General features: G+C 43.1%; 1 protein-coding gene across 2 annotated transcripts; it reads right to left on the bottom strand.

The window, feature by feature from the left end:
• Positions 1 to 26,441: 26,441 nt before the first annotated feature.
• Positions 26,442 to 68,361, bottom strand: asb7 (ankyrin repeat and SOCS box containing 7). Of its 2 annotated transcripts, none has more exons than XM_078530493.1 (4): positions 68,343 to 68,361; positions 60,357 to 60,627; positions 43,467 to 44,072; positions 26,442 to 30,688 (listed from the first exon to the last, which is right to left on the bottom strand). In XM_078530493.1, exons 2-4 carry the CDS (start codon positions 60,565 to 60,567, stop codon positions 30,549 to 30,551), a joined length of 957 nt encoding a protein of 318 aa, XP_078386619.1. In that variant the 5' UTR covers positions 60,568 to 60,627; positions 68,343 to 68,361; the 3' UTR covers positions 26,442 to 30,548. The 2 variants fall into 2 exon arrangements, with proteins under 2 accessions (XP_078386619.1, XP_078386618.1); XM_078530492.1 differs by lacking the exon at positions 68,343 to 68,361 and adding an exon at positions 67,572 to 67,748.
• Between the last annotated feature and the right edge of the window lie 3,728 nt (positions 68,362 to 72,089).

The following is a 72,089-nucleotide window of genomic DNA, read 5'->3' as shown; positions in this document are numbered from 1 at the left end:
CACAGTGTTAATCCTGGGTCAGTGAGTTAGCACAGTGTTAATCCTGGGTCAGTGAGTTAGCACAGTGTTAATCCTGGCTCAGTGAGTTAGCACAGTGTTAATCCTGGGTCAGTGAGTTAGCACAGTGTTAATCCTGGGTCAGGGAGTTAGCACAGTGTTAATCCTGGCTCAGTGAGTTAGCACAGTGTTAATCCTGGCTCAGTGAGTTAGCACAGTGTTAATCCTGGGTCAGGGAGTTAGCACAGTGTTAATCCTGGGTCAGTGAGTTAGCACAGTGTTAATCCTGGCTCAGTGAGTTAGCACAGTGTTAATCCTGGGTCACAGGGTTAGCACAGTGTTAATCCTGGGTCAGTGAATTAGCACAGTGTTAATCCTGGGTCAGTGAGTTAGCACAGTGTTAATCTTGGGTCAGTGAGTTAGCACAGTGTTAATCCTGGGTCACAGGGTTAGCACAGTGTTAATCCTGGCTCAGTGAGTTAGCACAGTGTTAATCCTGGCTCAGTGAGTTAGCACAGAGTTAATCTTGGGTCAGGGAGTTAGCACAGTGTTAATCCTGGCTCAGTGAGTTAGCACAGTGTTAATCCTGGCTCAGTGAGTTAGCACAGTGTTAATCCTGGGTCACAGGGTTAGCACAGTGTGAATCCTGGGTCAGTGAGTTAGCACAGTGTTAATCCTGGGTCAGGGAGTTAGCACATTGTTAATCCTGGCTCAGTGAGTTAGCACAGTGTTAATCCTGGGTCACAGAGTTAGCACAGTGTTAATCCTGGCTCAGGGAGTTAGCACAGTGTTAATCCTGGGTCAGTGAGTTAGCACAGTGTTAATCCTGGCTCAGTGAGTTAGCACAGTGTTAATCATGGGTCACAGAGTTAGCACAGTGTTAATCCTGGCTCAGTGAGTTAGCACAGTGTTAATCCTGGCTCAGTGAGTTAGCACAGTGTTAATCCTGGATCAGGGAGTTAGCACAGTGTTAATCCTGGCTCAGTGAGTTAGCACAGTGTTAATCCTGGCTCAGTGAGTTAGCACAGTGTTAATCCTGGATCACAGGGTTAGCACAGTGTTAATCCTGGCTCAGTGAGTTAGCACAGTGTTAATCCTGGCTCAGGGAGTTAGCACAGTGTTAATCCTGGCTCAGTGAGTTAGCACAGTGTTAATCCTGGCTCAGTGAGTTAGCACAGTGTTAATTCTGGGTCACAGAGTTAGCACAGTGTTAATCCTGGCTCAGTGAGTTAGCACAGTGTTAATCCTGGATCACAGGGTTAGCACAGTGTTAATCCTGGATCAGTGAGTTAGCACAGTGTTAATCCTGGCTCAGTGAGTTAGCACAGTGTTAATCCTGGCTCAGTGAGTTAGCACAGTGTTAATCCTGGCTCAGTGAGTTAGCACAGTGTTAATCCTGGCTCAGTGAGTTAGCACAGTGTTAATCCTGGCTCAGTGAGTTAGCACAGTGTTAATCCTGGCTCAGTTAGTTAGCACAGTGTTAATCCTGGCTCAGTGAGTTCACACAGTGTTAATCCTGGATCACAGGGTTAGCACAGTGTTAATCCTGGCTCAGTGAGTTAGCACAGTGTTAATCCTTGCTCAGGGAGTTAGCACAGTGTTAATCCTGGGTCAGTGAGTTAGCACAGTGTTAATCCTGGGTCACAGGGTTAGCACAGTGTTAATCCTGGCTCAGTGAGTTAGCACAGTGTTAATCCTGGCTCAGTGAGTTAGCACAGTGTTAATCCTGGGTCAGTGCTTTAGCACAGTGTTAATCCTGGCTCAGTGAGTTAGCACAGTGTTAATCCTGGCTCAGTGAGTTAGCACAGTGTTAATCCTGGGTCACAGGGTTAGCACAGTGTTAATCCTGGGTCACAGGGTTAGCACAGTGTTAATCCTGGGTCAGTGAGTTAGCACAGTGTTAATCCTGGATCACAGGGTTAGCACAGTGTTAATCCTGGGTCACAGGGTTAGCACAGTGTTAATCCTGGCTCAGTGAGTTAGCACAGTGTTAATCCTGGCTCAGTGAGTTAGCACAGTGTTAATCCTGGGTCAGTGAGTTAGCACAGTGTTAATCCTGGCTCAGTGAGTTAGCACAGTGTTAATCCTGGCTCAGTGAGTTAGCACAGTGTTAATCCTGGCTCAGTGAGTTAGCACAGTGTTAATCCTGGGTCACAGGGTTAGCACAGTGTTAATCCTGGGTCACAGAGTTAGCACAGTGTTAATCCTGGCTCAGTGAGTTAGCACAGTGTTAATCCTGGCTCAGTGAGTTAGCACAGTGTTAATCCTGGATCAGTGAGTTAGCACAGTGTTAATCCTGGATCAGGGAGTTAGCACAGTGTTAATCCTGGCTCAGGGAGTTAGCACAGTGTTAATCCTGGCTCAGTGAGTTAGCACAGTGTTAATCCTGGGTCACAGGGTTAGCACAGTGTTAATCCTGGGTCAGTGAGTTAGCACAGTGTTAATCCTGGCTCAGTGAGTTAGCACAGTGTTAATCCTGGGTCAGTGAGTTAGCACAGTGTTGATCCTGGGTCACAGAGTTAGCACAGTGTTAATCCTGGATCACAGAGTTATCACAGTGTTAATCCTGAGTCACAGAGTTAGCACAGTGTTAATCCTGGGTCAGTGAGTTAGCACAGTGTTAATCCTGGGTCACAGAGTTAGCACAGTGTTAATCCTGGCTCAGTGAGTTAGCACAGTGTTAATCCTGGGTCACAGAGTTAGCACAGTGTTAATCCTGGGTCAGTGAGTTAGCACAGTGTCAATCCTGGATCACAGGGTTAGCACAGTGTTAATCCTGGCTCAGTGAGTTAGCACAGTGTTAATCCGGGCTCAGTGAGTTAGCACAGTGTTAATCCTGGGTCAGTGAGTTAGCACAGTGTTAATCCTGGCTCAGTGAGTTAGCACAGTGTTAATCCTGGCTCAGTGAGTTAGCACAGTGTTAATCCTGGCTCAGTGAGTTAGCACAGTGTTAATCCTGGCTCAGTGAGTTAGCACAGTGTTAATCCTGGGTCAGGGAGTTAGCACAGTGTTAATCCTGGGTCAGTGAGTTAGCACAGTGTTAATCCTGGATCAGGGAGTTAGCACAGTGTTAATCCTGGCTCAGTGAGTTAGCACAGTGTTAATCCTGGGTCAGGGAGTTAGCACAGTGTTAATCCTGGCTCAGTGAGTTAGCACAGTGTTAATCCTGGATCAGGGAGTTAGCACAGTGTTAATCCTTGGTCAGTGAGTTAGCACAGTGTTAATCCTGGCTCAGTGAGTTAGCACAGTGTTAATCCTGGATCAGGGAGTTAGCACAGTGTTAATCCTGGCTCAGTGAGTTAGCACAGTGTTAATCCTGGCTCAGTGAGTTAGCACAGTGTTAATCCTGGCTCAGTGAGTTAGCACAGTTTTAATCCTGGATCAGGGAGTTAGCACAGTGTTAATCCTGGCTCAGTGAGTTAGCACAGTGTTAATCCTGGCTCAGTGAGTTAGCACAGTGTTAATCCTGGCTCAGTGAGTTAGCACAGTGTTAATCCTGGCTCAGTGAGTTAGCACAGTGTTAATCCTGGCTCAGTGAGTTAGCACAGTGTTAATCCTGGCTCAGTGAGTTAGCACAGTGTTAATCCTGGCTCAGTGAGTTAGCACAGTGTTAATCTTGGGTCAGTGAGTTAGCACAGTGTTAATCCTGGATCACAGGGTTAGCACAGTGTTAATCCTGGGTCAGTGAGTTAGCACAGTGTTAATCCTGGCTCAGTGAGTTAGCACAGTGTTAATCCTGGGTCAGTGAGTTAGCACAGTGTTAATCCTGGCTCAGTGAGTTAGCACAGTGTTAATCCTGGGTCAGTGAGTTAGCACAGTGTTAATCCTGGCTCAGTGAGTTAGCACAGTGTTAATCCTGGCTCAGTGAGTTAGCACAGTGTTAATCCGGGCTCAGTGAGTTAGCACAGTGTTAATCCTGGATCACAGGGTTAGCACAGTGTTAATCCTGGCTCAGTGAGTTAGCACAGTGTTAATCCTGGCTCAGGGAGTTAGCATAGTGTTAATCCTGGGTAACAGGGTTAGCACAGTGTGAATCCTGGGTCAGTGAGTTAGCACAGTGTTAATCCTGGGTCAGTGAGTTAGCACAGTGTTAATCCTGGCTCAGTGAGTTAGCACAGTGTTAATCCTGGGTCACAGGGTTAGCACAGTGTTAATCCTGGGTCAGTGAGTTAGCACAGTGTTAATCCTGGGTCACAGGGTTAGCACAGTGTGAATCCTGGCTCAGTGATTTAGCACAGTGTTAATCCTGGGTCACAGGGTTAGCACAGTGTTAATCCTGGCTCAGTGAGTTAGCACAGTGTTAATCTTGGGTCAGGGAGTTAGCACAGTGTTAATCCTGGCTCAGTGAGTTAGCACAGTGTTAATCCTGGCTCAGTGAGTTAGCACAGTGTTAATCCTGGGTCAGTGAGTTAGCACAGTGTTAATCCTGGCTCAGTGAGTTAGCACAGTGTTAATCCTGGATCACAGGGTTAGCACAGTGTTAATCTTGGGTCAGTGAGTTAGCACAGTGTTAATCCTGGGTCACAGGGTTAGCACAGTGTTAATCCTGGCTCAGTGAGTTAGCACAGTGTTAATCCTGGATCACAGGGTTTGCACAGTGTTAATCCTGGGTCAGTGAGTTAGCACAGTGTTAATCCTGGCTCAGTGAGTTAGCACAGTGTTAATCCTGGGTCACAGGGTTAGCACAGTGTTAATCCTGGGTCAGTGAGTTAGCACAGTGTTAATCCTGGCTCAGTGAGTTAGCACAGTGTTAATCCTGGCTCAGTGAGTTAGCACAGTGTTAATCCTGGGTCAGTGAGTTAGCACAGTGTTAATCCTGGCTCAGTGAGTTAGCACAGTGTTAATCCTGGGTCACAGAGTTAGCACAGTGTTAATCCTGGGTCAGTGAGTTAGCACAGTGTTAATCCTGGGTCACAGAGTTAGCACAGTGTTAATCCTCGGGTAATGAATTTTGCATAGCACCAGTCTGGGATAAATTAGAAGTAGAACCATAAAGGTAATCTCGGGATTACACCTGAGCCACAAGCAAATTAGCATTTGCGGAAATTAGATCAGAGTTGAATACAAGGCTCAAAGATTGGTATGGGAGAAATGGGCTTCAATTCATGGGGCACTGGCACCAGTACTGGGGAAAGAGAGAGCTGAACCGTTATGATGGTCTTCACCTGAACTGGACTGGGGCCAAAGCAACAGTGCCTTATAACTAGGTAGAGAGAGCTTTAAATTAAAGGAGGATTCACCTGAGGGGAGATTTAGAAAGTTGAAGAGGAAGGACAAGGAAATAGTGCAGAGTAACGATATGAGTAAGAATAACCAGATTGTGTCAGAAAGGTACAGAGTGTTTAAAGTTCACTAGCAAATGAAGTCAGAGTAGGGAAAAATGGTAAAAGAACAAAATTAAAGGCTCTCTATCCGAATCAAGCAGCATTAGTAACATAATGGTTAAACTGATAGCACAAATAGAAATAAATGGCTATGATATGTGCAATAAAGGATGAGATTAATACAGTAGTGAGAAATGATCTTGGTTCAGACGGTCAAAATATAGAATCAGTTTGGGTGGAGATAAGAAATAACAAAGCAAAGGAGTGATTGGTGGGAGTGGTTTGTTGCCCCCTGATTGTAACTACCCTATAGGAGCCAATATAAATCAGAAATAATAGGGGTTTGTAAGAAAAGTACTGCCACAATCATGAGACATTTTAATCTTTTTATAGATTAGATTAATCAATTTGGCAAAGGGAGATTTGTTCATAGAGTGCATTTGGGACAGTTTCTTAGAACAATACATTCTGGGGCCAACAAGGGAACAGGCAATTTTAGACCTGGTATTGTGTAATGAGACAGGGCTAATTAATTATGTTATATTAAAGGATCCTATTGGTAGGAGTGATGATAACGTGTTGGAATTTCACATACAGTTTAATGGTGTGAAATGTGGGTCTGAAACTAGAACTTAAATAAAGGCAATTACAAAGCATGAATACAGAGTTGGCTACAGTGGGCTGGGAAAATAGGTTAAAAGGTAAGATTGTAGAGAAGTAGTGACAGACATTCGAGGAGATATTTCAGAACTTTTAACATATATATATTCCATTGAGAAAGAAAGGCCCTACGAGAAGGATGCACTATCTGTTGTTAACTAAGGAAGTTAAGGATGGTGTCAAATTGAAAGGAAAGATGTACAATGCTGGAAAGATTAGTGGTAGAGCAGAAGATTGGGAAAGTTTTAGAAACCAGCAAAGGGTGATTTAAAAAAATAAATATGGAGAAATTGGAGTATGAGAAAACTAGCAAGAAAGAAGGGAGACAGAAAGCATGAAACTATGGGTAGGTTAGACTGAAAGCTACCATTGGGAAATGCTAAAACCCATTATTAAAGAGGTAGTAGCAGGACTTTGGGAAAATCATAATATAATCAGGCAGAATCAACATAGTTTTGTGAAAGGGAAATTGCGTTTGGCAAATTTATTAGCATTCTTTGAGGATGTAACAAGCAAGATGGATAACGGGGAACCAGTAGATGTAGTGTATTTGGATTTCCCAAAGGCATTCGTTAAGGTGCAAGTTTACTGCACATGGTGTTGGAGACAATATATTAGCATGGACAGAGGATTGGCTAACCAACAGGAAACAGTGTCAGGATAAATGGATTATTTTCAGGTTGGCAAACGAACTAGTGGAACGTCATAGAGATCAGTGCTGGGGCCTCAACTACTTATGATCTATATTAATGACCTGGATGCATGGATAGACTATTATAGCCAAACTTGCTGATGATAAAAAGATAGGTAAGAAAGTAAGATGTGATGAAGATATATAGAGTCTGATAAGGGGCATAAATAGGTTAAGAGAGTGGACAAAAATTTGGCAGATGGAGTATAATGTGGCAAAATGTGTGGTTGGCCACTTTTGCAGGAAGAATTGAAAAGCAGGGTATTTAAATGGAGAGTGACTGCAGACTGCTGTGCAATAGCGGGATCTTTCCTGTACATGAATCACAAAAAGTTAGCATGTAGATACAGCAGGTAATTAGGCAGGCAAATGGAGTGTTGGTCTTTATCGCAAGGGTGATGGAATATTAAAATAAGAAAGCTTTGCTACAATTGTACTGTGTACAGTTTTGGTCTCCTTACTTAAAGAGGGATATACTTGCATTGGAAGCAGTTCAGAGAAGGTTCACTAGGCTGATTCCTGGAATGAAGGGGTTATCTTATAAGGAAAGGTTGAGCAGGTTGGGCCTATACTTGTTGGAGTTTAGAAGAGCGAGAAGTGATCTTATTGAAATATATAAGATTCTGAGGGGGGCCTTGACAGGGTAGATGTTGAGAGAATGTTTCCCCTCGTGGGAAAATCTAGAACTAGGGAGCGCAGTTCAAAAATAAGGGTTCTCCAGGAAGGATTTTTTTTCTCTCAGAAACGAGTCAGTGTTTGGAGTTCGCTCCTCAGAACAAGTTGCCGGAATCACAGCGTCAGGCGTGCTTGGCGGGGTGAGCAGACAATATGGCAAGAAGGCAAAAAATTGAGATGTCGTGAAACCAGTTAGCGATTGTCCGCCCAGCCCGCCGATGGCCGGACACCATTGGACACCATGAGGGAACCTCATCATCATCCATCTGCATATCGTCATAAGGCCAGCCCATCGGACTCATCCCCCACTCTGGATCGTCCAATCACGCCGATGTGTTTCGCAACTGCACATAAGTGACATGCGCCTGGCGAGCTGTGCTTCACTCAGGACTTCCACAGCCTTGTTGGCTGAACTTGCTTCGGGCAGTACTCGCAGTCATCAGCACCAGTCTTCGCAGACAGAACCACAGAGCTTTTAGGGGGGATCACAGGCAAGTTTCTATCTACCAGATCAGCCATAAGGGAGGGGGTGGTTTTGTATGGCAGGAATTCCCCCTGTCGGGGGCGAAGTTGAAGGACATGCACGCACAGGCGCGCCTCCGATCAGCGCCCCTGATCGGGGACATGGCACCATTTTACGTGGGCGGGCCAATTAAGGCCCACCCAGCGCAACGTCTGCATGGAAGTGCTATGCACTCCCTGGGCGGGCAGGGGGAGGGGAATCCCTAAATCGGATGCACACGAAAGAGTCCACTCATCTCCCTGAAGCTAAGTGCTGCCTCAGGGAGATCGGCTGTTCTGTGACAAATATTAAAAATAGAGAAGAAAAAAACTCCTGACATGTCCCCTCATGTGACACTGTCTTGGGACACGGCCATAATTTTTACAAAAGCTTTAATTAAATTTTTTAAAACCTACATGAAACATCACCCCGCCCGTGGATGAGGTTTCATGCTTTTCCTAATGCCCGCCAGGGCTCCCGGCCTGCCCGCCAACCTTAAGGCTGGACGGGCAGGTCCATTAATTAGTTAAATGACTCTGTCAATGGCCTCAATTGGCCATTGGTAGGTTGGCGGGCGTGCAGCTGATTGTGTTGCGCCCCCTCCTACCGGAATATTTAAATAGGGCGCGGTGACGTCAGGAGTTCTGCCCGATGTCATCGCGCGTCATGTTACGTGTTGGCAAGCAGGCCCTGCCCCCCGCTCGCCGATGGGAAAATCCTGCCATAAGTGTTCTCCTGGATTAGCTTCTGTGCTGCTGCCTTTTGGGCACAGATGGTTTGCAAAGTGGACATTATTCTGTAAAAGTACAAAGCAGGCACTGGTTATAGAGAGTGAAGAGAGTCAGTCTGGCACTCTGCCTCCAGGAACGCAGAAACAGGAAATTGTAAACTCCGCAGCCCTGTGTCAGCATTCAGTCAGGTTATGGCTGATTTGCTACTCAAACCTATTTACTTGCCTTTGCTCTACAGCCTGCGCTACTATTATCCAAATTATTTTTTAAATCAATCTCTGTCTTGCAAGTTTCAATTAGAAAGCATGATTTTTTTTTAAACTGCAGCAATTAGATAAATCACTTCAAGAAAACAACCTTTTTGTTTTTGCATAACACAAGCTGGTGATATTTTTCACTGAGTCCAGATGGATAACATTTTAGCTGCCCATTGATCTATTGTTATTGTCAGATACAAACCATTGAAGAGAGAGATATACTGCTTTGCATTCAACATTTCATCATCACCTTGCATGTATTTCTTATCTTTCAAAGTTCCTTATCTGATTCTTCCTTTTCCCTTTCTTATTTCAGGTGTAAATGTTAAAAGGAGAGCGTGGCACTCTCTGCTGCTTTGTGCTTTTGTTTCTGTGTTTGAGTTCCTCTCACTTGGTATCATAAAGGATGTGACTCTGTGCTGTGTTCCGTACCAAGCTAAGCACCATAAAATGTCCATTTATTTGAAAGATCCCAATCAGTCAGAGAGGGATTTACGTTAATAAGGCTGGGATCAGAATGTTTAACCTGAACCATTGCAGGAACATTCCTGGTACTGAACGGAATTAACCCCTGTCAAATAGCAGAGAGTGCAATCAATAAAGCAGGAAAAAGGACCTTTAACTTAAGCTCCAATCTTACAAGCTGTGCACCTGAACAATATTAGTTTTTGAAGAATGTAATTTAATTAGAGTATGGGCCATTTAGCACAATTAAATCCACGAATTTACAATTTATAAACTTTCTAAGTAGGTTCATTGGTGAAACCTTTACTAAATATCCACAGAGTCAACCTGTGTTTCACTTCTGAAGGTTTTTAATTTACAAACAGCAGCAAAGCCACTAAACCCATGCCTATTGTGCTGAAAGATTGGATAAAGTATCCCCCAGTTCACTGTCAATACCAGTTCTTAATAAAGTCCTATTAAACCCATTAGCCTGACATCAGTAAGAGGTGGGACTGGGTCTCGGGCTGAGGTCGGAGGGGAACTTGTGTGGCAATAACTTGATGAGACATAGCCAGCGGGGGTCTGGTGGAGAGAATCCTCTCTGAGAAACCTTCTCAAACTCAATGTGCATGTTACACAATACAACCCCTGACACTCCCCACTTTGTTTAAACTTTCAGAATATTCTTGACAAAGCTCACATGGAAGATTTCTAATTAATCTAAAAAAACACACATTCCAGGGTTGAAGAAGGGACGGGATGGGCAGCTGATTATAGAGTCGGAGAGAAGGTGTGAGCCCACATGCCAGGGGAAATGCTGAGCGGAGTGTCCCACTGCAAAATTTCTCCCCTACACCCGTTACCCGGATATCGATACCAACCCTCAGTTGCTTAAATTAGCTAACCACACAAAAATAAAGGCACATTTTCCACTTATTATATTGATATATTATTTATAAAGAACTAGAAACCAATTGCTCTATGAATATGTATCCCAGGATGCCACATCACTGTCGCACTGCATGCCCAGAAGGCAGTTCGGACCTGGACTCTTATTTCCCAGTTTTTACTGTTTTTTCCCTTGAGTCATGTACTGAGTAATAATGTATCAGTCGATCGACCCACCAGCCATGCGGAGAGCAGCAAGAAGTACACTTGGTGAAGCCCCAGCATTTTGAGTCAGAAATATGATTGTTTCTAACTTGTGGGAACCAGAGGACATAAACCTCCCCACCCCCTGCCCAGAGAGTGTGAACAGGTGCATTCATCCCAGGGAGAAGGCAGGAGGGAGACAATGTGGTAAAATAAACTGGACAAAGGATTTCAAAAAATATTTTGCTTTAAATTCAGGCAGCAAATTAAATTTAACAGCATTGCATATAAAGCGTGACCCTATGTGGATCAAGCCTGAAGAATGAGTGGAGCTGAATTAAGAGAATGACAGAGGGAGACCTGTGAGGAATGCATAAAACATCTGACTCTGAAAATCCACAGCTATCCCAGCAGACTCCCTCTGTAAATCCGACAGGAGTTTGCCAGAACAAGAATAAAAAAGGGAATGGAGGTAGAGCAGGGAGATTGGATTAGAGAATATAGTTCCAGTTGAATATCTAGCACGAGTTCAATGGTCTGAATAGTCTCTTTCTATGTGGAATGTCTAAGATTCTGTACTGCTGTACAAAATAGAGACACAGGGTTTATGTGTTTCAGACTTACGCTATTTTGAGCTTGTTTGCCTCCATAACTGTTAATAATGTTTGGAGGACTGGAAAACCGAGCTGTTGTGGGCTGAATTTAATGCCCCCCAGCCAGCAAAAACTGAATGGGTGAAGGTAAAATCACCATGTAGCCCCCACGGAGATCCGCCTAACCTCTCACAGGTTCCGATTGTAACCTGAGCCGACGGGGAGGACACTTACCATGACTGGTGAGACCCTTTATTAAATATACAGATTGATACTCCCGTCCCAGTGAGGCACCTTTGTGCCTGAAAGCACCCACCTTGCAGCCAGCATCATACTCCTGCCTGCCAACCCGCTGCCAGGAAACCTGGCACACTGAGGCAGAGGTGGCTGGGGAATTAAAACCTCGTGCTGCCTCAGTAAACACCACCCCTACCTCCTCTAGTGCCCCCTTCCCTCCACCCCCACCCACCTGGCCACCAGCTCCCCCATCCCCCATTGGACTCCTGCCCTGAGTTAAAATCAGGGCTTTTAAATCTGATCACAGTCGCCATTACCCTGGGTTAATTAAAACAGAAAATGGTGGAAGTATTCAGCAGGTCCATCAGTATCTCTACAGATCAGTATACAGTATACAACAGGTATACATTGCAGCATACAGTGCAGTATACAGCAGGTATATAGTATACAGCAGGTATACAGTGCAGTATACAGTGCAGTGCAGTAAACAGCAGGTATATAGTATACAGCAGGTATACATTGCAGTATACAGTGCAGTGCAGTATACAGCAGGTATACAGTATACAGCAGGTATACAGTGCAGTATACAGTGCAGTGCAGTGCAGTATACAGCAGGTATATAGTATACAGTGCAGTATACAGTGCAGTGCAGTATACAGCAGGTATATAGTATACAGCAGGTATACATTGCAGTAAAGTATTCATTCCCACGAATGAATAAAAAAAATGTTACCAAGCCAGCAGTATTTTCAGTGGCTTTCACCTTTCATCGGACTGAGAAAATCCATAATATACTCTTCAGAATGCCTCAGAACATTCCCCGGGATAAAAATGGAACTTGACTTATCCAGTCACTGAGCCAGTGATTGTGAGGGTGAAACTGTTAACGATAACTGGTAATCCTTCAATAATCCCGTACAGCGTGGGGACAACCCTCACTTAAACAGGGTTAACAAGTGGGCAAAACAGATTAACAGGAAAACTAGAAAGGAAACAGGAAGGATTTACAGAGATGGGGGAAACAGGGAGAGGGAAAAGATTGGGCTGAGTGCAAAGTTACACAGAAACACTGACGAGATTCGGAGTGGTAATAGAAAACAGGAGAGGGACAGATGTAAAACACAATGTCATCCAATTCTTCATAAACAGTAATAGGGTCAGAAAGGAGTTAAAACCCCAAATAGATCATATAGGGTCCACATGGGGTATCAAAGGATGAACTTGGTGAAACGCAGTCCTGTGGAATGTGGTTAAATTCTCAGAAAGCAGTAAACCAAGGGGATGCTGGACTCAAGTCAGGCAACCAAGACCTTACAGAGAAGAACTCGCTAATTACTGTACCCAGGCTCTCAGAGGCAAATGGAGTTCAGGTAGAAGGTGGGCAGAATGCAACATAGCATGAATCTTGGAGGTGAGGGTCACCCCTCTCTCTCATTGGGCTAATCTTTCCTCCACTATTGGCAATGATTGGGATGGAACACAAGAAATAGGAAGTAGATCACACAGCCTGTAAGAAAATCAGACAGCAAAGTCAATCATCACACTCCAGTCGGCTTCTCAAACTTCCTTACCTCACATAGCTTTTTCACAGACTGTTGCGTGGAAGTGGGATTGGGACATCCATTACCCTAGATTCCCTTCCTATCCTGGGTTGACCGGGAGATGGCTGGGAGGTCATTGGCCAGGAGAGGGAGGCCAGCCGGGACCCCTGTTAGATGGGGAGTCAGCCAACACTGGGTCTTCTCTGCAGCCTCGGGCTTCAGCTATTCACTTTTTCAGGCCTCGGTACAATCAAAGGCCTCTCAATAAAATTCGTTCTCAACCTCACAGCTCTGCCACCTCCTTAAAGCAGCCTCCTGTTCCCAGTGTTGGAGGGAGGAGTGATGAAGCTAAGGCCCATCAACCAGTAGAAACACACAGAAGTGCACATTCTAAAATCATATAAAATTTTTCATGGAATCAAAAAAGTAGACGATGTATCAAAACAGCCATCAAGATTGAATAGGGTCAGTGTGTGAAGGGCAAGTTCTGGGAAAATGGGTTGTACTTCTTTACACACAGAAAGTAAAATAGGTTTGGATTTATTTAGTGCCTTTCTTGACCTTAGGGCGTCCCAAAGCATTTTACAGCCTAGGAAGTATTTTTGAACCGCGGTCAGGGTAATAATTGAGGAAACGTGCTCGCAAGGATGGGAAGTATTGTGGCGCAGTGGTGGTGTCCAGGCCTCTGGGTCCAAGTCCCACTCCAGGTCTTGCTGGCCATGGAAGGTGTGTTTATAATGTGGCCAAACAGGTTGATTATCAGCTGCCTGTCTCCAGGGAGAGGAATGGACTGGGAAATCTCTCCAGTAGCAGGCACTGGGGAGCCACTAAAATTCAGCCCATTCTCTCACTAAATCACTCTCAACATAAGGGTCCCTTGGCCCATTTGATTTTATCCCCAAAACGTATTGAGCTTCTTCTGAATTGCGCCCAGTGTCCTGCCCCAAATCCCCTCCCTGGGATCCTGCCCCTGCTGCCTAGAGCCTGAAAAGTCGGTTTTCACTGTGGCTGCAGGTAATCCCTGTTTGTTAGGAACAGCTTCGACTGATGATATTCTTCACAGTTGGACAGCGAGATGGTGCCTCCTACAGGCACACTTCTGTAACTGAGTGAGAGGTTTAATACTGAGCAACAAGCACCATCTAGTGGTTAGTTAAATAAAGCTGTTCTTCAAAAGAGAGAACAGGACAGACACCTTGCAAAGCTTTTCCTTTTCGTTCGACTTATTAATTACAAACCCTTTATTCAGAAATTTAACATCTAAGAGTTTTGTATTCTCCCAATATGTAACAGATCAGCTCAGATTTCAGGACAATTTAATAAAAGTATTTAACTTATGAAAGGGATGGGATAAGGCAGGTTCAGAGAGAAGCTAACTGTTTTGGCAAACAAAGGAGCGGCCATAAGATTAAATGTGAGAGATTTAGGGCTGAGAGCTGGAGAAACGCTTCACAATGAGAGTTTTGAGGCCGTGGGATTCAGTTCCAAAGTTAGTGACTGAGGCAGAAACCGTCAGTATTCAAAATGATGCTGCGGAGATTTATGAAGCTAACAGGGCTGCGGGAGATGGAAACAGGGTGGGTAAAAGGAATGGGAAGTGTTGGGCCTGGTCAGATTGAATAGCCTGTTTTGGAGCTACAGATTCTTTCTTTTCCACTGCATTTGTTACAGTTTCCTGAGCAACTGCTTTTAAAACAATTTGTTTGACATGACAGGTTTTCGGATGTATTGACAGCAGTCATAAATATTTCCATTGTCAGTTGGAATCTGATTTCATTTGTATCCATCCAGTTGCAGCTAGTAAATCTTCTGCAATTAATTCTGTTCCTGCACCCATCCCATTATCTGTGGAATCCCCACCGCTGGCTCCCTCCTATTTCTCATCTACATGCTGCCCCTTAACACTACTGCCAGATAACACTGTCAGGTTCCCATGACATGAAGCTCTGCTTCATTGTCACCTGCACTGCCTCTGATTGGTCACATTGCTATTTTGACATCCAGTATTGAATGAACGAGAATTTCTTGCAATTAAATATTGGGAAGATGAAAGCCATTGTCACATCAAAAACTCTTCTCCCTAGCCACTGACTCCATCCCTCTACCTGGCCACTGTTTGGGGCTTAACCAATTCACATCCTCAGCATCCGATCTGACCCTGAGCTGAACCACTGAGCCCATATCCTCTCATCACAAAGTTCACCTACTTCCACCTTCATAACTTCACCCATCTCCACCCCTAACTTCAGCCCATCTGCTGCTGAAATCCCCATTCCTGATTTTTTAAACTCAAAACACGATCATTCTAGCACATTCCTGACTGGCCTCCCTTCGTCCACCCTTTGTAAACGTGAATTCACTTAAAGCTCTGCTACCCTTATCCTAACTTGCAACAAGTCCCGTTCTCCCATCACCCATGTGCTCATTGGCTTCTGGTTTGGCAAAGCCTCAATTTTAAAATTCTTAATCCTGTTTTCAAATCCCCCTGTAATCTTAAATAAAAACAGAAAGTGCTGGAAAAGCTCAACCCTCAAGACTGATTCGACCTCCATCTCATTGACTTCAGTCATTCAGACACTTCAATTATTTCTGGTTATGAAGGCACATTTCTGGAGTCTCCATGAGTGACCACTTAAAGGTGTGGTCATTGATTACATTAACTATTCTATGTTCATCTTCCATTTTGTTCCCATCATATCCTTTTATATTTAACACCTAAAATGTTCTAATTTTTGATTCATAGGTGCCGTTCTAACACAAAGTTAGGGGTCCTTTGGGACTGATGACCCACTAATGTTCAACAACTGTAAAGTGAGGTCACCCCCAAGCCTTTGTACCATTGGGCGGGATTTTCCCCTTGTTGGGTGGGCCTGGTGGGCTGGTCCAGGAACAGCTGCGAGGTGGACCGCCGCCCACAATAGGGCTGCAACTGCGATTTCACACTGGCTGGCCAATTAACAGCCAGCCAGCGTGAAACACGTGCTAAAAGCCTCAGCACTGCCGGGATGGGGGTGGGAGGAGCATGAACCTGAAGTCTGCTCATGCGCAGGGGAACACACACTGAAAATTGTGATACAACTGAGTGGCTTGCTCGGCTATTTCAGAGTCAACCACAGGTCTGGAGTCTCATGTAGGCCAGACCAGGTAAGGACAGCAGGTTTCCTTCCCTGAAGGGCATTAGTGAACCAGATGGGTTTTTACAACAATCGACAACAGTTTCATGGTCATCATTAGATGTTTAATTAATTCAAATCTCACCATCTGCCGTGGTGGGATTTGAACCCATGTCTCTGGATTACTAGCCCAGTGACAATACCACTACGCCACCTGCCTCCCCCACATCTAGAAGGACAAGGGCATCAGACACATGGGAACACCACCACCTGTAAGTTCTCCCCCAAGTCTCCTGACTTGGAAATATATCGCCGTTCCTTCAGTGTCGCTGGTCAAAATCCTGGAACTCCCTCCCTAACAGCACTAACAGTGTATTTACACCACGTGGACTGCAGCGGTTCAGGAAGGCAGCTCACCACCACCTTCCCAAAGGCAATTAGGGATGGGCAATAAATGCTGGCCCAGCCAGCGAAGCCCAATTCTCTTGAATGAATAAAAAAAGATTCCTCACAGTCATTGTCAAGTTTGTGTGGCAACAACAAAGCATGTTTATATAGCACCTTCAATGTATTAAATCATCCCAAGGTGTTTCACAGGAGCATTATAAAACAAAATATGATGTTGAGCCGCATAAGGAGATATTAGATTAAATAATCAGAGAACCAGAACTGGAATGGCTTAAAGGAGGAGAGTGAAGTAGTGAAGTGGAGAGATGTAGTAAGGGTATTCCAGAACTTGGGGCCTAGACAACTGAAAGCATGGTCACCAACGATGGACTGATTAAGATCAGGAATGCTCAAGAGGCCAGAATTAGAGCAGCACAGATATCTCGAAGGATTGTGGGGCTGGAGGACATCACAGAGTTAGTGGTGGGAGGGGGGTTGGGGGCAGTGGGGGAATGAGGCTATGGAGGGATTTGTAAACATGGATTAGAGTAAGACATTGGCAGCAGAATTTTGCATGGTCTCAGGTTCATGAGGGTAGAATGTAGGACACCAGCCAGGAGGGTGTTGGAATAGTCATTTCTAGAGATAATAAATGTATGAATGAGGGTTTGAGCAGCAGATGAGCTGAGGCAGAGGTGAATTCAGGTGATGTTATGGAGGAACTACAAGTATGGTTAATGGCATCTTGGATGGTTTCAGTGAATTAGCATGTACTGGCTATTGATCACCCTGGCATACCTCCTTTCATAGAATCATAGAATAGAATCATAGGACTGGTGCAGCACAGAGGGTGGCCATTCAGCCCATCATGTCCATACTGGCTCTCCTAAGGAGCAATTCACGTACTGCCACTCGCCTGCCCTCTCCCCACATTCTTTTCACATTCATTTTTTTAAAGATATTTAGAAAATGTAGAAAAGATTACGGCACAGGAGGCTACTCTGCCCATCATGGCTGTGCTAGCTGAGAAACAATCCACCCAGCCTAATCCCACTTTCTAGCATTTGGTCCATAGCCCTGCGGGTTACAGCCCCTCAGGTACATATCCAGACACCTTTTACATGAGTTGAAAGTTTCCGCCTCTACTACCCTTTCAGATAGTGAGTTCCAGACCCCCACAGCCCTCCAGGTGGAAAACAATCCTCAACTCCCCTCTAATCCTTTTACTAATCACTTTAATTCTATGCCCCTGAGTCACTGGTTGTTCTGCTGAAGTAAACAGGCCCTCCTCAAGCACTCTATCCACGGCCCTTACAATTTAGTACATCTCAATCAAACCCTCAGCCTCCTCTGCTCCAAGGAAAACAACCCCAGCCTCTCCAATCTTTCCTCATAGCTGCAATTTTCCAGTCCTGACAACATCCTCGTAAATCTCCTCCGTACCCACTCCAGTGCAATCACATCCTTTCAGTGAGGTGACCAAAACTGCACACAGTACTCAAGTTGTGGCCTCACTAATGCTTTATACAGTTCCAGCATGACCTCCCTGCTCTTATATTCTATACCTTAGCTAATAAAGGAAAGGATTCGCAATGCCTTATTAATCACCTTATCAACCTATCCTGCTACCTTCAGGCGTCTGTAGACATTCACTCCAAGGTTTCTCGTTCCTCTACACCTTTCAGTGTCCTCCCATTTATTGTGTGTTGCTTTGCATTGTTTGACCTCCGCAAAAGCATCACTTCACATTTGTCTGGGTTGAATTCCATTTGCCACTTTTCTGCCCACCTGACCAGCCCATTGTTATTTTTCTGCAGCCTACAGCGACGCACTTCACTATCAACCATGTGGCCAATTCTTGTGTCGCCTGCAAAGTTCTCGATTGTTTCCCCTACACTTATATCCAAATCATTAATATCAACCACAAAAAGCTGGGAACCTAGTATTGAGCCCTGGAGAACACCACTGAAAACAGCCTCCCAGTCACAAACAACATCCATCAATAATGACCCTTTGTTTCCTGCCACTGAGCCAATTGTATTTCCAGCTTGCTACATTCGACTGGATCCCAGGAGCTTTTATTTTTTTGACTGCCATGTAGGAACTTGCTAAAATCCGAATAGATGGCATCAACTGCATACTCTTATCAATCCTCCTTGTTACATTCTCCCAAAATTCAATCAAGTTAGTCAGGCATGATTTTCCCCTTAACAAATCCACGCTGACTGTCTTCAATTACTTCATGTCTTTCTAAGTGACAAGTTTATCCTGTTGCTCAGTGTTGATTCCAATAATTTTCCCACCGCTGAGGTTAGACTGACTGACGTAACAGAGTAACACTGAAAGTAAGGACACACTGTGATTGATGCCTCTGAGAATATATCAAGCGTTGGGACTGGATAGTTTGGATAGTAGCTTTATGCTTCTTACCGAACCCTAACTGACTAGTGTTTTACTGCCTTCTCAGGTTATGCCTTCCACATGTTGTCCGGTGTAGAGTTAATTGTTAGAGCTGGACTATTCAAACCCATACGTAGCAGAAAATAGAGATCATAATTTTGATTCACCTGAGACGGGATCTGCTTGTGGAAATCTCTGAACACTGGGATGTTGTGGGGAAACATGAGCTGGACTCATATCAAAGGACAAGGTGCGCATAATGTATTAGTTTAATTTGAACGGACTGATAGGACACACGTAGATCACACAGAGAAAGCTACTCAGTTTATTTTACAGATAATATACGGACAAACAAATTTGTTGGTTTACAGTATCGAGTACTCATCTTATTAATATACTATTACTTAAATAATTACTGGGGGGTAAAAGTACATGACTGATCATAGGAACACTAGATCTGTTTGAAGCGAGAGAGCCAAGGCAACATATGGTGAAAGAAAGACTGACTTGCATTTATTTAGTGCGTTTTAAAAAGTCAGGACCTCTCAGAGTGCTTTACAGCCAAGGAAGTACATTGAAGTGTCGTCACTGTTGCAAATAAGGAAACATGGCATTCAGTTTGCACACAGCCAAGCTCCCACATAAAGCAATGTGGTAAGCCACAAGATAATCTGTTTTAGTGATGTTGGTTGAGGGATAAATATTGGCTAAGACACTGGGGATAATTTTAATTTTCCAAAATTCACTAGATTCGATGAAGGTTCCATTAGACGCAAAATAGCTAATGTAACTCTTGTTCAAAAAGGGAGACAGAAAGCAGGAAAGTATAGGCCAGTTAGCTTAACATCTGTCATAGGGAAGATGTTAGAAGCTATTATTAAAGACATAACAGGGCACTTAGATAAATTCGAGGTAATCAGGCAGGGTCAACATAGCTTTGTGAAATAGAAGTCATGTTTAACCAATTTATTGGAGTTAGGTTTACTAGAATACTATCTGAAATGGACAGGCTCAGCTTGTATCTGCTGGAGTTTAGAAAAGTAAGATGCAACTTGATTGAAACATAAAAGATCCTGAGGGGACTCGATTTGTGAATGCGGAAAGAATATTTCCTCTTGTGGGAGAATCTAGAGCTCAGGGTCACTGTTTCAAAACAGGGGGTCACCCATTTAGGACAGAGATGAGGAAACTTTTTTCTCTCAGAGGGTCGTGAGTCTTTGGCATTCTCTTCCTCAAAAGGTGGTTGAAGCAGAGTCTTTGAATATCTTTAAGGCAGAGCTAGATAGGTTCTTGATAAGTGGAAGGGGGGGTGTTGGTGAAAGGTTATCAGGGATAGGCAGAAAAAGGAGATTAAAATCAGATCAGCCATGATCTTATTGAATGGTGGAGCAGGCTTGAGGGGCTGAGTGGCCTACTCCTGGTCCTAATTGGTATGTTTATATGGATAACTCCCCTTGCATCTGCTGAAGAGGGCACACAGTTCATTGGTTTAACATCTAATCCGAAAGACAACATGTCCCAGTGTGGTACTTCCTTAGCACTGCCCTGGAATGTCAGCCTAGATTTTGTGCTTGCAATCTGTAACACTTCTTTTGGCGTGAAATCACTTTTATGAAACTGTTTTCAGGAGATGCAGCAGAACATTCAGCCATGCAACCCAAGAGGGCACGTCCTGCTTGATACATTCAGTCATGATCATAATTAAGTGATGTGGACTGGGGATTTTAAAGTGTTTCACTAGATCTCTCCTGTTTGATTTCACCATGTCAATATCTAAAATATCCAGCTTGTATCATAGACTGATCTCAGCCAACATTTCAAATCAGTAAAGCTGCCATTCAGAGAAAGGAGGGTGAAGTATTATACACAGATGGTTGCAGCTGCTTTTATCTCTAATGTGGGTCAATCAAGTTCTCTCTGCCTCAAATGAGCAGCTCCACCAGCTGTGAAATTCCTTCCTTCCTGCCTGTGAAACATTAAAGGGAATCACTTCACAAATTGATCGTTAGAACCCAGCTCCTGTTGATTAACAGAGCGGAAACACAAACATTAAAGAGAAAAGGTTTTGGGAAGTGAGATTTGCTTGGTAAAGTTGTCTGTGCACTATAAACAATGATGAAAGTGAATTCCACTGTATTCCTTCAGTTCTCAATGGAGAGATCAGTGAGTGACCGAATGACCATCCACCAACCCCACACTGCCCCCCCAACCCCAGTAGTTATTCTACATCAGTGTTGCCCAATAGAAATCACTAACTAGGAAGTGTGGCTACTGCAACATTTCATCACAAAATCCATTTACACAATCAGGATATTGAAAAATTGCAGAAAGAAAATTTACAAAGATATGGACAATTGAAAGAACGGAACAATCAGCACAGATGGAACAGGCTGTGCCTTTTTCTATTGGAAAAGAGATGACCAGATAGATGGTTTGATAGACTGGATATGGAGAAACTATTTCCACTTGTGGGTGAGTTCACAACAAGGGAGCATAAATATAAGACAGTCACAAACTCATCAAAAAAGAATATAAGGATGTAGGGCTTAGTGGGTGTAGGTAATTACAGTGGCAGGAGATTCATGTGGAGCATGAACACTGGCATAAACCAGTTGGGCTGAATGGTCTATTTCTGTATTCTAGATTCTAGTTTCTGATCATCCTAATTTATATGGATTAGTGTAGGATCAAAGGTGTTGCCCTATTTGTCAGGAACAATAGTTTATGACTAAGAGCTCCAACTGTATGCACCCCAACATGCTTCCATTGCTAACTCCTTTTCCCCAAGAACAATTAAAGACTGAAACAATGTTCCACAAACCTTAAATCGCTATGCCTTCTAAGGATTCATTTAAGGAAAATCTGTTGAACTTTTTAAATGCAAGAGTACCAAATTTCAAACGATCACAACAATTTATACTAGAGATGGTTGCTGAGTGGTTGGCAAGTTGACTCTGATTGGCTGAGGCATTGCCATGGAGAAAGCAACAGGGAAGTATAGGTTCCCCAAGCTCCGGGTGCAACACTTGAACATATTCCTGTTTGCGGAGAACAGGTCACTGCATATTGTTATGTTGCTTCTAGCAAGCATAAATAAGCTTGACAGATTGTCTTAAATTGGTTGTTAGTGTAGTTTTTAGTTCAAGCCTTGCACCTTTTGCGTACCCAGGAGTCTATAGTTCCCTACTGCTTTTTCCGTAGCAATGTCTCGGCCAAAGTCAACTTGCCAACTAATCAGCACACTTTACTCCTGCGGTATAAATTGTGATTGTTTGAAAGTTGGCATTCTTGCATTTGTCCCGATGAATGCAGGAAGAAAAGCTTCAGCAACATGTCTCTCTTTTCAGCAAGATTCAAGTTCTGTACTGCCAAGTGACTGTTTCCATAATAGTTAGTAGTGGCAAACTCTTTAAATAAGGAGGGAGAAACCAAGTAACTATAGAGCTATCAATTTAGCATCAGTTTTGAGGAAATTATTGAAATCTATCATCAGGGACAGGCTAACAGCTATTGAACAGGTACCAGCTCATCAAAAAGAGTAAGTATGGGTTGTGAAGGATAGGTCGTGTCTGACTAATGTACTTGAAATTTTTGAGGGAGTCACTGGCATGGTTGATAGGAGCGTCTCTACAGATTCTTGTTTGGACTTCCCAAAGGCATTTGATAAGGTTCCACACAGGAAATTGTTGGCAAAAAATGAAACTTCATGGAAATGGGGGCTACTGGAAAGGGTGGTGTAATCAAGTTTTATAGAAACGTTTAAAAGGCAATTGTGCATGAACTTAGAGATAATGAATTTGCAGGGTTATGGGGAAAAATAGGATATGGGACTAAATTGGGCAGTTCTTCCAAAGAGCTAGGACTGGTGGGCTGAGTGGCCTCCTTCACACTGTATGATTCTTATGATCTGATTAGTGAAACATGCTCGAGGGGTTTAATTGCCTACTCCTGTTTCTAACATTCCTAATAATTGAAGTTCCCAGTAAAGAATGTCATCCTTTTTTTGGACGGTTGCTTGTCCTTTTGACATTTGCCTATTGGATAACAAAGATTGTGGCAGCCCACCACTACCCACCCCCATCTGACCCTCCCGCCACCCTCCCAGAACGGTTGTCACACCAGTTGGGCAGAAGTGACCGAATAACTGAGGTGATACAATCTTTTTAGTTCACTATTACTGGTAACTAGGTGATGAATCTGGGTACATTACATTCCTGTTGCTAAGCAGGAGATAAATTCTAATCAATTTAAATGAACATAGTAAATGATAAATGAATGTAAAACAGAGTGCAATGAGGTGAATACTTCAGATTGGTCAAAATAAATGTGAAGCAATGAGCTTCAACAGAACTAAACAGGAAGAACGTCAGCTCAGCCTCATTTCCCTGGCTGCTCTTCCAATTCTGTAATTGTAGTCAATACTCAATCTCCCATTCCCAGTCAACACTGATCTACCTCACTTTGATTATCTTGCACTAAAATCTCTGCAATAACATGCCTGTGCACTAAGTGTCCTGTATCCTGGAACCCAAGGTTATGATCAGTATTTCTTAAATTTATTCATCAGTTCAACCAGTAATTAATAATCAGTAATTAAACCCTTCCCTAATTGCCCTGAGAAGGTGGTGGTGAGCCACCTTCTAGAGTGGAACTGAATTTCAGAGGGCAGTTAAGAACCAGCCATATTGCAGTGGTTCTAGACTCCTTGACTCACACACAGTCCAGACTCAGTAAAGGTAACAGATTTCCTTCCCAGAAGCTCATTACTGAATCAGTTGGATTTTTACAACAATCAAGTAGTTTAATTGTCACCATTACTGACAGCAACTGTTTATTCTAGATTTATTGGACAGTCTGAGTTTAAATTCCTCAGCTGTGGTGGGATTTGAACTCTATCAAATGATAAATCTAAGCCTTGGGCCACTGCTCCAGTAACATAACTACAATGCTACCATACCCCAAATAAAGAATACAATCTCTGCCAACAGCACAAAACATGGCCATGACCATGATGTCAAATGTTATTGTAAGTTTTCATTGGAGGTGGTGGCAGCCTTCCATCTCATATGATAATTTGCACCATGGTGGTTAACCATTGAGTATTGCCTGGTAGGGCTCAGGAGCCCCACTCTCCCATGGCAATCTCTTACACTTGCTGGAGAGGAAGACTGTAGGCTAAGAAGGTGCATGATTCACTGGCCTCTGTATTCTCTGGGCCCTCTTTAACATGAGCTTTTTGTTTCTGCTCACCTTTTCCAATGCCCTTCCAAACAGTCAACCTCTGGATAAATTTCATTTATGGAGTATACAGCAAGGCAAGGAACCAGTGTCCATACTGAAAGGATGAACTAATGTAAGCCCACGTGCAGTGAAAGTTTTTGATTAGCCCGATGACGCTAACCATATTCACTGTGCAAGAACCACATTAAAGCTGCTCCTCCTGCTGCTCATCTCCAGAGCCCTCATTCCCAGTGAGCATTCAGGAGGGGAAGTTGCGAGCAGGAGGCTCGATGACAGGATGGGTTAGGGAGTGGGGCAGGCCACAAGTTAGAGGGTCAGCAGCAAAACGGTGGGTTAAGGGGCAGGAAAGGCCATGAACCAGAGGGTCAATGAGAGCAAGTTTCCACAGCAACCAGGAGGGTCAGAGAGTGGGATGTGGGGCGACCAGGAGGTTCAGGAAGCAGGATTGACAGTGAGCGGAAGACAAGTAGAAAGTTTCCATACGGTATTTCTTTTATATTTTTAAATTTATTTTAAAAGTTATTGCATTTACCAATGTAGGGATTTAGCAAAGTATTTCAACTTACAAGGTATAATTTTTTTTCTGATGAGAAAGGTCCTACAGAATCTAACTACAGCTTTTACATTGGTTTTAATGGGAAAATGAGTTGTTTAAAGTTTCACTTGAACGCAACAAAGCTTTAAGTGAGGATTTCCTGTACACTCTGCCACTGAGCGTTGTGGAAGCCTCAATTTATTATCAGGACCTCAGATCACTTTCATTTTCTCTGCACATCAATTTCTTTCCACTTAATTAAGTCATTTCCTGGATTTTTTGTCACCATGTGAAGCTTTTTGCATTTCTCTACATTAAATTTCATCTGCCACCTGCCTGTTCAATTCCCAAGCACATTCATTCAAATTCTCCTATTGCTTATTCTATTCAGCTTTGCAGCTGGCCACCTTTGTTAGCTTAGCATCATCTGTAAAAGTAGCCAATGTGCCGGTGACTGCTCGCTCCAGATCATTTATGAAGATATTAAACAAAAGGAAGTCTCAAGATGGACCCTGGGGAGACCTCACTCGTAACATTCTCCCAGGCTGATAACCATCCCCATGCCACCACCCTCTGGGTTTAGTTGGTCAAACAATTATGCACCCGTGGTGAAATCTTTTCACCGATTCTTGCTTTCTTTATTTTCAATACCAGCCTTTCCAAAGGGTCTCTGCCTAAGGCCTAATTGAAATCCATGTACAACACATCTATTGACTGACCACATCAAAGAAAATACCCCAAGCAGGCACAAATTTTGTGCATCCAATGCAAAATCCCTATAATCGTTAAATCTTTTTCTTCCAAGTATTTGGTGTACACTCTCATCCAAGTCAGAAGATTGGAGGTTCAAGGCCCACTCCAGGGGCTAGAGCACAAAGTCTAGGCTGACACTCCAGTGCAATACTGAGGGGAGTGCTGCATTGTCACTGGTGCTGTCTTTCAGATGAGATGTTAAACCATCTGTCCTCTCAGGTGGGTGCAAGAGATCCCATGGCATTATTTTCAAGAAAAGCAGGGGAGTTATCCCTCAAGCTTGTGGGAGCTTACGTGTACAAATTGGCTGCCATGTTTCTTATCTTACAACAAGACTCCACTAATTGGCTGTAAAGCACTTTGGGGACGCCCTGTGGTAATGAAAGGCATTATTTAAACGTAGGTCTTTTCTTTTCCCTGGATAGTGATAGCTCAAAGCCCCATCAGCTACATGCACAAAAATCTTTGAATTAAGCTTTCAATTGATTTCCGAGGTTTTTGGGGCGGGTTGATCAGTTAACAGGTTGTGTCTTGAATTTGAAGACATTTCCTTTTTGTTTTCTTACCAAATATGAGGCCTCGAGATATGCGGACATCAGTTGCATAATGGCAGGACAGTGAAGAGCCTGGGTAATGACAATGTGGTTATTAACAAATGAATACACTACACAGAATAATCACAATATTCCACAGCACATACTGCAAACTTTAAATTTAGTGAAAACTGTTTCATACTTATTCAGACTTTAATAATGTTAAAGTTTCACAATTATATGATGTGCTCCTTGAAATTAGTTGCAGCAGTTAACATTTGGCCGTATGTTGTGCATTCACAAATACGATCGATGGATTTTACTGTTAGAATAATGCAACATTGTTTGGTGATTATGGAAAACTGCTATCTGGAACCAGCCAATAAGTACTGCCTGGTTTCTGAGCTGTACTTTTTCCCTTTTGATTTTTTTTCGGTTAGTGATGCCAAAAGTAAAAACTTGAAAAAAATCTTGGAAAAGCCCAGCAAACAAAAAACTGACTTTAACAGGTCCCTGTTTTTCCATTGGATTGGTTGATAAGTTGTGACCAATGACTTTGTGGATGGCCTATAAGAAGATTCACTTGGAGTGTAGGAAATCACTCAAGCAGAAATTAATAAAATAAAGCACTTTCTCAAATGTACCTTGGGGATCAGGTCACCATGCTTTAGTGTGAAATGTAACCTCAACAGACAACACAAGCATGTACAAAGTATCTGAACACAAACAATATAACATGAGTAACACTTAGGAAATATTTTATTGAATTGTGGCATTTAAATAACTCTAAAAATGTATTAATCTGTTTACATTTAGAACACAAAACATTTACAAAAATCAGTGGTCCATTTCATCAAACATTAAATAGTTCAGTTGATACATTACCAGTTTATAAAACTGTACAAAAAAATTCATCCAACGAATTCTTTAAGATCTTAGTTTCTCTTTGGTATTTCAAGTTAAGATGAAAAATGTACAAAAAAAAACACTTAAAAAAATCTATGACCCCTATGCATCATAGCTTACTAGGTTTTTTTTAAAAAATGTATCTGTTTTATATACTTCGGTATTTACTAAAGGATTGGATCCCAACCCATCAAGTCTAGAAATGAGGCAAGATGTTTGGTCTTCAAAGCTGTTCAACTCCAACAGGTCTGCCATTTTGCACTCAAAAGGCCACTTACTAAATTTCCTTGTGGTTGGTGCATTAAGAGCTAAATAGTTCTCCAAAACTTTAAATAAGTGCCTCAATACATCTTGGTTGTACAGTGGGCTTTACTACAACATGCTATTCAGGACAAGCTAAATGCCCTATGCAACAGGAAATGCATCATAGCTTCAATGGGCATTATTATAAATTCTAGGGTCGGCTAGTGAATAGACTGCGATGGGCAGAAAACAGGAGGTTTTAGTGCCAAGGCAAAATACAGGTTAGCCACCAAGAACATTGACTTAAGTGCTCTGACTACTTGCATTCCTATCAAATACATTTAGTGTTACCTGAAAGAAACGGTCAGAAACAATTTAAGCTTTAAATTATATTTTATTATTTCTTTAAAAAGACGAGTAAAACAAGATTATGACTGCTACAGTGCTGAGGCTCCAAGACTTGTTCTCTTATTTGTTCCTTTTGTTTGCTGTCAGTGTGGAGAGGGATACTCAAGTGTCAGACCAGGGATAGATGTGTAAGGCATTTTGTATTTGCAAGGCAGACACTAATGTCTTGTGTAACATTAATGTCAGGGTTCCAATGTACAGACGTCTCAATAATGGTTTTATTTGTCATTGCTTTTTGCAAAGGCAACATGCAGAGGAATACTCAACTCTGAGTCACTCACCAGGGACTGCTAACTGTGATAGTGCAGCATGTGACAGTTATCATCACGGGTATGAAAACAAGTGTTGAGGGCTGTAAATAAATTAAATTATTTATATCTGTAAATAATGTGACTGAATAGGATTTGTAAACATGCAGCACTACCTCTGGTCATATTTTCACCTGAGCAAGAAAGGAGAGAGCAGACCATAGGCGGTAAGACTGCAACACTACTACAAATTGAACAGGAATACTTTACCTAACCCCAAAACACACACACAACCCACACAAAACTGGCAAATAAAAAGTATAAAGTGTCTCTTACATCTTAGTGGCTAAAGCATATTCTTACCTTAGCTTACAACTTTTGAAACCTACACTGTTGAGTCATAGCAATCTTTTCAACAAGTTTGAAACAGTAAGAGGATCCCATTGCTTACTGCATTTTATTTTGCTGGGGACAGAAGAAAAAGAACAGAGGGGAAGACGGAAGTAGTGCGTCAATAACCTCGAGTCTTACACGCTTTAAATAGCAGCCTACTTCCTTATGTCTGATTTGAACATTAATGCACAGCTCAATAACATTTCTTAAGCAGAACAGAATTGTGCACTCAAGTCGAGAGTAAACAGGATCATTCTCTCCATAGCAATAGCTGTAATAGTTTATCTCCTTTAATATTCTGGTAGAACCAAATAGGAATTCTTATTATGTGTATTCTCACCAAGCTTGACCTTAACACAAAAGCCTAGGCTGGTCAGGATTTCTGCTACATGTTTACCAACCCACATTTTCCTGAGCATTAAATTGAACAGGGGGAAAATTATGGCTGTGAATACGCAAGCAGAAAGCCTGGGCCATCCAGCAGATCCTCATCTTTAACTGACTGCAATTTCTCAGCTTCAACCACTCCGTTCTAGCTGATCATTCCAGACCCCTGTCCTGTGTCCTGACCTACTGACCCAGTGTTCATCAAGTGTTGCCCCTGGTTTTGTTTCTCTGTCCTGGACTTTATATACCTCTATAAAATTACAGGATAAACTAGAAGTAAAGACTGCATTTAAAAAAAGAAATCATAACTTTTTAACCTTAGGGTTATTAATATTTGATTGCCTTTCTAAAGTTTGTAATTTAGTTAGGAAATGTAATTGTCAGCAAGATCTAGGTCCTGTTCAGAATATAGTGAGAAATACTAAACGTTCTGCTTAGAATTTGATTCAAGTGGAAAATCTGATAGTGTCTAACTTGGGCTGAATGCAACATTCATTAGAAGGTTGTATAGTTTTTAGGAAACTTCTACTTTTTCTGAAACACCTCACACAAAGACAAAGACCACTGGGCACACAGAAGAATGACTCACTGGCACCTGTCCGCCTTCAGTGTTGTTACAACTTATTCTGGTTTTATGTTTGAAAAACAAAAGGAACAACGAACTGGCTGCATACACCATACCACAGCATAGTGGTCAGTTTACAATATAGGTCAAGTTAATGAGTCCCTGGTGTAGACAGAATGGAAAATGTCAATTCCAGAGCAAAACAGGTTGAGGACAAGGTAACAGAGGTACACTAGTAAATAGCACAAATTGATGAGAGGGACCAAGGACAGAACAAGGCTGAGCGAAGTGAGATATTTATTATATGAAAATCTGATGATATACATGCTGGTTAGCTTTTCCTCCATCTTCCAATCAATATATCCAAATTCAAAGCATCTACTGTATCTTGGCATGTCGCCTGCATTGCCAAAGCACCACAGATATCATAACAGAGTATTACAGTGAAGGGCAATACAAGCAGTTTTGGGAGGAGTGGAAAAGAGAAGACAGAAGTACAGGAAATACTGCAATAAAAGCCCAAATCACAATGGCACCTTTAAATTTTGTTTCTCACTATAACACAATAGCCTGGACGTGGCAGACACCACACCACGACACTGAGCTCTTACCATGTTTCAGAACAGAGAAACAAAAAATGGATAAATATATTAATAGGATTAGTAAAAGGGGAGGGGAGGGAAAGGAGAAAAGCACCACAGGAACGTTTGTTGGATGATATAACGGATCATCTCAGTCAAATAATCTCACGTAAACTGTTCCTTAAATTTCCTGGCCACCTTAGTTATTCTCACACCACTTCTGCAAACAGTGTTATCTTTCACTTGACTGGATTGATCTGATACACAACTCATTCATTCCACTATCACTTCTCCACAGTCTGTTGGGCTGTTTGTTGTTTCCCTCTCCATCCCACACTTTTCCTGATATTAATATGTGGTCTGTCTCTTGTTTTTCCCTTTTTGCTTCCCATTCCCCTGCCTCAATACTTGCTTAAAACCTGTTACACCTTTTTCCAGTTTTGATAAGGGGTCATCGATCTGAAACAGTAATTGTTTATCTCTCCACCTCTGCTGCCTGACCTGCTGTGCATCTCCAGTATTTTATTTTTATTACTTATTTTTCAATTCTCATGAAGGGTATGAGGGCAAAATGCCAACTCTCCGTTTCTTTCACAGATGCTAAATGACCTGCTATGCATTTTCAGCTTCTTAGCTTTTGCTTCAATTTCAAACATTTAAGTTGTATCTGTCTTGATACAAAGTAATTTTTTAGCTGCATCAAATACATTTATGGATATTTTCAAACAGAATTTCTTTGTAGCTTGTTCACTCTTGTTCTGTAACCTCCATCATTCAAATGACACCTGTTCCATTTCAGTGAATTTTACAGTCACTAAGTTAAAGTAATTGAACATTATGTTGGAACAGAAGTCAAGTTGAAGAGAAGAAATAATAAAAGTTTTTGAACTTCACCAACTCAAAGTTAGGTATATCAGCTTGGAACAAATTTTGGGAGTGAACATAGATCTTCCTGGAGCAGGCCAGTTATGCCAAATTAGACATAGTTGTTAAACTCGGAGAGGTAATGATACCCGTACTGACTAAATTTCAAATCGGGAATTGCATAGGATGTACTTGGGGCAAGGCAGCACCTACTTCAAACCCTCAAGACTTGAACTTTCAACATTCAAATGTCATCAAACTTGTGCTTCAAATAGTCTTTCATGACTTTTGCAAGGGGAAGTTCATCCAGTCCTTTCAAATTTTGAAGGCCGATACACTGTCGAATCCTAATTCGGCACAGATCCTGTAAATTTCTAGGCTGTCCTAGAAAGGGTAAAAGAAATGAAAGAAGCATTAGTGTCTCATGACTGTCTTAATAAATTAGATTAATACGAAAAACCACCTACATTGCCTTAGAAAAATAAATTATACCCACGTCAAATAAAATCTAACGCATATTAAAGACCAGTTGATCAAATGCAGTAAGACCTGGATGACATTCAGGCTTGGGCTGACAAGCGGCAAGTAACATTCACACCACATAAGTGCCAGGCAATGACCATCTGTAACAAGAGAGAATTTAACCATCGTCCCTTGACATTCAATGGCATTACCATCACTGAATCCCCCACTATCAATATCTTGGGGGTTACCATTGACCAGAAACTGAACTGGACTTGCCAAACAAATACTTTGGCTACAAGAGCAGGTCAGAGGCTAGGAATCCTGCGATGAGTAACTCACCTCCGGACTCCGTAAAGCCTGTCCACCATCTACAAGGCACAAGTCAGGAGTGTGATACAATATTCTCCACTTGCCTGGATGGGTGCAGTTCCAGCAACTCTCAAGAAGCTTGATACCAAGACAAAGCAGCCTGCTTGATTGGCACCCCATCCACAAACACTCCTCCAGCACAGTGGCAGCAGTGTGTACCATCTACAAGATACACTGCAGGAACTCATTAAGGCTCCTTATACAGCACCTTCTAAACCCATGACCGCTACCATCTAGAAGGGCAAAGGCAGCACACACATGGGAACATCACCACCTGCAAGTTCCCCTCCAAGCTACTCACCATCCTGACTTAGAAAAATATTGTCGTTCCTTCACTGTCGCTAGGTCCAGGTGCTGGAACTCCCTAACAGCATTGTAGGTGCACCTACACCACATAGGCTGCAGCGGTTCAAGGCAGCAGCTCACCACCTTCTGAAAGGAAATTAGGGATGGGCAATAAATGCTGGCCTAGCCAGCGACACCCACTTCCCTTGAATGAATAAAAAAAAACTGCATTTTTCCAAATTAAACGAGACTATATTACACATCATCTGGGTTAATGAGTAATTTAGGAACAAACCAAATATAAATTTCACTTTTAATTGCATCCTTGCAAGCTTTAAAGGTTCCATTTTTCATTGCAAATTTAGAGTTAGTTGAAGGTATTATTGTTCCTTCACTTGTTTCAATCCCATATTGGAACTGAGAGACACAATTTGACAGAAGGACAGGTGTATGTGTTTTGAAAGCAGCTGTGGTCCTTTAATCTATTTTATTACATTGCTAAATTATTAAAAGCAGTTGTATTCTATTCTCCGAAACAGTTTCCTCAGGGAAATATCACAGCATGCGCAAGTGCTTGAATGTCAGCTCTGGCACCCATTACAGATGCGGTGACAATTCACTGGCGTAAAGGTCAGCCAGGATTGGATTAAAAAGAAAAAGATTAATGCATTTTAAATTAGGCAATTTGAGATAGTTTGTATAAATTGTATTTCTGTGGCAAGCTACACATGCAGTTTTGTTTCAAAAGTTTTTCGACAACTCTATAGGTTTTATAATTCTGTAATCCAAGAAATGAGAAAGCAACAACTCATGTGCAGACATCAGAATCGACTTGCCAACCAATCAGCACTCCCATATTGCTGTAGAATAAATTGAGATAGTTTGAAGTTTGGCATTCTTGCATTAGTCCTGATGGGGGCAAGACAGAAAGCTTTGGCAACATGTCCCTCCTATCAGCAATAAAGAAGTTTCTCCTCATCGCCTTAAATCTGCGTCCGCTGTTCTCATCCCTTCTGCTAATGGGAACGGTTTCTCCCTATCTACTCTGTCCGGATCCCTCATGATTTTCGACACTTTTATCAAATCTCCTCTCAACTTTCTTTCCTCAAAGGAGAACTGCCCCAGCTTCTCCAATCTATTCACATAACTGAAAGCTCTCATCCCTGGTACCATACTTGTAAATATTTTCTGCACCTTCTCTACATCCTTCCTAAAGTGTGGTGCCCAGAATTGGGTACAATGCTCCAGTTCAGGTCAAATCAGTTTTATGAAGGTTCATTAGAACTTGCTTTTGTACTCTATGCCCCATTAACAAAGCCTATGATATGTATGCCTTTTTAAACTACTTCCTGAGCCTGTCCTGCCACTTTCAACAATATGTGCATACACACCCTCCTGTTGTCTCTGCTTGTGCCTTTTTATTTTATATTGCCTCTCCTTGTTTTTCTTACTAAAATGTATCACTTCATATTTCTCCGCATTAAATTTTATTTGCCACGTGATTGCCAATTCCACCAGCTTGTCATTGCATGGTGGCCTACGTGTTGGCAAAAGCTTTGTTTTCTTTGGTGCATGTCCCTTTAAGAACTAAGTGAACTGGTGAGTATGTTGGAAGAGGATTAATTGGTTTCCCGATTATTGCATCATTAGGTTCTAAGCAGTGCCTATGTGACCTAGACTTGCCATGCAGTTGTCAGCAAAGAAGCAGGGGGTAAATAGAAAGCTAACTGCAGTAGGGGTTGGGTTTCAACCAGTTTTTTTCTCGATAGCAGTTTAGATGACAGAATTCATGCAGGCAGAAAACAAATAAGGCTCCCTCAAAATGTAAGAGTTTTCTGTTTGACAGACTTCAGACAGTTCCTGATGTTGAAGCAGGTCTATGAGAACAGAGCAGAGTCTGTATTACTGTGCGTTATACAGTTGGAAAGGACAGACACTGAAGACAGAAAGAACAAGAGATTGTGGATTGGAGAAAATTGGAGAATACCCATTGTTGCTGTTGAAGTGGTGCCAGGGACCACCAGATCGTTTAAAAAGGTAGAAAAAGAAGTCTTTAGGGATTTTGTGCCATCAGGACTGCTGTGACCCGAGTGAGAGAGAGTTTGTAGACATTTGCCTTGTCCTTGGTAAACGTGTCTGCGAACTTCAGATAAAATATGGCTGCGGGTGAATGTGACTCAACAGCTGAAATGATTGGATGGGAAGTGAGAAATTATACAAATTGGAGGTCGAGTTGGAAAGACAGATTATATGTGATTCCACATTTGTGTAGGAAGTAGTTACAAGGCACACATCATAGTGCAAGTGCTTTGTTGTACTGACTACTTGAAGCAAAATTATTTTTTTATTTGAAATATCGTTCGTCTGTTAATTAATGTTTGAGTTATGTTGATTTTAGTTGGTTTGTTACAGCAAAAATTTTCAAAAGTGAAATCCTGCCCAGCGATTTTTTTTCCCATTGGCATTGTGGGGAGTCCTTCCTTTTTAAAAAGTCATCAGTTTCAGTGTTTGTAATGCTATATCTGTCCCCCTCACAGTTCACAAAATTTCCAAGTCTAGTGTCATCTGCAAATTTTGAAATTCTGTCCTTTACACCCAGGTCTAAGTCATTAATATAGATCAAGGACAGCAGTGGTCCCTAAAACCAATTTACGAGGAATACTTCCTCCAATCCGAAAAACACCCATTAGAATCATAGTCACAATGGCGCAGGAAGCGGCCATATGGTCCATCGAGTCTATGCCGTAGAGCAATCCAGACCGTTCCATTCCCCTGTTCTATCCCTGCAGCCCTGAAAGTTATTTCCCTCATGGTGCATATCCAATTTCCTTTGGAGGTCTTTGATTGCCTCCACTTCCACCACCCTGGTCGGTAGCGTGTTCCATTCGCAGCGTAAAAAAATTCCTCCTCACCTCATTTCTGTATCTCTTCCCAAAATCTTAAATGTATCCTCTAAGCCTTATACCATCAGCTGGAATCATTCCAGTAAACATCCTCTGCACCCTCTCAAGGACCTTCACGTAATTCTTGAAGTGTGACCAGAACCAGACCCAATACTCCAGTTGTAGTCTAGCCAGAGCTTTATACAGATTCGGCATAATTCCCTGCATTTTTTACTTAGTAGCTCTATTTAAGACACCCAAGATCACACATGCTTTGCTAATTACTCTCTCAATATCTTCTGTCACCTTCAAAAATCTATGTACATGAACCCTCAGGTCCCTCTGACCCTGGGCACTCTTTAGGGCAGAGGAACAGGAGTTCGCCATTCACCCTGTCAGGCCTGCCCAGCCATTCAATTAGATCATGGCTGATCATCTACCTCAATGCCACTTTTCCACATTATTTCCATATCCCTTGATGCCATTAGTCTCCAGAAATCTTTCGATTTCTGTCTTGAACATGCTCAATGATTGAGCTTCCACAGCCCTCTGGGGTAGGGAATTTCAAAGATTCACCGCCCTTTGAGTGAAGAAATTCCTCGTCATCTTAGCCTTAAATAGCCTACCCCTTATTCTGAGATTATGTCCCCTGGTTTTAGACTCACCAGCCAGGGGAAACATCTTATCTACATTTTATCTAGAACTGTGCCATTAAGTTTTATCTAGAACTGTGCCATTAAGTTTTATATTACCTCTCCCTATCCCTTCTGCCAAAATGCATTAACTCACATTTCTCTGTCTTAAATTCTATCCACCACTTATCCGTCCATTCTGCTAGCCTATGCCCCCTTGCAGTCGATTTGTAGCATTCTGTTTTTCCACACCTCCAACTTTGGCATCAACTGCAAATTTTGAAATTTTACTTAATATTCCAATACCCAAGTCATTTACATATATCAAAAAAACAGCTGTGGTCCTAGCACTAACCCTTGGGGAACACCACTGTCTACCATCCTCCAGTCTGAGCAACAACCAATTATTACAACTCATTGTTTTCTGCTTTTAAGCCAATGTTTTTAACCAAATTGACACTATTCCATGAGACTCTATTTGGTTAACAGCCTTTTATCTGATACTCTGTCAATCTTTTATTTACAATTATTTTATTTACAATTAGGGAAGAGTAATTTTTTTTAAAGTAGACAAAATTTAAAATCCGAGTTACTTACTAAGAGAATAAAGCCTCAAGATTCCACAGTTTTAAACAAATAAGAATTTTCACTGTACAAGAGTCAACAAAGCAAACAATCACTATAGTCTATCCCATACTCTAACATCCAGAATTAAAGAGGTAAACATGAATTAACAGGCAAACTCTGGCTGAACACACCACATTAAATGGCAGACCACAACCAAGACAGCTCCCACAAATTCCTCAGCAGCCCATCCAAACGTCAGTGATCACAAAAATTCTTTAAACCCTGCCTTCCTCACAAAGGATTTCAGCTCTTCTTCTTTGATGATATATCCTCTGATTTCCCTCAACAGTAGCTCCAACTCAGCCCGGAAGCCCTCTTGCTTCTTCTGCCTGCAATGAGTGGTCAGGAAACTAGATTCCAACTCAGGTGGCCCCAATGAGTGCTCGCTTTGCAGCAGCTCAATCACTTCACCTCGAGACTGTGCCCCAGGGTATTTCCCAGGCTGCACTACAGAGTCCATAGTCAGACAGTTCCAGCTCCCCTGCTGCGCTGCTGTCAATCTCCTTCTCCCAGGCTTCTCTAAGCCTCGATGCTCCTACCTGCATGGAGATATCAACTTCCATAGCTTACCCAAATCTTTTTCTCATGGGCTAGTTTTTGCGCTGCTCTCTTTAGTCACCTGAACAACTTTTCACGCCATCTCCCCAGGTCTTGTGGTTGAGTTCTTCATGCCATCTCCAAGCAGCCATTAAATAGAACCCAGCACGCATGCCTCATCCCTTTGCTGTGCTCTGAGCTTGTTCCGAAGGCCTGGGTATACCGGGAGTTGTAGTTCTCAGACCCAAAAACACATGGCGCGAACCCAAGTATACAGGTTCCCTCGCACTTTCTTAAAATTCAGATAGACAACATTTACTCTATTCCAGTCGTCCACTTTCTCTGTTACCGCATCAAAAAATATTAGGTTAGTCAATCACAATAAGCCTTTTACAAATCCATTCTGGCCTTCCTCAATTAACTGAAACCTCTCAAGTGCTGTTAGTTTTTTCTCAATTGTTTCTAAAAACCTTACCCACCACTCATGTTAAATTGCCCTGTAGTTAATAGGAATGCCCTTGCACCCTCTCTTTAACACAGGTGTCAATCTTGCCACTTTCCAATCCATTGGCACCCATCCACCCCAAAATATCTAGGGAAGATTATGGCAAGCCCATTTGTTATCTCCTCCCCCACATCCTTTAGCAACCCGGGATGCAAACCATCCAAAGCATAGCCAGAGTACATTCTGCCCAATTTGCACTCCACCTTTGCTTCTACTGATGTGGTGCTGTCATCACTGGATTTGTAATCCAGAGAACCAGGGTAATCCTCTGGGGCCTGGGTTCAAATCCCACCAGATGCTGAAATTTGAATTCAATAAAAATCTGGAATTTAAAGTCTAATGATGACCATGAAATCATTGATGATTGTCGTGAAAACCCATCTGGTTCACTAATGAAGTAAATCTGCCGTCCTCACCTGGTCTGGCCTACATGCGACTTGTTGGCAGTAATGTGGTTGACTCTTAAATGCCCTCTGAAATGGCATAGCAAGCCACTCAGTGGTATCAAACCACTGAAAAGTCAATAAAAAGGAATGAAACTGGATGGACCACCCAGCATCGACCTAAGAACCGGACACAGCAACGGCAAACCCAGCCCTGTCCTCCTAACTAACATCTGCAGGTTAGTGCCAAAATTGGGAGAGTTGTCTCACAGGCTAGTCAAGCAACAACCTGACATAGTCATACTCACAGAATCATACATTACAGATAATGTCCCAGACACCATCACCATCCATGGGTATGTCCTGTCCCAACGGCAGGACAGACCTAGCAGAGATGGTGGCACAGTGGTATACAGTCGGGAGGGAGTTGTCCTGAGAGTCCTCAACATCATCTCTGGACCCCATGAAGTCTCATGGCATCAGGTCAAACATGGGCAAGGAAACTTCCTGCTGATTACCACATATCGCACTCAGCCGATGAATCAGTGCTCCTCCATGTTGAACACCACTTGGAGGAAGCACCAAGGGTGGCAAGGGCACACATGTACCCTGAATGTCCCTTCAATGTCCATCACCAAGAGTGGCTCGGTGGCACCAGACCAAGCTGACCGAGTCATAAAGGACACTGCGGCAGGTGGTGAGGGAACCAATAAGACGGAAAAGCATACTTAATCTCATCCTCACCAATCTGCCTGCTTCAGATGCATCTGTCCTTGACAGAATCAAGCAGGAGTGACCTTGTGCACGGTCCTTGTGGAGACGAAGTCCTGCCTTCCACAATGAGCATACCCTCCATCGTGTTGTGGGCACAACCACTGTGCTATGTGGGATAGATTTCAAACAGATCTAGCAACTCAAGACTGGACATCCATGAAGTGCTGTGGGCCATCAGCAAGACTGTACTCAACCACAATCTGTAACCTCATGGCCAGGTATATCCTGCACTCCACCATTACAACCAAGCCAGCGGATCAACTCTGGTTCAATAAGGAGTGCAGAGGGCATGCAGGAGCAGCACCAGGCATACCTAAAAATGTGGTGTCAACCTGGTGAAGCTATAACAACGTGCCCAACAACGTAAGCAGCAAGTGATAGACATGGCTACACGATTCCCCAACCAACGGATCAGATCTAAGTTCTGCAGTCCTGCCACATCCAGCTGTGAATGGTGGTGGACAATTAAACAGCTCATTGGAGGAGGAGTGCTCCACAAATATCCCCATCCTCAATGATGGAGAAGCCAAGTGCATCAGTGCAAAAGATAAGGCTGAAGCATTCACAACAACTATTAGCCAGAAGTGCCGAGTGGATGATCCTCTTCCTTAGTAAATAGCGATACAAAGTACTTACCAAGTACTTTAACCGTTCCCTGCAGTTCTAAGCATAGATCACAGTCTTAGTGCCTTATATGCCCCACCTCATTTCTTACTACCCACTTACTATTTACATGCTAGATGATGATTTGGATTCTCTTTCATGCTTGCTGCCATTCTATTCTCATATTCTCTTTAGAAGTCTTAATTTCCTGAAGTTTATTGTATTCAGCTTGGCTCCGGCTAGAAGCATTCATCTGACATGCATCATACACCCTCTTCCTGTTTCATCAGCTTCTCTATCTACCTCGTCATCCAAGGAGCTCTGACTTTGGTCCCCCTGCCTTTACATCTTGTTAGGATGAACCAAGCCTGTAAGTGGAGCATCTCTTCCATTACCTATTATTCCAAAGAAGAGATTTCCTTTGTCGAAGCTTTTTGTCATGCACTCATCAGGACAACTTGCAAGAATACCAAATGCAAAGGAACAACAATTTATCCTATATGAGAAGATTGTGATTGGTTAGCAAGTGGGCTTTGATTGGTAGAGACATTGCCATATAAGAATGCACCAGTTGATGGTGGCCGACAGTTAACTGCCCAGCATAGTTTGGAATTTAAACCAAGCAGCTTGACTCTGGTCAAAGCAATGCCCCGAGGAATGAACCAGTGGATGTCTGTCACTTACATTGTTTAGCTGTAACAGGTGTAATGTGTACACATCTTTGCCTGAAAAGAGCAGGGCCCTGTGAATTAATATATGTAGCTTCCAGTAGATGCAAATGCACCACACTGCAAGCCAACTGACAATCTTAAATTAGTTGTCAGTGTAATTCTTAGCACACTGAGGATTATTTAGCAAATGTTGTCAAATCGCGGAATCACATCTAATGTTGGACACTTTTGAGTTTTGCAAGCAAGGGCTGGTTGGGTACAGTCTATACCTTGTTCCTTCCACCGTTCGTAACAGGCATACTATTTGATACGATCAGCCAGTCTTTGGGACATACGGCCTATATACCTAGCATCACACTGGCACTGAAATTGTTTTAACACACTACTCATTTGTGTGCTAGACAGAATGTCTTTTTGGCTTGACGACAGCGTCCTGTTAGTGGCAAATAGCACTCGTGTTGCTACTGCATAGTAGCAATGTGAAACAGCTAGTTTCACCTCTTGCTCAAATTTTGGGATCCTTTGCCCTTTCCAGGGTAATCGAAGGTAGACTAGGCACTTTTCAGGGCCAAAAGTGACGGCCTTAGGCCTGTCCGTGTGTTTGCGCAATATACACTCAGGGGACTCCTGCGCTACCTGCTAGCTCCTTTGACCGTCTGGTGGTCACCCATTCCCTCTCTGCTTGCACACTTAAAGCTATGGGGTGACCACCTCTAGAAACATGTTAGCCATGAAACTCTGTCTCATGAATCACTGCAATGACTCCAGCTGCCACAACTACTCTGAAACCTCAAGCTCAATGCTCTCTGGCTGACTTTTGAAGAGGAACATGGGAATTCTCACCACTGACCTGGCCTATATCTATCCTTCAATCAACATGACAAGAACAAATGATCTGGCCAATCACACGCAATTTTTGTTACTAACCCTGCAACAGCCACCAGCAGCATTCTGTTCTCACAAGGTAGCAACTGCCAAACAACACTTTTGCCTGAAGATGACTTTCTCACTTCACATTCCAGGCACACTCTCCATTGATCACCTCCTCATCCTACTTTCATCTTACTCTTTCCTCTCTCTCAACGTACACCATATCTAGAAGCCCTAAACCGGCACAATGAGCCAAATGCCTCCACCTCTGTGCTGTATAATTTCTTCGATATTCAAATTTTTTTTTTAACAGCCATTCGCAAATACTCTCCCTTCCTTTCTGCAGAAAAAAATAGCTTGAATGCTTGGGAGGGGAGAAAGACCAGGAAAGCAGACCCTCATACAGATGGAGTAATATGGCTATCAAGAGAAAAAAAGAGTTTAGGAGGTAGCAAAGCTGATGAGGATATTAAGCAGGGTGTACGCATATTTCTTGTAATAGAAATCATCGAAAACTTACAACACAGGTGGCCATTGGGTCCATCATGGCCAAACTGGTTAACGAAAAGCTACCCAACCGAATCCCATATTCTTGCACTAGATCTGTACCCCTGTAGATCATGGCTCTTCAAGTAGACATCCAAATACTTTTTAAATGTGGTGAGAGTATCTGCCACCATCGCTCTTTCATGCAGTGAGTTCCAAGTCTCAAACACCCTCTGGGTAAAGTTTTTTTCCTCATTTCCCATTTATTCCTTCTGCCAATTATTTGAAACCTATGCCCCCTGGTTTCTAGCCAGGTTTTCAATCGTCTGCCTCAATACCTCATCATGTGGCTTGTGATAGATGTTGTCAGATAGTGCTTCTGCAAAGCATCTCGGATGTTTTACTACTTTAAAGGGGCTATATGGTAAAAAAATTGCCCAGGTATGCCCTGTACACAAAAAATAGGACAAATACAACCTGGCCAATTATCGCCCCATCGGTCTACTCTCGCTCATCAGTAAAGTTAAGGATAGGGTCATCAACACTGCTGTCAAGTGGCAGTTGCTTAGCAATAACCTGCTCACTGACGCCCAGTTTGCGTTCCGCCAGGGCCACTCAGCTCCTGACCTCATTACAGCCTTGGTTCAGACAGGGACAAAACAGCTGAACTCCAGAGGTGAGGTGAGAGTGACTGCCCTTGACATCAAGGCTGCATTTGACCGAGTATGGCATCATGGAGCCCTCACAAAACTGGGGTCAATGGGAATCGGAGGAAACTGTCTGCTGGTTGGAGTCATGACTAGCACAAAGGAAGATGGTTATGGTTGTTGGAGGTCAATCATCTCACCTCCAGGACATCACTGCAGGAGTCCCTCAGGATAGTGTCCTAGGCTCAACCATCTTCAGCTGCTTCATTAATGACCTTCCTGCCATCATAAGGTCAGAAGTGGGGATGTTCGCTGATGATTGCACAATGTTCAGCACTGATGGCATGATACTAGGAAGTTCTGAGGAACAAAGGGACCTTGGCATGTGTCCATAGATTTCTGAAGGCAGAGGGGCACGTTAGTGGGGTGGTGAAAAAGGCATATGGGACACTTGCCTTTATCAATTGAGGCATAGATTACAAAAGTAGGGAGGTCATGTTGGAGTTGTATACAACCTTGGTGAGGCCACAGCTGGAGTACTGTGTGCAGTTCTGGTTGCCACATTATAGGAAGGATGTGATTGCACTGGAGGGGGTGCAGAGGAGATTCACCAGGATGTTGCCTGGGATGAAACATTTAAGTCATGAAGAGAGGTTGGATAGACTTGGGTTGTTTTCGTTGGAGCAGAAAAGACTGAGGGGCGACCTGATTGAGGTGTATAAGATTATGAGGGGCATGGACAGGGTGGATAGGGAGCAGCTGTTCCCCTTAGTTGAAGGGTCAGTCACAAGGGGGCATAAGTTCAAGGTATGGGGCAGGGGATTTAGGGGGGGTGGTGAGGAAAAATCTTTTTTACCTAGAGGGTGGTGATGGTCTGGAATGCACTGCCTGGGAGGGTGGTGGAGGCAGGTTGCGTCTCATCCTTTAAAAAGTACCTGGATGAGCACTTGGCACGTCATAACCTTCAAGGCTATGGGCCAAGTGTTGGTAAATGGGATTAGGTAGGTAGGTCAGGTGTTTCTCACGTGTCGGTGCAGACTTGATGGGCCGAAGGGCTTCTTCTGCACTGTGATTCTGTGATATTCGTGACTCCTCAGATAGTGAAGCAGTCCATATCCAAATGCAGAAAGACCAGGATAATATCCAGGCTTGGGCTGATAAGTAGCAAGTAACATCTGCGCCACACAAGTGCCGGGCAATGACCACCTTCAACAAGACAGAATCTAACCATCGCCTCTTGACATTTAATGACATTACCATCGCTGAATCCCCCACTATTAACACTCTGGGGGTTACTCACACTAAGTGCTTGTGGTGGAAGAATGAATCGAAAGCTTTTCTTTTTCCTTCAAGCTGGTTTATTCTCAATATAGCTCCTCAGTGCTACAGATTTCCTAGTAGCTTCCACCCAGAGTGTTCCAATTTTTGCTGTTTAGATGGGAGAAGCAATGCCCATCACCTGTTTTAACTAGCAATTGTCTTTAACAAAGTAATTGCCAGGTAATGTGCTCACTGAAATATTGACACTGCGGTTTACCATTGGCCAGAAACTGAACTGGACTAGCCAGATAAATACCGTGGCTACAAGAGCAGGTCAGAGGATAGGAATCCTGTGGCGAGTAACTCACCTCCTGGTTTCCTAAAGCCTGGTCCACCATCTGCAAGATAAAAGTCAGGAGTGTAATGGAATACTCTCCACTTGCCTGGATGAGTGCAGCTTAAGAATCTTGACACTGTCCAGGACAAAGCAGCTCACTTGCTTGGCACCACATCCACAAACAATTCACTCCCTCCACCACCAACACACAGTGGCAGCAGTGTGTACCATCTACAAGGCACACTGCAGAAACTCACATATGTTCTTTAGGCAGAATCTTCCAAACCCATGACCACTACCATCTAGAAGGACAAGGGCAGCAGATACATGGGAACACTGCCATCTGGAAGTTCCCCTCTAAGCCACTCAGCATCCCAACTTGGAAATATATGGTCATTCCTTCCCTGTCGCTGGGTCAAAATCCTGGAACTCCCTCCCTAGCAGCACTGTGGATGTCTCTACACCATAGGGGCTGCAGAGGTTCAAGAAGGCAGCTCACCACCACCTTCAAGGACAATAACGGATGGGAAATAAATGTTGGCCTAGCCAGCGATGCCCACATTCTATAAATGAATTTTAAAAATGACTATGATCCTAAACTAGTGTAAGTTCCTTCTCCTTTGTTCTGTGCTGTAATTTGTGAAATGGTTTTGTTTTTAAATTTAATGGAAAACTCTAGCAGCATTTTTTTAAAAACTTGGTATTTCTTGCTAATTTATCCATGCAATCTACCTTAAATATAATAGAATACGGCACTTAAAATAAGTGCTGGTGGTTTGTTTCCCGATTTAATCTTTCAAATCTAAAAATGTAAAAAGGAATGACTTACTTGTAACTTCCTGTAAGAAATCCAAGCAGGGTCTGCTGGTTCCAGATAGACTTACAGAGACAGCCAGAGGGGTCTGTCCTTCATAGTTCCTTGTGTTACAGTCTGCACCATAGTTATGTAACATCCGTGCACAAAGCACATCGTCCTTTAGTGCAGACAAGTGTAATGGGGTTTGTCCATCCTCCAATCTGCCAAGGTTTGTGTCTGCACCTCTTTGAAGAAACATTCGACAATATGAGTGGTTGCTTTTGATCACTGCATATCGTAGCAGGAAACCATTTTGAATGTCAATGTTGGCATTGTGATCCAAAAGAATTTTCACACAGCTTGACCGCTCTCTGATAATGGCCAGCTGAAGTGGTGTGGTGCCTTTATCGCTGAGCGGGTCGACCTCAGCTTTAAACTCCAACAGCAGTCTGACAAATGAGTCTCTGCCATAATGGGCAGCCACATGGAGAGGGGTCCATCCATCATTGCTTTTAGCATTAATTATATCAGGTCTGTGTTCTGATTCCAACATCAATCTTGCAATCCGTGCTCGACCATGCATGGCTGCATAATGCAAAGCAGTAAAACCTCCAATTAAGTCTTTAACGGTGGGATCGGCTGGAAAAATCAAAAACAATTAAAAGGAGATAGTTTCAGGACGTAACTATTTTAAAAAAAGACAAGAAACACCATCTCAATACTTAATTAATTGGATAGACAATGTTGTAAAACTATAATTTTTTAAACTTTAAGAAAGGCTTGAGGTTATGATGTCCAAGGGATAGGAAACAACTTAAGAATTCTTCGGTAATCTGACCTCTGACAGTCATTTTGTTCTCTGCAGCCACCTTATTAAACAGCTGATCAATCTTTACTTGGGATTTTACTCAATCAATGTATTATTTTGAAATACCCTTCTTTTTGCTACAGTTTCACATTCAAACTGCACTCGTTAGTAATATCATACCTACGATGATAAAACAAGTTTTTAAAAAGACAATACTCCATTATTTAATCCATACAGACTGAGCTAACATACCCTGTACAGTAACAACTTCATATGATAATAGACACAAGTGTGGAGGAATAGGTGATTCACATGTTCAGCTGTAGCTCAATAGTAGCACTCTTGCCTCTGAATGAGAAGATTGTGGGTTCAATTCTCAATCTGGAAACTGGAGTACAAAGTCTATAATGACAAGTCAGTGACACATCGAGGCAGTGCTGCACTGTTGGAAGTGCTGTCTTTTGGATGAGATGTTAAAAAGTGACCTGTCTGCCTCTTAGGTGTACATAAAAGATCTCAGCGCTAGCTGAAGAGTAGGGAATGTCTAATAGCCAACATTTTTCCTTCAACCAACTCTAAAACAGATGATCTGATTATTTATTTCATTGCTGTTTGTGGGTGCTTGATGTATTTGAATTGACTACAAGTTTTCTTACATCAACACTAACTGCAAAAGTGCTTATTGGCTATAAAGTGCTTTGGGATGTTGAGGTCATGAAAGGTGCTACATAACTGCATACCATTCATTCTTCTTAAATAACATCAAGAACAAAGCTACAGAATAACACTAAGGCACACAATCTAGGCTTATACTACTCATCGTGCAATACGGAGCCTGCTAAACACTACGCTTGATTTTGCCAGGCGATGGTTGATTTCGTTATCCAGCATAGTATCATTGGAGGGCGTACTGAAGATAGCAAGCTTCTGTACTGAACAGAAGGGTGTGCTGTTGATAGTGACTGTGGGATCTTGGAGAACGTGGCCAGTGGCAGGTTGATACAAGATCTTCTTCAGGCTTGTCAGGTCAAACCAGCTAGGTGTTTCTGACCATCTAGGAGTTTAATGGCCACCATTACCAACTCTAGCTTTTTGTTCCAAATTTATTTAATTAACTGAATTTAACTTCCCAGTTGTGTAGTGGGATTATGAATTTAAATCTTTAGTGAAAACCTCTACACATTATTCCAACAACATTGCTATCCATGTACCAGAACTTAGGGCCTTAACAGCTGAAGGCACAGCGCCCAATAGAGTAAATCAGGGGTGCTCAAGAGGCCAGAATTAGAAAATAACTGATACCTCTGAGCATTGTGGGACTGGAAGAGATTAGAGAGATAGAGAAGTCAAAGCTACAGAGGGATTTGAAATAAAGGCGAGAATTTTAAAACTGAGGTGTTGCTTCTCTAAGTGCAAATATAGGCCAGCAAGCAATGGGTGATATGAGTGACAGGACTTGATGGGAGTAAGGATACGGGCAGCAGAGTTTTGGATGCCCTCAAGTTTACAAAGGGTTGAGGGAAGCCGGCCAAGAGTATGTTGGAATAGTCAAGTCAGGAACTACCAGATACATGGTTTCAACTGCAGAAGAAGCTGAGGCATGAACAGAGATGGGTGATCTGAGGGACGTGGAAAAAGACAGTTTTATCGATAGCACGGATATGTGGTGAGCAGCACATTTCGGGGTCAAATATGACACCAAGGTTGCTGACAACCTGGTTCAGCCTCAGACAGCTGCTAGAGAGGGATAGAATCAGTAATAAGGTAACAGAATTTCTCATGGCAACAGAGGAAAATAGTTTCGGTCTTCCTAATATTTAGTTGGAGAAAATTTCTGCTCATCCAGTACCGGATGTTGGACAAACGATGTGATAAAATTTAGTGACCATGGAACAGTAAAAATAGCTGATGGTAAGGTAAAGCTGAATGTTGTCAATGAACTAATTGTGTTTTCAAATGATGTCAAAATAGGAGGCAGCCAGAGTCCAGAGTGCAGGAGGGGCAAGAGATGCCATTGCAGATGATACTCTGATAGCTAAGAATTGGACCAGGTGAGTGCAGTCCCAAGCACCTCGACCATGGTAGAGAGACTTTGAAGAGAGAGTGGTGTGATCAGTGTGTCAAAAACTACAGACAGGAAGGGAAGGATGAGGAGGGGTAGTTTACTTTTGCTACAGTCATGCTGTGATCTTGATCAGAAATGGGGACCTTGGCAAATTTCCTCACCCCTCCAACTTAATGTGCAATCACAATTGCCAAACAAGCTACTAGCTAATTCAGTGCAGACCAGGAATCAAACTGAGTACCTTCTAGTCTCAGAACAGAACTAGGTCCAAAGCCTTAAAACATCTAATTAAAAATTTGTAAGACAATGCCTAATTAATGTGGTTAATTGAAAATAGCATGGTTCCAGAGATTGAGTTCAGATACACATTGTGCTCTTTTTAAAATCAAGTTTTAACTGCAAATTTCCAACGTAGTATAAAAATTTGTATAATTATAATTACATTAAAAATTTTAAATTGATATGGTGGTGGTATTGGATATCTGTACTTTAAGTGAATAAGACACCAGGACCGGATAAAATGCACCCAAGGATTCTGAGGGAAGTGAGAGTGGAAATTGCAGAGGCACTGGTTATAATTTTCCAGTCTTCTTTAGACTCAGGGGTGGTGGAAAAGGACTGGAAAATTGCAAACGTTACACCCTTGTTCAAAAAAAGGGTGTAATGGAAAGCCCAGCAACTACAGGCCAGACAGTCTAACTTTGGTGGTGGGAAATTTCTAGAAACAATAATTCGGGACAAAATTAGTCACATGGACAAATTTGGGTGAAGGAAAGGATTTGTTAAGGGAAAATTGTGCTTGACTAACTTGCCAGTTTTTTTGAGGAGGTAACAGAGAAGGTTGATGAGGGTAACGCTGTGGTGTACACAGATTTCCAGGAGTTATAGTTCATGGAATAAAAAGGGACGGTAGCAACACGGATATGAAACTAAGTGACAAGAAACAGAGTAATGGTTAATGGATGTTTTTCAGACTGGAAAAAAGGTTTGCTGTGGAGTTTCCCAGGGGTTAGTGTTGGGACCCTTGCTCGTCCTGATAATTGGTAAAAGAAGCAAAGGTGGCATTAGGCAAAACTTGTGTCATGCAGTGAGTGGTTAAGGTCTGGAATGCACTGCCTGAGTGCAGAAGAGGTAGGTTCAATAGAGGCTTCCAAAAGAGAATTAGACTGTTATTTGAAAAGGAAGAAGGTGCAGGGTTACAGGAAGGAGGTGGTGGAATGGCACCAAGTGAGTTGCTCATTCGGGGAGCAAGTGCAGTCTGTAACAATTTTTTGATTCTGTGAAAAGGGGGCACAGTAGCCCAGCAGTTATGGTACTCCAATCCAAAGGTCAAGAATTCAAATTGCAAATTGTGAAATTGAGTTCGATGAATCTGATAATTTGCGGGCTGGTATCAGAAAACATCCATGAAACTTGGATTGTCATAAACACCCAACAATTCACTAACATCCTTCAGGGTTACTACCCTACCCAGTCCAGCCTACCCTTTCCTCTAATACCACATTTATGGCTAATGTTCAATACCCTCAGGGCAACACTGCCACTCTTCCCACAGCTGATACACAAACCAACCTTGGCGCCACTACCCTTAAGACTGGTGGTCATGTTTTGGGGTGTGTGCAATTCTTCAGCAATGTTGTCTGCGAAATCCAGGTCTGTCAATTTGTGGCATTGCCATGGGATGTCAAAGTCTGCACCCACCATCACCTTCAACAATGATGACGAGATAGCAATCAGGCCCTCCCATCACCATCAGACAAGAGAACATCAACCACCTTCCCTACCAAGGAAGCAGCATTCCCAGGGAGGGTGATGTAGAGATCGACAAACACATGAATCAGCAAAACAGCACCAGTCTTCCAGTGGCTCCACACGGTCTCAGCATCCAACACCATCAACACTACCATGAAGCTGCGACTCTACATGTCCATAGTAGTACCACCTGCAATCTTTGCCGGTGAGACTTGGAAGAGAACAGCTAAGGTGTCACGTGAGTTGAACGTCTTTCACCAGCGCTGCCTACATAAGATCCTGAGCATCACATGGAGAGACAACATCACCAAGGAAGAAGTGTTACAGGGAACCAGTCAGAGGCACCTGCAGGACATGACAGAGACACAAATGAGGCTGGCACGACACATATTTTGCCTTCCAGACCTACGCCCAGCCAGGGGGGCAGTAGAATGGACACCACCAAACGGATGAAGATGACAGGGCCAGCCCAAGAAGTCCTGACAAAGTACATTCCAGGAGAATCTCCAAGAACGGGGCACTACCTGGGTTGCAGCGAAAGAGATTGCGATGGACTGGGGGCTGGTGGTGGAGTCTTGCTGTCCATTGTCCCTTGTCCCATAGGGGACCGGAGGAACTAAGTCTAAGTACATACAGCTGGGACCTGACCTTTGTTTCTCTCATGAAAGTGTTGAACTCTCTAAGTAATGCACTGAAGCGTCAACCTAGGCCAAGGGCTTTTATTCTAGAGCGAGGTTCAAATCCATAAACATTTGACGTGGAGGCTTCCAATTAACTAAAGCTGGTACTAGACAGGGTTTCTGTCTAGACAGATGCAGAATACAAGTTACAACAATTTTATTTTTAAACATAAATACAGTAAAAACAAGTTGGCTTAGTGCAGTCTATAGTGAGCTCACTCCTGCACTAAGGTCATGTGGACCATGTTTTTGGAATATAATTGATTGGTTCCTATACTCAAAAGCCGGTGTGAGTCAATCAAAAGAAATAAAGTTTTCACTTTTTTTTTAATTCACTCACGGGATGTGGGCTTCACTGGCTGGACCAGCATTTATTGCCCATCCCTAGTTGCCCTTGAGAAAGTGGCGGTGAGCTGCCTTCTTGAACCGCTGCAGTCCATGTGGTGCAAATGCACCCACAGTGCTGTTAGGGAAGGAGTTCCAGGATTTTGATCCAGCAATAGTGAAGGAATATTGGATAAGGAATATGGCAATATATTTCCAAGTCAGGATGGTAAGTGATTTGGAGGGGAACTTCCAGGTGGTGGTGTACCCATATGCCTGGTGTCGTGGGTTTGGAAGGTACTGTTGAAGGAGCCTTGGTGAATCCCTGCAGTGCATCTTGTGGATGGTACACACTGCTGGTACTGTACGTCATTGGTGGAGGGAGTGAATGTTTGTGGATGTGGTGCCAATCAAGCGAGCTGCTTTGTCATGGACGGCATCATGCTTCTTGAGTGCTGTGGGAGCTGCACTCTTCCAGGCTAGTGGGGAGTATTCCATCACATTCCTGACTTGTGACTTGTAGATAGACGACAGGCTTTGGGGAGTCAGGAGGTAAGTTACTCATCACAAGATTCCTAGCCTCTGACCTGCTCTTGTAGCCACAGTATGTATATGGCTAGTCCAGTTCAGTTTCTGGTCAATGGTAACCCCCAGGGTATTGACAGTGGGGGATTCAGTGATGGGAATGCCACTGAACATCAAGGGGTGATGGTTGGATTCTCTCTTGTTTGAGGTGGTCATTGCCTGACATTTGTGTGGCGCAAATGTTACTTGCCAATTGTCAGCCCAAGCCTGGATATTGTCCAGGTCTTGCTGCATTTGGGCATGGACTGCTTCAGTATCGGAGGAGTTGCGAATGGTGCTGAACATTGTGCAATCATCAGCGAACATCCCCACTTCTGACCTTATGATGGAAAGAAGGTCATTGATGAAGCAGCTGAAGATGGTTTGGCCTAGGACACTACCCTGAGGAACTCCTGCAGTGATGTCCTGGTGCTGAGATGATTGACCTCCAACAACCACAACCGTCTTCCTTTGTGTTAGGTATGACTCCAAACAGTGGAGAGTTTCCCCACGATTCCCATTGACTCCAGTTTTGCTAGGGTTCCTTAATGCCACACTCAGTCAAATGCGGCCTTGATGTCAAGGGCAGTCACTCTCACCTCTTAATCATTATGCTTCAAATTATTTGAAATTAAAACTAACATGCACACAGCATCTAAGTTGCATGTGTTATTGGTCTCAAGTTTTAAATGCAAAGAAAGATCTTGCACACTATAAAAATACTGAGTATATTTTTTAAAAATATCAAACATAGCACCACATTATGCAAACTAAGTGTGGGATTACTTGATTCTCACAGGAATCTAGGAATGATTTCATTTCTTCAATGACTAACACTGCCACCTACTGAGTTGTAGAAACACAGACAAGAGAAAGTTCCAAGTAAAGAAGCAATGCTTAGTGATCAATACCAGATGATGTGACAAATTGGTTGAAAACTGCAGAAAATAACAGTAAATTAAGTGTGACTTGCTCTTTTTTCATTTGCAAGGATCACAGAGCTGGGCCCAGTTACAGAGCACGACTGACAGGAGCAAGGTTTGCAAACTAAAGAGCAAAGCCATTAACCATGTAGGAGCGTAATTACCACTATATAGGTTGACTGTCAATGAAATTTATCAGTGGTATGATTGTCCACATTTGAGACAAATGTGTGCAAGAAACAAAGGAAGCACTGCACATCCAGATTTTTTTTTTAAAAAAAAATCAAATGAACAAGAGTTTTATAATGGAGATTTCTGTAATAAGAAGAGATAAAACAAAAGATAATACATTCTACCATATAGAGTGAAGACAGGGTGGACATGTTGAGCCGATGTGGGGCTCAGGGGAGGAGATACAGTAGAAGTCTCTGTTGTGAGGTAAGGTGGTGTAGAAACATCAGGATGGAGGTGGAGTACCCTATCCCTCAGACACTTGTACAAGTGTTGGGATTGGGGAATAGATTACAAGCGTCTGTAGGGTTCAGTAGAAGGATGGAGACTGTTGCAGTGCTGTTGCCTTCTACACCCAATCTACCACTGCACTATAATTCCCTTGTGGTTCTCTACTCCCACCACTTGACTTTGGGTATTGGGCTCCCCAACACAACTCCTGCTGTGCTGCTCTCTCAAACTCTGTTCCTGGCCTAGAAGGCAACCATGTTAAAGATCACAACTGTGTTCCAGATTTCAGACTAACAATAAACAATGTGGAAGTTCAGGTAAAATCAGCCTGATACTGTGGCTATCATTAAATAGCAGAAAAAGCTGGACAGTCTAGTTGGAGTTAATCAAAACCAAGCAAAATGATCTTCAGTTGAAGTTGAGCTGAGCAGGTAAAAGTAGATGACAATATTAGAATTTGAGCAGTTAATGTTGCAAAATGAGTTAATATCAATTAACCCAATATTAACCAGGAATGGAAACACAGCAACATATTACAAACAGGTAAACATGGTGCAAGGAACTTGACACACAGCATCATCAAGACAAACTCACATCTAGACTTGGTTCCTATAAGGGTGACAACGACACTTGAGAAATAATGGGAACATCTGGATCGGAAGTGATGTGGCAAACAGCAAGGGCCAGCACAGGAAGATGGGATTTCAGAAAATTAAATTTCATTGGGGTGAGGAATCCAATGCTTATAGGGAGAAATGATCAGCAGAAAAAAAAATTGGAAAAACATTTCAAACTATGGGATATTAAATATACAAGATCAATATATACAGTGACTGCCAAACAAGCAGTCTCCGAAACAAGTGAGCAAAGAAACTAAAAATTAATTTTAAAAGAATCCAAGAAAACATTAAATCAGTTTTAAAAAGGCATCAGGTGCACAAAAGGAACCAGGGAGAAATCTAACAAAGACTGTTAAGCAGAATGAAATGGTAAAAAAGATTGGATAAGGAGAATTAAGGGCAAATTTTGCTGGTTAGTTACTGGCATAGTTTGGACAGGCAGAGAAAAAGATTGAATGGGGGTGGAGGGGGGGTACCAATCACCTGGTTAACCCCACCCAACTACACCTTTGGGACTTTCTACTTGTACTGGCATTAGGCATATATCCCCACCTAAAATACATTAAGTCCTCACTTTAAGTCAAATGTCATTTCGCTTTAATGTTTTTTCTGCTTTAGGGCCTGTTGTTCTTATTTGCAACGCCATTTTCGGTTTTATGTCATCTGCACTCTGGGCCAGCCACTGCTGCCACCAGAGGTGCAGGCTGTGGGGTGAGAGCAAGGCTCCGAAATCCTATAGCAGGCATGGGACATTGCCAGCTGCCAATAAGCTGGTGAAATGTAGCACGGCCTCCGGCTCCTTCCACATCCCCCCACACCCTGGGTTCAATCAGCAGCCAAGGACGGGGTTCAGCCCTGCAGTCTGTCAGGAAGAGACCCAGGCTCTGGAATAAAAGGCAGAATGGGAAAGGGTGGCTGTCGGGAAAGCAAGCTCGAAGGGTTGGCGGGGGGTGGTGGGGAAAGAGTAACAAGCAAGGGGAAAGGGGGTCGGGGAGAGAAGCAAGCAAGAAGGTGAGGGCGGAGGGAAAGAGGGAGGGAGGGAAGGAAGGAAAGACACAAAGTGCGAGAGGGGGAGGGAAGAGGGGGAGAGCCCCCCGCCCCCGGCGGGCAAAGGGTGGGGGCTTCCCGGGGGCGGAGGAGGCCATTAGTCAAAAAGGGAGGGAGACAGAAAGGGGAAATTACAGGCCAGTTAGCTTAACATCTGTCATAGAGAAAATGTTAGAAGCTATTGTTAAAAAAAAGTTATAGCAGGGCACTTAGATAAGCTCACGGTCATCAGGCAGAGTCAACATGGTTTTGTAAAAGGTTTAGCCAACGTATTGGAGTTCTTTGAGGAAGTAACCTGCTGTGGATAAAGGGGAACTGGTGCATGTACTGCACTTATATTTCCAAAAGGCATTTGATAAAGTGCCATATCTAAGGTTATTGCAGAAAATAAAAGCTCGTGGTGTAGGGGGTAACATTTTGGCATGGATAGAAGATTGGCTGGCTAACAGGAAGCAGAGGATAAGCAAACATGGGTCTTTTTCAGGTTGGCAGTATGTAACAATCAGTGCTGGGACCTCAACTGTTTACAATTTATATAAAGGGCTTGGATGAAGGGATTGAAGGGATGGTTGCCAAGTTTGCTGATGACACAAAGAGAGGTAGGAAAGTAAGTTGTGAAGAGGGCTTGAGGCTACAAAAAGATATAGATAGATTAAGTGAGTAGGCAAAGATCTGCCAAATGGAGTATAGTGTGGGAAAATGTGAAAGTGTCCATTTTGGCAGGAAGAATAAAAGAGAAGCATATTATCTAAATGGTGAGAGATTGCAGAGCTCTGAAGTGCAGAGGGATCTGGGTGTCCGAGTGCATGAATCACAAAAGGCTAGTATTCAGGTACAACAAGTAATTAGCAAAGCTAATAGAATGTTATCATTTATTGTGTGGGGAATTGAACACAAAAGTAGGGAGGTTATGCTTCAGTTGTACAGGGCATTGGTGAGACCACATTTGGAGTACTGTGTACAGTATTGGTCACCTTATTTAAGGAAGGATATAAATGCATTGGAAGCAGTTCAAAGAAGGTTTACCAGACTAATACCTGGAATGGGTGAGTTGTCTTACAAGGAAAGGTTGGACAGATTAAGCTTGTATCTGCTGCAGTTTAGAAGACTAAGAGGTGATTTGATTGAAACGTATAAGATCCTGAGGGGTCCTGACAAGGTGGATGTGGGAGAATCTATGGGTCACTGTTTAAAAATAAGGGGTCGCACATTTAAAACAGAGATCTGGCGAATTTTTTTCACTGAGGGTCTCGAGCCTTTGGAACACTCTTCCTGAAAAGGTGATGGAAGCAGAGTCTTCGAATATGTTTAAGGCAGAGGTGGATATATTCTTGCTAAGCAAGGGGCTGATAAGTTATCAAAGGTAGGTGGGATGCAGATTTCAGGTTACTATCAGATCAGCCATGATCTTATTATCTGGTGGAGCAGGATCAAAATGGCCTACTGCTGCAGGTGTGGCTATGGGTACCCGCATGGGCCCCAGCTATGCCTGTCTCTTTATGGGGTATGTGGAACATTCCTTGTTCCAGTCCTACTCCGGCCCCCTCCCACAGCTCTTTCTCCGGTACATCGATGATTACTTCAGTGCTGCTTCATGCTCTCGTCGGGACCTGGAAAAATTTATTAATTTTGCTTCCAATCTCCACCCCTCCATCATCTTCACATGGTCCATCTCTGACACTTCTCTTCCCTTCCTTGAACTCTCTGTCTCAATTTCTGGTGATAGACTGTCCACCAATATCCATTACAAGCCTACCGACTCCCACAGCTACCTCGACTACAGCTCCTCACACCCCACTTCCTGCAAGGACTCCATCCCATTCTTTCAGTTCCTTCGCCTCCGTCGCATCTGTTCTGATGATGCTACCTTCAAAAACAGTTCCTCTGACATGTCCTCCTTCTTCCTTAACCGAGGTTTTCCACCCACGGTCGTTGACAGGGCCCTCAACCGTGTCCACCCCATCTCCCGCGCATCTGCCCTCACGCCTTCTCCTCCCTCCCAGAAACATGATAGGGTCCCCCTTGTCTTCACTTATCACCCCACCAGCCTCCACATTCAAAGGATCATCCTCCGTCATTTCTGCCAACTCCAGCATGATGCCACCACCAAACACATCTTCCCTTCACCCTCCTGGCGGCATTCCATAGGGATCGTTCCCTCCGTGACACCCTGGTCCACTCCTCCATCACCCCATACTCCTCAGCCCCCTCCTACGGCACCTCCCCATGCAAACGCAAAATATGCAACATCTGCCCCTTCACTTCCCCTCTCCTCACCGTCCAAGGGCCCAAACACTCCCTTCAAGTGAAGCAGCATTTCACTTGCATTTCCTTCAATTTAGTCTACAGCATTCGTTGCTCCCAATGCGGTTTCATCTAACATTGGAGAGACCAAATGCAGACTGGGTGACCGCTTTGCAGAACACCTTTGGTCTAACCGCAAGCATTACCCAGACCTCCCTGTCGCTTGCCATTTTAACACTCCACCCTGCTCTTTTACCCACATGTCTGTCCTTGGTTTGCTGCATTGTTCCAGTGAAGCTCAAGGCAAACTGGAGGAACAGCACCTCATCTTCCGACTAGGCACTTTACAGCCTTCCGGACTGAATATTGAGTTCAACAATTTTAGATCTTAAACTCCCCCCTCCATCCCCACCCCCTTTCCGTTTCTTCCCCCTCCCTTTTGTTTTTTCCAAAAATTTATATAGATTTTTCTTTTCCCACCTATTTCCATTATTTTTAATGTATTCCACCGATCATTTATCTATACTTTTTATGCCTTTTTAGTCTTATTTCACCCCACCCCCACTAGAGCTGTCTGTACCTTGCTTGTCCTGCTATCCATTCTTAATTATCACATTCTTTTAGATAATATCACCACCTTCAACACCTCTTTGTCCTTTTGTTTGTGACATCTTTTGGTTATCTCCACCTATCACTGTCTGCTTGTCCCAACAACCAACCCCACCCTTAAACCAGCTTATATTTCATCGCTCTCCTATTTTTACTTAGTTCTGTTGAAGGGTCATGAGGACTCGAAAAGTCAACTGTGCTCTTCTCCACCGATGCTGCCAGACCTGCTGAGTTTTTCCAGGTATTTTTTGTTTTGGATTGCCAGCATCCGCAGTTTTTTGTTTTTACCTACTGCTGCTCCTTGTTCATATGTTCATAGGGCAGGGGGGTTGGTGGTGGAGAGGAGGGGAGGAGGAAGAGAGAGAGAGAAAGAGAGGGAGGGAGGGAGGGAGGGAGGGAGGGAGGGAGGGAGGGAGGGAGGGAGGGAGGGAGGGAGGGAGGGAGAGAGAGAGAGGGAGAGGGAGAGAGGGAGGGAGAGAGGGAGAGAGAGAGAGTGACAGATAGAGATAGACAGGGAAAAGGAGAGAGAGAGAGAGAGAGAGACAGAGACAGACAGGGAGAAGGAGAGAGAGAGAGACAGACAGGGAAAGGAGAGAGAGAGAGACAGACAGGGAAAGGAGAGAGAGAGACAGACACAGGTAGGGAAAGGAGAGAGAGACAGACAGGGAAAAGAGAGACAGACAGACAGGGAAAGGAGAGAGGAGAGAGAGACAGACAGGGAAAGGAGAGAGGCGAGAGAGACAGACAGGGAAAAGGAGAGAGAGAGACAGACAGGGAAAGGAGAGAGAGAGACAGAGACAGAAAGAGTGGAAAAGGAGACCAAGACTGTAGGAAAAAAGAGAGACGGTAAGAGTGTGGGGGCAGGGGGAGGGAGAGGGAGAGAGGGTGTGTGTGTGTGTGTGTGTGTGTGTTGGCGGCGGGGGTGGGGGGGTGGGAAAGGAAAGCAAGCGAAAAGTTGAACTGAGTTTCAGTAGTGCTGTGGGTGAGCCACAGAAGCTGTGATACTCAGGGCATGCTTGGCTGATTTAAGTTTTATGTAATTTGAATTTATACAGTATTTCTGTTATATTTGGTGATTTTACTTTACTTTGCAAATTATTTCAGCTAGTAATACACAGTTCTGCACATGAACGGTACAGTATTTCAATTTGTACATTGGCTTCTCTGGGTAAGAAATATCTGAAGGAACCTAACTCTGAACTTCAATATTGTGAATCCTGGGTTCCCACAGGGATCAAAGTTTTTTCACCTTCAGCTACACTACATTGTGGCAAAGGACAGTACAAATTTCCCTCCCTATCTAATGCAGTTTTATAGTCGCACCATAAATGGCCCCAATACTGGAACTACCTATATAAACAAACCTGACCTGGGTCAGGATGGAATTAAGCCCTATCCCATTGCTACCAACTGATATCTGAGGTAAGTGGTGGAATTATTGACTTGGTGGAGAATTTATAATTGCATAAAGTAGTTATTTCGTAGAATGCTCCTAGGAGAAAAAATTATTGGTTCACTATCCAATTAGTATAGCACAACAAATATCATAATCTTTAAAATCAGTGAGCAGGCAGTAATTGCTGAATGAAAAAAAATCTCCGGAAAATGACATTCAGTGTTGGAGGCCAATGGTAAAAACTTGCCTGGACTACTCAACTACTGTTATGGTGTCACAAATAATAGGTTGTGGAGGTTTTCAGACAACAGTAAAATCCCCATGGGCTGAATCCAGGGGATTCGCCACAAATTTGTGTTATGCTTTCGGCCAGAGCTTTGCATTGAAAAACGTCGGGAGTGAGCTCCGGAAAAGCTCCGTAACCTTTTTCTGCTTACTGTGCCATCTTCAGACATGCACGATACAGTCCACCATGTAGTCAATGCAGCCAAACATGCTTCCAGTGTTTGCGTGCCACAGTGCGAAATTCCAGAGCACTGCTACAGCCTTTGTGGCATCAACCAGGTGGGCAAGTGGACTTCATCAGACTCTTCAGGGTCATCGGCCTCCTGGGTTAAAGAACATACTGCATCTACAATTACATCATCTGGCAGTTCTGTTGTGCAGCATTTGGCATGTCCACCTCCATTTAAGTTTCCACGGTTGATTCTCCTGGAATTTCTATGCCGGACTCCCACAGATGCGAGAAAGTGCCTCCTCATTGGGTTGGTTAGCTTAACCCAGCACCTCCTCATTCTCAATGTCTTGTGCAGTCGTAACTTGATTGAGCCCAATGTGGGGGAAGCAGTTGGTAATTGTGGCTTCCATCACCATCTTCCACAACTTCATCATGAGCAATTGGATTGTACTCCTGCTTATCAATGGCCTCAATAACTTAAGAGATCAGCTGCTGCTGGTAGTTTTCAAGTTCCTAATCACCTTCTGATCCTTTGGCTGTAGTGTTAGGAGGCAAGAACATTTGCTGACCTCAAGCATAAAGCTATGTCAGGGTGTAGGGGACAGCTGTCTGAAAATATTCCTTTTCTTTCGCTGATACATTTTGTCCAATTTCCTGATCCACACCTCAAAAATGCTGGAGGTCATCCAGGCAGTTTTATTAGCCTCTTACTGCGTGGGTAGTGTCTTGACATTCGCGAAACAACGTGGCCTTCTTGGACTTTCCGATTACAAGAAGCTGCAGCTTTCCAGTACCACTTACGTTGGTGCAGACATGTTCCTCGCTTCGCTTTCCAACATTCCATGCTTCACCTTTAAACATCAAAGAGCAGTCTGGCAAAATAAATAAAACAATCCCGTTTCATCTGTATTAAAAACGTCTCGTGGTGCACAATCGCTCAAGACATGGGAGACACATTTTGGAGACAATCGTCCGCCATTTCCGCTGTAACATCCACACCCTCACCACTTACTTGCAGAAGACTGTGCCATGCCTTGTCTCGAATCAGTCCAGCCATCCATCACTGCAGGCGAACTCCTTTGTCTGGACGACTCCCCGTTCCTGCAGGATTGGGCTGGAAATGGGAACATTCTCCGCTCAGACTGCCTTTAACCACGTTAGCAGAGCTTCTTCAACTTCAGGATAGGCAGCCGTTCTCATCCTCTTCCTTGTTGGAGAGGATGCCTGCTTGCTGAACTGTTCCAAGATCTTCGCCTTGTGTTTCATAATGGTGGACAAATTAGATGGTGGAATTTCCCATTCCTTTACGATGTATGCTTTCCACTTCGCATCAGTTTTCCACTTGCTTTATCAACTTCACTTTCCCTCCAAGTGACAACACTTGTAACTTTCCCACAGGTTTAGCCATATTCACAAGCTTTGCATGCCCTTTCACAGGGAGATCTCAATGTCAAATGATGGCTTGCCAGTGCTCCATGATTTTGCACTCTTGTGGGTGTAACTCCGCTCTGATTGGTTGATGTTGTCATATGACAAGCTTAGACAGGTTTAGCTAATTCGGCGTTACCAGTGTGGACTTTTAGCTTATCATGGGCATTGATCTATGGGATTTGCTATTTTACCAGCGGGAATGGTTGGCGACTTCAACATAACTGGAATTTCATGTCATCCTACCATGACTCATCGTGATTTTACTGTAATTGATCAAGTTTCAGAAGAAGTCCCAACAGAAAAACTAGAAATGAAACACATATGGGAATTAAGGGTATAATGTGATTCGGAGACAAGGTGCATAGAAAACATAATACTAATGAGAGATGTAGTGTCAGAGTGAGAAAAGTGTTGAATATAGAACCACACGGGTCAGTACTTGGCCTGTTGTACTTTCTTATTTACGTAGGATATAGAGCCTCTAAACAGGCCATTTGATCCAACCAGTCAATGCTGGTATTTAAATATGAGCCTTCTCCCACTATTTACCCCTTTAAACTCTGCACCCATATTCACTTCTCCATCAAGTATGCTTCAATTTCCCCCTAAGTGTGTCATGCTATCTGCTTCAACCGTTCCACATGTCAGCCAGTGCAACCATCTCAACTCGAGTGAAGATTTGTTTTTTTTTGATGACTTGATGAGTTAAGTGTCTATAATATATTGAAGCCCTCTGTTCTGGGCTCACGTACAAGTGGAAAATATTTCTCCACATTCACCCCCTCAAAATTTTGAAGTCCTCTCTCAGACCATCTCGATCTTTTTTCCAGAGAAAAGGGTTCTATCCTACTTAAAAACTTTCCTGATAGTTGCATCCAAGACATAGCCAATGTACATGCTGAGCATGTGGTTTCCCAGGCCTAAACAAACTAGGCCAAGCTCCTACCATGTCTGATGCATGCCTAAATGAAGAATGGTCATTAATACTTTTAAGTCTGCTTTCCACTCCATTAATGGACTTCTGTGCAGTCACTACATTCAATATCTGGAAGAAAACACACTTCTAGCTTCCTCATTCCATTAGTTAATGGATGTATTATAATAGATCCCTTGCAAAATGCTAATTTCCAAAATTATAACATCTTCTAATCATGAAGAATTTGAAATATGGTCCAAATCATGGGCAATTAATTCATTCTGAATAAATTTGTACTTCAATTGTTACCATGATCTCATGGTAAAGAATCTGGATACAAAACATCTGGACCATTTGGACATTATTTTATACCTCTTGAAATAGTTACAGGTCAATCTTAAATTATCAGTTAGTTACCAACTTTACAACCAACGCAATATTCAATCCCTTTATTTCCATACCTCTCAACATGGACAGCATGGTCCTATCACCCTTAATCTACAAAAGATGACTGGACTGCACCCACAAACATAATTGGTCACAAAATCATGTTTTGCTAATCAAGAACACAAGCAATTGTAAATAAATTAAGAGACGTTAAATTTGAGGCATTGTCTTCACTTACCTCCATGCTCTAAAAATACTCGAACACATCTTTCTTTGCCTCTTGCTGCAGAGAAATGGAGCAGCGTCCATCCATTAGCATCGCGACCATTAGGAGAATAGCCTTGTTCCAGCATCTTACGCACTGTATGAACATCACCAGCTGCAACAGCATTTTGGATTTGCAGTTCTTGCTGCAGTTCCGGGTTTCTTCTACAGTGATGATGGAACATGCTAGTGAGTCACGTTGTCACAACAGATGCATGAGGTCAATGCTCTACACCTTCATCAAACTTTAACAAGAATTCACAAATTAGTTAGATGTAATGGCAATCTCCAAATCATTTTATTAAAAAAACAGAATTCTCAATTGAGGAAACCTGGTGGTAAGTTCAGCAAATCTGTCAATAAATAGAATAGATTCTGTTAGAAGATCTGTTTGCTTATAAGCAGGCTTTATTTGTACTATGAATTCTCAACAACAGGCATTGTGAAACAAAAGGGCCTCCTCATACTATTCTCCTTTTTAAAAAAAAATCTATTTGGCTATCACAAGTTTGATACTAAACAGATATTCCCAATGTTCGCTGCTGGAGATCAGTTAAAATTAAACTTAAAACACAGTTTGTATACATCCTCCCTCCCCTCAAAGATATCAAATTGAAGGCAGGCAGCCTTTTCCAAACTACCCTCTGTATTTATAGCTCTGGTAATTATTGGTCTAAGTGTTACACAATTTCATTCTGTTCATTTAGATTGGGTAATTTTAAATTATCACAAAGAACATGTGATTCATGAATTCAACAAGACAAACATCATCGGCGTTAGACATCTTAAAATGCTCTTCTCTTCCCACTATTTATCTGTAAAATGCTCTAGTACTGCTGTGTGTCTGGAAGCACATGTAGGCCAGACCAGGTAAAGATGGCAGATTTCCTTCCCTCCACAACACCTTGGACTGATAAGTGGCAAGTAACATTCACACCACACAAGTGCCAGGTATTAACCTTCTTCCCTACGTATTCAATTGCATCGCCGTTGCTGAATCCCACACTAACAACATCCTTGGTGTTACCATTGACCAGAAATTAAACTGGACCAGCCATAGAAATACTGTGGCTACAAGGGCAGAGACTGCGAATTCTGCAGTGAATAACTCACCCGACTCTCCGAAGCCTGTTCACCATCTACAAGGCACAAGTCAGGAATATGTGGAATACTCTCCACTTGCCTAGAAGAGTGCGGCTCCTACAACACTCAAGAAGCTCAACGCCATCCAGCACAAAGCACCACACTTGATTGACATCCCATCCACTCCACCATCAGCAATGTGTACTATATACAAGCAACACTGCAGCAATTTGCCAAGTCTCCTTTGACTGCACCTTCCGAACCCAAGACCTCTGCCACTTGGAAGGACAAGGGCAGCAGACGCATGGGAACACCACCACCTGCAAAGTTATCCTCCAATCCATACACCATCCTGACTTGGAACTATATTGCCGTTCCTTCACTGTTGTTTGGTCAAAATCCTGGAACTCACTTCCTAACAGCAGTGGGTGTACATAGACCGGATGGACTGCAGCGGTTCAAGGCTACAGCTTACCACCACCTTCTCGAGGGCAATTAGAAATGAACAACCAATGTTGGCTTTATCAGTGACACCCACATACGATGAAAGAATTAAAGAAAGAACGTTGTGCTGTTGGCCAAGGAAAACGCAATTTAGACCCAACAGCACCAACATAATTTTGATCCAATCTCCAGTTACATTCCATTAAATAAAATTCATTTTCTGCTTGAACTAATTATTTCAGAATTCAAGAGACTATAAAGCAATAGATTAAATCAATTAAACTTTCCGGATTAATTACGTATGCTGCATTGTCAGGTAACATGATTACCACATCAAAAAACCCAAGATTGTTTTAAACGTTTGAGCCAAAAGGTGAATAGAGTCTCAAATCTTTCAATTCACTAGTGAACTTGACAGAACAACCGATTGAGCTAGTGCAAATCTTCAGTCTAGGTCTGCAGATTGGCATCTCAGGCAATATCGCAGCTGCTTAAGACAGGGTGCAGCACTGACAGTCAAAGAATTTTAAAATGATAGACTGCCGCCTGATAGGGTCCTGTTTCACTGGGCTGGAATTTTGGTCAAGAGGCCAAGTAATATCATTCGCCAGACCTTTCAGAAAACTGTTCACAAAAATCTAGCCATTTTTATAGTGCAGTTTTCCACTTGTCCTGATACAGTTTGAATCTGGTGCAAAGGTAATGTCTTCTTGTAGAGCAGCAGTGATGTCAACAAGCAGGAAAGCAAGCATTCCCACAGCAAACCAGGAATTCTGGTTCAATGTGATGCACTGTTAACTTAAAAGTTAAAAGCACTTAAGATTCTTCACTATTAATTTATAATTTCAAGTAGTGAAATAAATGATTGAATTAGCTTAAAAACTAAAATAAAGATAAACAAACTTGAAAAGATTAAAAAATATTTGCAGTATTTATAATGCACAAATTTGACATTCCACAAAAATAAATTAGCTTCTTAGGGCCAGTGAGGATGTTTAGCAGCAATTGTGAAGTTAGCACACTGTTAAAAATCTAATTACACCTTATTCAACAAGGTGCAGCTTTTTCCAAGAGTTTTTACAGCAAGATCAGCAAACTAAGGGGGAAAGTTTTCATCAATTGTTTGTCCATTGACGCTGTTTGGGGCGGGGGGTCAGGGGAAAGAGGGTGCCTCAACAGCACACTCTCTGGAGAAGTGAAGAATCACTGACACCAACTTCTGGATCTCTATATTATTCTCTGCATATGCAGACTTCAGAAGTTGCTGTTAATGATGGTGAATGCAGATCATTTCACATTATTACCACCATAAAGTCTGAGCCTTCATTTAAGTGACACATAACCTGCACAAAGCACAGGACAACTGGTAGAAAAAGGCCCGTCAACAAACCAATCACACCTCCAAGATGAATTCAGCACAATTGAGGGTTTCTGTTAATTGAGCAGAATTACAAAACTTTAAGGAGGCTTGAAAAATCCAACTGGTTCTTTCCGACTCCAGGACACTGAAAGGTGCATTTCTAATGTAACTTTTTTCTAATTTACTAAGAAACTGACTATGGTAATAAATGGTAATGAAATTCACACATCCTTTGTTTCTTTTGTTTGAGATGACAATGCACATTTGTTTTCAATCCACCTTTTTGGGTTTTATTAACACCCCTGTCCAGCCTTTATTTTCCAGGTCTGAAGAATGGTATTTTTACCATCTATTCTTTCCATATACAGAGACGAGGAGAATTTTTTTTCTCTAAGGTTGAGTGTCTTTGGAACTCTCTTCCTCAAAGGGTGGTGGAAGCAGAGTCTTTTGAGTATTTTTGAGGCAGAGCTAGATAGATTCTTGGTTAACAAGGGGTTGAAAGGTTATCGGCGGTAGGCAGGAATGTGGGTTGAGGTTACATTCAGATCAGTCACGATCCTATTGAATGGCACCGCAGGCTCGAAGGGCCGAGTGGCCTACGCATGTTCCTAATTCGCATGTTCATGAACAGCCTGCTGCTTGTTTCAAGCCTTTTCTGTTCTTTCAGATTTCTGGCATTTGCAGCATTTTGCCTTTTTATCTACACTGCTATGGGCCCTTGTGGCATCTAGAGGAAGCATCATTTGAGAAATAAAGATTTAGCACAGCAATTTTGTTCTTCTTCATTGAGCATGTTTCATGTACTGGAAGAAAATACCAAAGTGGTACACTTTAGGAGGGAAGCTCTCTGAAGAGTAAACATACCAGCAGTCAAATCTAAAATGCTCCTCAGTCAGGACATTGATACTAGATTCAATCAGAGACTTCAAATACAGTGTAAAATATAACAGCCCATCCGTGTTTACCGTCTGCAATCGCCAGCCACTGAAACATGCATGGAATATTCCAAGTGGCAGCCAGAGGTCCTCAGCAAATTCTAATTGAGCAATGGATACAGTGAGATCAGCAAATCTTTACTTGCTGCATTTGGTTTTGCCCTCACTAATGCACCACATTTACAGGTCAAGTTATCTTTATGGATAAAATGTGTTGTCATGTTTTAGCAACAAAATAGATGCATCAACTGTGCCCACCAGCAATCATGAATGGCCCATCATATTTTGCACAGCACTTGCAGTCTTTGACAGAAACTGGCATTTTGAGATTTTGTCCCAATTAAGTTTTAGGGCAAGCAATAAATTGCATGGGACAGAGTTAGCAACTGTACTAGATCAACAAGAGCCCAGTTGGGTAGACTCATACACCATAAATTGACATGGCAATTTCATGTCTTGGCCCTTTATGCACTTGTAATGCCTACCTGCAATGCAAGACAACTTTGACACATGATTCCCCCCTCAGGATCTACACCGACATTATGTACAGGATCCCAAATTTAAAAGGTATGCAAGCTATAGGGATCTGACCATAGGCAAAGCTACAAGACAGCAACAAATGGTATTAATATAACCAAAGATCTACAGGTTTAATAAACTCGCTAACAAATATAAACCAATTATTCTTCACCATATGGGAATGCTGCTTGAAAGAGTTACAATTACAAGGCGAGTGTGTTTAATGCTGGAGCTGAAAGCATTTGACATCTCAAAAGAAGTTAGCAGTATTTCACCAAACATCACTAGAAGTGAGCATGAAGCTGTTGGACTGTTATGAAATCCAAATGGTTTAACCAATGTTATTTAGTGAAGGAAACCTATCATCCTTAGCTTGTCTGGTCCATGTGACCTCACTCCCACACCAAGGTGGTTCACGCTTAACTTTAAAAAAAAAATTCATTCACACCATGTGAGCATTGTTGACAAGGCTGGAATTTATTGCCCATCCCTAACCAACCTCAAGAAGGTGGTCTTCTTGAACTGCTGTAGCCTGCGTGGTGAAGGTCTTCACGGACTGAGTTCAAGATTTTGACCCAATGAAGAAGTAGCATATATTTCCAAGTTAGCCTGGTAACTTAAGAGATGGACTTGAAGGTGATGATGGTGTTCCCATGTGCCAACTGCACTTGTCCTTCACAGGTTCGGGAGGTGCCACTGAAGAAGTCTTGACAAATTGCTGCAGCACACCCTGTAGTTCATACACACTGCAGCCATGGTGTACTGGTGATGGAGGGAGTGAATGTTTAAGTTGCTGGATGGAGTGCTGATCAAGCAGGCTACCTTGTCCCGGATGTTGTTAAAATTCTTGTGTTGTGGAGTTGTATTCAGCCAAGCAACTGGAGAATATTATGGAGATGAGGAGAAATTTCTTTACTCAGAGGGTTGTGAATCTTTGGAATTCTCTACCCCAGAGGGCAGTGGAAGCTCAGTCATTGAGCATGCTTAAGGTAGGGGTTGATAGATTTCTGATCAACAATAACGTAAAGGGCTATGGAGATAGCGTGGGTAAAAGGCATTGAAGTGTTCGATCAGCCATGATTGTATTGAATGGCACAGCAGGCTCAATGGCTTGATTGGCCTTCTCCTGTTCCTATGTCGTGCCTTTATAGATGGTTGGAAGACTTCGAGAAGTCAGGAGGCGAGTCCCTTGCCGACGACATTTAGCTTCTGACCTGCTCTTGTAGTCATAGTATATGGCTGGTTGATAGGGTTCATCAGTCTTAATTGGCAGTCCACCGAGAAGGTAACTCTGCTATGGGTTAACCAGCAAGGTATACGTCAACTGACAGTGTGGAAGATCACAAATAGTGCCAATAGACTGGATGCTGATGTCAAGGGTAGGTGAGGCTCTTCAGCCTGCTCAGCAGCTCATCTAGGAGAAAGGAAACTCCAAAATCAAACCTACATCCTTTCAACTGCTACACTTATGGCACTCATTGCACTAGTGTACTATGAGCTGTCTTGGACAAGGTAGTGGGAGAAGCTCTGCACAAGCCCCACCTACTTAAATATACTCAACCTGCAGGTTGTTCAGCAAGTCATCAGCCAAAACATCAGACATACCAAGCCCTGTGGGGATGGGGATGGGGAAGTGATGATGGGGACAGGTAAAGGATACTAATGGCAGTCTTCAGTCATAGCCCTGCACATAGGTGGCCTCAGGGTGACAGTCGCTCTCCACAGTTGTGGCAACAGAGCAGACTTTTTCCAGATACAGCACTGCTCTCCCCAGTCTGAGGAAGGGGAAGAGAAGGAACCCTAAACACAGCCTGCTTTTGCTGCACCTGTCAGGTTACCGGTCCTAGCTGGTCATCCATTCCCTGCAGCCAAAACATAAAGAACAAAACTACTAGTCATCATATGAAGCTCGATTCATGGAATGACAGAGCTGTTCTGGAAAACAGTATGAGACCAGAATCCTGGACAGCCCTCGTAGCCAGAATACTGGGCAGGTACAACATCGACATAGCCACCCTAAGCAAAACAAGGCTCGCTGAGGAGGTGGCTGATGCAGGCTACACATTTCACTGGGTGGCAAATCTAAAGCTGCCTTCACAGTGGGGCATGGGCTTTGCCATTCTATCTGAACTTACATGCAAGCTTAAACAGAATTACCTGGAAAAACTCAGCAGGTCTGGCAGCATCGGTGGAGAAGAAAAGAGTTGACGTTTCGAGTCCAACATGACCCTTCAACAGGTCATGTTGGACTCGAAACGTCAACTCTTTTCTTCTCCACTGATGCTGCCAGACCTGCTGAGTTTTTCCAGGTAATTCTGTTTTTGTTTTGGATTTCCAGCATTCGCAGTAGCTTTTTGTTTTTACATGCAAGCTTGACTAACTTCTAAGGGAATCACTGATTGACTCATGGTCCTTTAAGTTTTGCTCCAACAATGACACATACACGCCAATCTCCAACTACTTCTCTCGAAGTACAGCAAGTTTCACCTAACATAATCTTCCAACAAGCAGACAAACCATTGTGGATGCCCCGATCCAAACACAGGCACATTCTGGACTACGTTTTTGTATGACACGAGATCTCAAGGACATGTGCTCTATCCACTCCCTTAGAGGTGCAGAATGCTGGGCCGGCCATTGGCTTGTCAGGAGTATTGCATCTTTGAAAATAAAATCTAAGGTGCTTTGGCACAGAGTCAAGTCACAAAGGAAGCTTGATGTAATTGTTCTTAAAGACATGGCCGAAGGACAAGGACTGGAACACAATCTAGCCACAGGAATTGCTGATATTCCGGAGCACAATATTGCCATTAAAAATACTTGGGACAAGTTAAAAGATATTACTTACAGCATGGCATCCAAAGTCCCAGGGTTCGTTAAATGGAAGCACCAAGACTGGTTCGACATCAATGGCAAAAACATAGGAGAGCTGTTAGACGAACTGCACAATGCTCAAAGATCTTACGTATCTGACAAGAAATCACCAACAAGGAACGCCAATGCGAAACTCATGCTGCAGGCCAAACTAAGAGAGATGAAGAATTGATGGTGGAAAAACAAGGCTAATGAGCTTCAAACAGCTGCTGATAAAAATGACCTGAAGACTCCATATAAAGGTGCATGATCAGTCTATGGCCCCAAAAACCTATGATGTGACACCCATCCTCTTAGCAGATGGCAACCAGCTCCTAACAAATAGACATGAGATTCTCTCTGGTTGGGTAGAACACTTCAGCATTTCTTCACCTAACAATCTATAGTGTGCAATGATAGCACTGAGTCACTTCCACAGCACTCCACTCTGGGAGAGCTTGCTCTCAATCCTTCTCAAGTGGAAGTCACAAAACAGCTTTCTATGGGCAAGTCATCTGGAGCCAATGGCATCCCACCTGAAATATTCAAGTATGCAGGGACTCACATGGTTAGGAGACTTACTAGTCTCTTCTGCCTAATCTGGAACCAGGGTACTGTGCTCCATGAACACAAGGATGCCTCTGTAACTTATCTCTACAAACAGAAAGGAAGCAAGTCCATCCATGACAATCAACATGGAATATCATTTCTTTCAACAGCAGGAAAGATTCTTGCAAGGTTTATTCTTAATCGGATTGTCACTCACCTCATTGACTCTGTACCCAGAATCACAGTGTGACTTCCATGCAGGATAGGGAAGAGTAGACGTGATCTTTGCAGCACGTCAATTTCAAGAAAAGTCCTGCAAACAGAATAAGGACCTCTATATAGTATTCTTGTTCTGACCAAGGTTTTTGACAGTAAACTGAAAAGGACTGCGGAAGGTTCTGTACAAAAAAGGCTGTCCTGAAAAAATGATCAGTGTCATTAGCTCATTTCACGATGGCATGATGACCAGCATGATGCAAAGCGGTGCGTCATCGGAAGCCTTTTTGCTCACCAACAGCACCAAGGCTTGGAGATGGTGGCATAGTGGTACAGTCCTTGGGCCAGTAATCCAGGGGCCCAGGCTAATGTTTTGGGGATGTGGGTTCAAATCCCACCACAGCAGCTGGTGGAATTTAAATTCAATTAATATATTTTAAAAATCTGGAATTGAAAGCTAGTCTCAGTAATGGTGACCATGATGACCATCATCGATTGTGATAAAAATACATCTGGTTCACTAATATCCTTTAGGGAAGGAAACCTGCCATCCTTACCTGGTCTGGCCTATATGTGACCCCAGGCCCAAAGCAAATGGTTGACTCTTAACTGCTCTCTGAAATGGCCTAGCAAGCCACTCAGTTCAAGGGCAATTAGGAATGGCAACAAATGCTGGCCTCGTCAGCAACGCCTACATCCCATGAAAGGATAGCTTTTTTAAAAAAAATAAAAGCAAAACACTACGGATGCTGGAAATCAAACATAAATGCGAAATGCCAGAAAAAACTCAACAGGTCTAACAGCAACCATGGAGAGGAAAACATTGTTAACGTTTCGAGTCCGTATGACTCTTCTTCAGAGCTAAAGAGAACGCTTTAGCTCTGAAGAAGAGTCTTACGGACTCGAAGGGTTAACTCTTTTTCTTTCCACAGATGCTGTTGGGCCTGCTGAGTTTTTCCAGCATTTTCTAAATCGTTTAAAAGTTATGTCTTGGCTCCAGCTGTTTGCCATATAAAGCTTGCATAAAGATTACTGAACAGCTACTGACAGAACTCTTGTACGCAGATAACTGCGCTCTCATAATACATACTCGAGGACATTCAGCTGCTTGTTGATCGCTTTGCCCTAGCCTCAGAACACTTTGGCCTGACAATAAGTCTGAAGACAACTGAGATCTTGCGTCAACACCCTCCCCCCAACCCCCCCCCCCCCCCCACCCCACCCCCAAACGGCCGTGTACTCCAAGACCGCACAGTCATTATCAACACATCCCTCTGTTCGGTACAGGAGTTTGCGATCTTGGAAGTATTCTCACCGATGACACTACGCTGGATGATGAAATCAACAATCGCCTGGCAAAAGCAAGTTCAATGTTTGGCAGGCTGACTCTCAAACTTTGGAAAGAGCATGGAGTTTATCTCAGAACATGACAACGGCTCTTACATCATTTCTTTCTGAGTGTGAGACTTGGATAACCTACCAGCATCACAAAGCAACTAGAAGCATTCCATCTTCACTGTCTGAGATCTATTTGCAGCATCAGGTGACAGAACAAAATCCCCAACACCCAGGTTCTTGCAAAGTGGTGCATACCTGGCATCGAGCGCATGCTCATCAGAGCTTAGCTTCACTGCGCCAATCGTGTGGTTCTGATGGAGGATTCCTGCAGACCAAAATCAGCACTCTTTAGCCAGCTGAGCAGACACCCAAATCACAGGACATTCCAAACTTGGATATAAAGAATCTGAAAGCCAACCTCAGGGCTTGCAAGTTGGATCCCAATAAATGGGAAAAAAAACAACCTTGGAAAGAAACAGGGAAGTCTCCATCATGAAGCAATTTCAACATTTGAGGAGAACAAGGTCAAGTGCCTTCAGGACAAGCACGCACAGCACATGCCTCCATTCATCCCTCCAACACTGATTTCATATGCAGTATTGGCAATTAGTTAAGCAAATCAAGACTTGTCCTAATGTCACACAAGATGACATCAACCTAGACCATAAACCAGTCTTTTCTTTCTGAACACTCATTCGTCAAAGGGACGGAAGAATCGATCATCACATGGCTGGTCTAGTTAAGTTTCTGATCAATGGTCACCACCCAGGATGTTGTTGATGCTGGATTCAACAGTGGCAATGCTGCTGAATCTCAAAGGGAGGTGATTAGACTCTCTTGCTGGAGATGGTCATGGCTGGTACCTGTGACATGATGTTTCTTGCCACTTATCGATGTCTAGGTCCTGCTGCATGCAGGCATGGACAACTTCAGTATCTGAGGACTTGTGAATGGAACTTTATACTATGGCACCATCAGCAAACATCCCCCACTTCTGACTTTATGACGGAGGTTGCAAACAGTCGCGCTGTGCCTCCCCGGCAGTGCTCGATGGGACAGTATAGGATGAGCAGCTGAAGATTGTTGGGCCTAGGACACCATCCTCAGGAACTTCTGCAGTGATGCCCTGGGACTGAGATGATTGGCTCCAACAACCAGAACCATCTTCCTCTGTGCAAGGTATGACTCCAGCCAGTGGCGAGTTTTTCCCCTGATTCCCATTGACTTCAATTTTGCTTCGGCTTTTTGATGTCACACTCAATCAAACGCTGCCTGACATCAAGGGCTATCACTCTCTTTCCACCTCTGGCATTCAGTTCTTTTTTTCCATGCTTGGATCAAGGCCATAATGAGGTGTAACGCCAAGTAGTCCTGACGAAACCCAAACTGAGCATCAGTGAACAGGTTATAGTTAAGTGTTGTTTGATAGCAGAATGGATTTCTCCTGCTTTTTGGGGATAGGACCTGCCTCGCAATCTTCCACTCGGTCAGGTGGTTTCACTGTTGCCACCCGTACTGGAACAGGTCTAGAGGTGTAACTAGTTCTAGAGCGTAATGCTTCAGCACTGCAGCTGGCTTTTGTCAGGTCCCATAGATTTTGGTTTAACAAGAAACCTCAGCCATTTCTTGATATCCCATGTGATGGTTGAAATTGGCTGTATACTGGCTTCTGTGATGGTGGGAACCTCAGTAGGAGACTGATTGGTCATCCACTCAGAATTTCCAGCTGAAGATGGTTGCAAATGCTTCAGCGTTTTCTTTTGCACTCAGGTACCGGGTTCCACGAATATTGAAGATGGAAATGTGCAGGGAGCCTCCTGCTCCTGTTAGTAGTTTAATTATCCACTATTATTCATGACTGAATGCAGCAAGGTTTCAGAGCTTTGATCTGGTCTGTTAGTTGTGGGATCTCTTACCTCTGTCTACAGCATGCTGTAGGTCAAGCATGAAATCCTGTGTTGAGCTTCATCAGGTTGGCATCTCATTTTTAGGTACACCGGGTGCAGCACTTGGCATGGTCTTCTATACACCTTATTGAACCAAAGTTGGTCTCCTGTCTTAATGGTGAAGAAAATTCCAGACCATGAGGTTACAGGTTGTGCACGAATACAATTCTGCTGCTGATGGCCCACAGCACCTCATGGAGACTCAGTTTTGAACCACTAGATCTGTTTTGAATTTATTCAATTTAGCATGGTGGCACTGATACATAACACAATGAAAGATGACCTCAGAGAGGAGGTGAGGCTTCCTATCCACAAGTACTGTGCTGTGATCACTCTTACCAATGCTGTCATGGGCAGTGTGATGGCCCCTGTGCTTGGAAAAGCCTGTATTTTCTTCTGTGCGATGTCAACAAAGTGGGCTGGGAATATTTTGAAAGAGGGTTAGATGGATTCTTGATTTATCT

The sequence above is a fragment of the Cetorhinus maximus genome, chromosome 26, assembly GCF_964194155.1.
Source record: "Cetorhinus maximus chromosome 26, sCetMax3.hap1.1, whole genome shotgun sequence".
Lineage (NCBI taxonomy): Eukaryota > Metazoa > Chordata > Chondrichthyes > Lamniformes > Cetorhinidae > Cetorhinus > Cetorhinus maximus.
Note: the sequence above shows the minus strand (reverse complement) of the source record. Positions and strands in the feature narration are given on the sequence as shown.

What these genes read in the sequence shown, in the direction of transcription:
- asb7 (XM_078530493.1), bottom strand. Translation starts at nt 60,567, where the DNA reads ATGTTCCATCATCACTGTAGAAGAAACCCGGAACTGCAGCAAGAACTG. An exon ending in AGTATTTTTAGAGCATGGAG is followed by an intron (nt 44,073 to 60,356) that starts GTAAGTGAAGAC and finishes TGATTTTTCCAG; the next exon opens with CCGATCCCACCGTTAAAGAC. An exon ending in TTTCTTACAGGAAGTTACAA is followed by an intron (nt 30,689 to 43,466) that starts GTAAGTCATTCC and finishes TACCCTTTCTAG; the next exon opens with GACAGCCTAGAAATTTACAG.